General features: G+C 41.6%; 1 long non-coding RNA gene across 1 annotated transcript; it reads right to left on the bottom strand.

Annotated features, from left to right (window-relative positions):
* Positions 1–3,246: 3,246 nt before the first annotated feature.
* LOC134878165 (uncharacterized) lies at positions 3,247–55,040 on the bottom strand. Its single transcript, XR_010167655.1, has 4 exons — positions 53,911–55,040; positions 18,240–18,301; positions 6,100–6,164; positions 3,247–4,109 (listed from the first exon to the last, which is right to left on the bottom strand). It is a non-coding gene; the product is annotated as an uncharacterized LOC134878165 (long non-coding RNA).
* Positions 55,041–72,089: the final 17,049 nt, after the last annotated feature.

The following is a 72,089-nucleotide window of genomic DNA, read 5'->3' on the forward strand; positions in this document are numbered from 1 at the left end:
ACTTTAAATTATCCTCATTAACAACAATTCCCAGGGGAAATGGCCATTTGTATGCATGTGATTCTCTGGTGTACAGTGCTTTTAATATTCCTGGATGCAAAACCAGCTTGAAAAGTGACATTTATTAGTCAGGGTCACAGGTTGTACCGAGCTGAGTAAGTCAGCCAATACCCTGAACTTATTACTTGACATCATACACTGAGTAACACCCCAATTACTGTACTTTATCAGATTGTGGGTATATTGTTAAATAGAGGGTAAAAGTTAATCTCTCTCATGAATAGTTTTTATTTGATTTTTAAAAGTATTAAAGGTGAAATACTAACATAATTTTAAATGAATCAGAGCAGACTCCCTTGAAAAGATGGATAAGGATGTAAATAAAACTCTATTTAAGGAAAATGAGGAAACTTGTCTCAATTAACTATTCCCTCTTCTAATGCCCCCCTCTTGCATGCAACAAACACAGAAACGCACACACATCCTACTTGAAAGTGAGAAACAATGAAACTCGTACCAAAAATTCGCCGAGCTTCAAGTGAGAGCTCAGCAGCCGACAAAAAGTTCCTGCTTGACATTAAAGGTTTGTGGCTTGACACTTCTTGCTGTAATACATGTGTTATTGTAGAAGATTTCATCAATGGTCCCTTTAAAGGGAAGGTGAAAAGAATATAGAATCCGCCATCATATAAATATATGTAGACAGTTATCCTCATCCCATCGTTTCCCTTGTTCCCGTCTCCTTCTATCATTCCTTAAGATTGTTTACCACAAACACAAGAGCAACGCCGCCTGAGCTCATTATAGACATTCAAACTGCAATATACTGCCAAGTCCTGCCCCTCAGCCAGGGCCTAACTCTGTTGTCTTGGGAACCCAGCATCCAAGAACATGAAGGGGAGGGTTGGTGTGCTGGTGCTGGTTGTGATGCGCTGGAGAGGGAGGGGGTCTGCATGATGTCATCCTGTGGCATGGAGGGGGCCAATCAAACCCTGAGAAAATTATGTCACCTTTTGTTGAGCCGGTCCATTCAGGGCTATAGAAGTGCGGTGAATTGAGAGCTGCAGAGAGGTCATTTTTCCCCGGAGCTGTGTATGTGTGTGAGAAAAAGCAGGGGGGAAAAAAATAAAAGAGGGGGGAGGCAGGCAAGTAGGGAAGTCCATTGTGGACATGCTAATGGTGTTGACCATAAGCAGGGCCATAAAGATGTCATGAAGCTCAACTTTCAAAACATCAGCGCCGGGGCCTTCACACCCCTTTTCTTTTACAGATGGAGATGACCTTGGCCCCCACAAATTTGATTCTTAATATGATCCCTATGATGCTCGGAACAACTTGTCAGAACATTGTCAAGCGCCAGAATAAAAGCCTGAGCACACTGCTATAGGAGCCTAACCCGGGCCGCTTTGTTTTATGGCAGAGAGAAAGACAACAATAAGCAACCCCTCGAGGAATAATTACCCCCTTAGCAACTATGCTTCCCCGCGCTCCCGCACCCACGTCCCATCCCCCGCAGGGCCTGTAGCTCCCCCCTCCTGAGCCGAACCTTATTGAATCACAGCTGAAATTGACAGTGAAAGACAGTTGAATGGGAAGTCAGTGCTAAAATGTTAAACTCACTTCAAGTGATTGAAAACAATAAATGCATTTGTAGTGTACGCTGGAATGTCTTTCTGAAGCCCTGACATCTTGGTGCCAGGACAACAACCTCCATCTCAACGTCAGCAAAACAAAGGAGCTGATTGTGGACTACAGGAAGAGGCAGAGAGAGGCACACACACCCATCACCATCGACGGGACTCCTGTGGAGAGAGTCAGCAGCTTCAGGTTCCTCGGGGTAAACATCAGTGAGGACCTGACATGGACACATCACACCAGGGTCATATCCAAGACGGCTCGACAGCGGCTCTTCTTCCTCCGCAGGCTGCGGAAGTTCAACATGGACTCCAGGATACTCTGCAACTTCTACAGGTGCACCATCGAGAGTATCCTGACTGGCTGCATCACCGCCTGGTATGGCAGTTGCACCGCCCTCAACCGTAAGACTCTACAGAGGGTGGTGAAAACTGCTCAGCACATCACCAGGACGGAGCTGCCATCCATGGAGGACCTCTACACCCAGCGGTGTAGGAAGAAGGCCGGTAGGATATTAAAGGACCCCCATCACCCCAGCAACAATCTGTTCTGTCTGCTGCCGTCTGGCAGACGGTACCGCAGCATCCGGACCAAGACCACCAGACTCAGAGACAGTTTTATACCACAGGCTATAAGACTACTGAACTCCTGAGCTCTGTGAATGTCTACTCACATCTGTTTATAGTACACACATACATATATATTATACACATCTGCCATACATATCTGTTTATAGTACACATATCTATATATTGTACATATCTGCCATATACATCTGCTATACATAATATATGCATCTGTCCATACCTCCTCATTCAACAGTGTAAAGTATTTAAATACTTTCAATGTATTCCACATATGTATATATTTCACATCCTCAAATCTTTATTGTTAATATTGTAAATATTCTTCTCTCCTTTTGCACTACTTTATTTATCTTTTGCACCATGCATGTTGAGTTGTTGGAGGAGCACGCGACATAAGATTTTCATTGCCAACATATACGCTGTATCTGCTGTGCATATGACAAATAAAAAACCTTGAACCTTGAAGGAGAGCTGGGGGGATTTTCATGCATAAAGTAGTGAAAACTCCCTGCAGTTTAACTCATTTTGACCTAGACTGTGATATTAAGCACTTCTCCAACAACATCATACATCAAAGGTTTACAGAAACTGAACCCAACAGCAAAGACCCTTTCCATTTTTACTTCTAGAAAAGTAAGTAAAGTAAATGAGCCTGAACAGTAAAATGTAAGGCGTGTCTTAGGCTTGACCTATTATCACATTGGTATATTAGTGAAGTAAAACTCTGTGATTTCCATAAGCAGTTCAGATGATCAATATTTAAATGTCACATAATTCCAATTTCACTTTTAACTTCACATGTTCTCTGTTCCTTATTGGCTGAGCAGGAAAGGAAAAAAAAGTGATACATCACCTGATAGTCCTCCTTGTAGCCGATTAGTACATACTTGCCCAGCTAGTAATGAAGTCAGCATGAGTAATACTAAACGCATATTCACACACATAACGACCATCATTAGAGCATCTTATTGGTTGTTAATCTCATAGATCTGCAGCTACAATACAAAAACAAACAGACAGCAGCTTAGATACGCTTTCTTTATTTATGGTAGGTTTCACAGACACAACAAAAGATATAGAGCTATAAATTATCATCAGAATAAATTGCTTGGCAGGGTTAACCAAAAACAACAAAGGCTGCCAATTGTGTCACTGTGAAACACAGTGTCAATATAGAAGGTTCTGGTTTGCATTCATAAGCACCTTGATTACAATGGCTTCTTTGTGATCGCGATTAGAAGATATCAAAACATAAAAGTTCCAATAAATGAGTAATTGTCTGGGGAATCTTGATCTTATCTGTTGAAATGTATTTTATACAATACTGTGCACACCTTTTGTGCTTTTCGCAAAATACATTTTGTACGTGACTGCACTGTGCAAGTGCTGTAATTTCAGACCTAAAAATGAAAATACCATTTGATTATTTTCCATTTACAGTTCCAGCGCTTGTTGATACTGTATCCAGAATAACACAGTATATGTCACAACTGCAGTGTATGGGCAACAGCGTGAATAAACATTGAATATCAAAAGCAGATGTACATATACGGGAAAAATATTAATCCAAGTTCAATTTAGAAAAGTCAAACAATGTGTAGATCCATCTTGGTAACTGCGATAAACATCTTTCATCAAGTTAACTTTCCGAATGAGAGCCTCTCCAGACAGTGTTGACTGATCTGTTCCTTAATGTCTGAGCAGCAGAACACACTGCACTATCATGCAGAGTTTGTCTTACAGCATCTCCAAGTCCAAGCTGCTGGCGCTGGATCATGTGAGCGAGATTGTCAGAAATGGAGCTCATGATATTAGCAGACATGCCAGAAGCAAACATCTGCTGCAGGGGATGCTGGTCCTCAGTCCAAACCAGGATTCAGCATGATCCTAGAAACATAATACACAAACTAATGATTGACTGAGGCCAAAAACCACTTGGAAGAAAAGACACCAGCTTGAACAGTGACACATGTTTCCCATACCCTTAGTGAAGTAAATAAGAGGATTTAATAATTTCTGGAAATGTAACTGTTTAAATGTTAAAGTAACTGTTTAGTGTCCTTACTTAAAACAACCAGAGATTCATAAAACATCCAGAATTGATCAATGCAAAGTTATTTTCCGATAATGCCTTCAGCAGATTGTGTTGCTTTTACCATCTTTCCACACAGAAAAGGGCATGAGGTTTCAAACTGACATAATGAATAAGTAGCGGATGAACCACCCAGAGCCTCATGATTAGCTGAAATGATCACATTATGAGTGGTGGCAAAAACAGTTTTGCCTCCAGAAGCGTGGACAGAAATCACAAATCAGCCTTCTTGCGCTAGCAGCAAACACCTGCTTTTGAGTCTAAAACCACAGTTGATATGTCAAACCTAGTATTGCTTTAGGCAAGTGTCTCATTTCAATGATTAAACAAATAGATAAAATTACTAATTCTCAGAAGTGCAGGAACAGTTAAGAAGAAGATAAGAACAATTGTTTTGTACAACAGGTACAAAAGTTTGTTGAATATGTTGTGTTAATCAGTGCACAACATCTGCTTTTTTCACAACAACATAGAGCACCCCGAGGTGAGGTAATGCAGGTAGGTGGCCTCTTGACAACCAGTAGTCTGCTTTACTTGCACATACAACCTCCAACAAAATGACATTACATCGTCTGTGCCCACACAACATCCACTCAGCCAAAGTGGTGGGACCGGCTTGTCCCGCCTGTTCATTGCCTGGGGAAGGAACGGCATGTCAGAGGATAAGTAGTCATCCATCAGTGTTCCTCATCTTCTTTCTGCCTGTCTGCACCTCTGAGCTGGCTTACCTGTGAGGAGTCACGTTCCACCAGCGTACAGGATGTGGCCTCACTCGCGTACTCTTTCTTCATCTCCCTCCTACTTCACCTCTCTCTCCTTCCCCTGGGCCTCACACATAATCATCGCTCTCCAGCCTGCTTCCCCTAACTTTAAGTCACAACCACTCTACTGCTTTTTGTTAACACTCTCTGTTATTATCCACCCTCATTTTTGGTTGTGTTTTTTCAACTCCACCACTTAGCGATTTTCTCTATTGCTCCCTTTGACCTCAATTAGAGGTTTTTCCCTTCCCACGTTTCTCTCCTATGCCTCACTTTGGAGCACAGCCAGTAAAGCAGCATCAGCATACAGATCCAGGTCCCAACCTGCCTCTGAATCTCAGCCTGCCCGTGTCCGCCTGTCTGTGCCTGGGGCCCGCGAATGAGAATGGCCCCTATCACCCTACCTCATCAGCACATCTACTGTACCTGTCTGCTGGCAGCCTGCCATCCACACACACTGTTCCCCTCCATTTACCTAGAGAACCCGTTAGAAGGAGAAAAAAAAGACAATGCGAGCCTAAAATCTACACAAAAAGTCTACTCATGTTGGGGTCAAGCATGTTTGACCTCCATTGAGAACACCCATGGCCACCCTGAGAGGCACACGTATACAGTACCACTCATTCAGCCTGCTGGCTGCCCCGCACAAGCCCATCAACAGATTTGTTTGAAGGCCACCGACTCTAGGGTGGGCCATCAAAGCATATCTTCCTTCAGTTTCACTGAAAGGATCTGAGGCTCCTGAGAGACGCTGTGTTTGAAGTGATATCTCTGTGCCACTGCATTCTTTACCATGCTGTCATGACTTGAGTTACACAATAAAAAAAGCAAGAACATGGGAATTAAGCCAGTGCCACCACCCTGATCATGTCTCCCTACATGTGAACAACTGCTACTTCCTTTCATCAGTGGATGAACCACACTCTGGTTGTTTATAGCAACTGTCACTTCATAATAACGCTGCGTTGTGTGTGATCACATATTCCACTGAATAAAGATCAAACAAAAAAACAGTCATCCTTACCTGTTGAATCTCTTGAGATCATGTTTCCATTACTCAGCCTCTTCTCTGTGCTCCCCTGAGATCATCTGAAAAAAGATAAGGAGGAGGAAAAAATGATTGACAGAGGAGCTCATTCCAGAGTAAAACAAACAGACAAAAACATGGAGAAATCAGATGGCATTAAGTCCAGCTCTGCCCAGACTTGCATTTACACTCACACACATATTATACATATATATAAAGATAAAAAAAGATTGAATTAACAGTGCAAAAATCAAGTATGCAACACATAATGTCAAAGATTTTCTGACAATCCTAATGTTGGATCATTTATTTTTACATGACCCTTTTTTATCTCTAAGCTTTTTGGTCAACCAAACCTGGTTTTATAATGACACCATGACTCAATACCTTCTCCAGTATCTTGGCTTAACACTTCAAAAGCTATATCTTGAGTAGAGGAAGATTACCCAACTCTGTTTTTTGTAAATCTAGGTTTCAGTGAAACTCGACAGTAACTGGCAGGTCAGGAAAAGGGAAGCAGTCAAAGCGGCTTTTTCATTTGAAATGTAGTATTGTGCTGGATTTATTTTATAAGGTTAACAGGTTGAGGTAGATTTTGGAGGAAGAAGGTTGTCTTGATCACAGGTTTCTTAGATGCATTTAAGACTAAAGCTGTGCTCTCTGGACCAATGACAGCTCCAGTCCCTCTTCATCCATTCACGTACAAAGGTGCACTCGGTTTCTTAGTTTCACTGTCCCAGACCTGTTACCTTGGCAACAAATGCACTGTTTCCGAGTGACACAAAGCCTGAACTTAAAAACCTCCTTTCAGGTTGAAGGCTCCAAGAGTTGAGGGGAAAACAGCAATAACAGGACAGCGGGGAGAGAAACTGAATACTGGCAAATTGCTTCCCAGAGTTTTTTTGAGGACATGGTAAAATGATTCTTTCTTTCCTCTCCCTTTTAAAATACCTTTCCCTGGCACCAGGCACCATAGGTAGTTGTGTGCTGGTCTCATTTCTTTTATATATCCCTTCTTATATTTCTGTTTTTTCTAGCTATCGTACTGAGCTAAGTGAGTTATCATGTAGACCAGTAGACTGGAGCAGCATGTGGCTAGGCTAAGCCTCCAGATGAGGTAATGTTTAGAGGGTTGGCAAGCCAGGAGAAGCGTTGGTCAGGTCTTGATTAGCTCAGGGGTGTGGGGCTCTCTTTTATATTGGACACCCCTTTGTGTGGTGAGATTACTACTTTATGAAAAACTGCCCCTGCTGACACGCCTGATGGGATCAGAGCTTCCTGCTCACTGCATCATCTTGCTTATGAACTCTCCACACATGGGAGGGAAAGCACACAACTAAACACAGGCATGAACACTATGCAATCTCACACACAACTTGTGAGTACGGTCCACGCTTATGTGTATAACAAGCATATATACACGGACACACCAACAAGCACACACAAGGCTCCAAGCGTCACCTCATAGGGCCCCCTCTTCCACTTGTGTATGTGATGACCACAACTGATGACCCACAGATGGAAAACAACCTGCTTTTATTAACAAGGCCAGATGACACACAAACACACGCTCACTTTCAATATGGTCGTCTCCTCCGGCCACCGTCCAATGAAAATCACATGATGGACCACATCCAGCAGAGAATCTCCACCCCAAAAAAAACATCAACAGCTATGTTTTAAAACAGAGAGGTTTCCGAGGCAAAGCTTTCAGGGGATTTAATCTCAGTAGTCTTCTAAAGAGGGCTGAGGCTACAAGATGATTTTAATTATTTGATATAATTTCTGATGGTCCATTAGTTTAAAATAAAGCTGTGTATTATAAGAGAAGTGTAAACAGAAAGTTGCAAATGCATCTGCATCAGAGTGTAAGGCAGAGCTGTACTTTATTCCAGATGTGTAATGGGCTGTTAATTAGCAGCGGCCTTACTTTCACGCAATCTTTTCCCCAAAAATCGGATTTAAAAACAATAACAATGGAATAATTGCGTAGTGAACTTCAACACCTTCCTATCTCTACTGTTTAGTGGCTTGCACTAACACATGCTCATATTTCTGCATGGCACTTGAGAAAGCAAATAAATATATGTAGGTGTATGGCTTTCAAGCATACATGCATATAGCTATTCCACTCACGTCAAACACACACACACACACACACACGCTGGCACAACCTTGCGCCAGTGGTCCTTTAAACCAGTCATGTGAAACAACCCGTTCATTTCTGCAAATCAGATTACATCTCCTAGCTGAGGTCTGCAAGTACACACACACCTTTAAAGCTCAGCGCTCCCGTCCACATCACTCACACACACACACACACACACACACACACACACACACACACACACACAGATTAATCAGATTTTTTTCCCACACACCCTCTCGTCTTTGTGAATGTACGCAAATACAAGTTTCAGCCAGGCCTGGAATTACTGGTTCAAAATGTGCATATAATCTTACACAATGCATTCTACATAACATATATGGAATAATAATGAACTGCAAAGAGTGTGGCTATAGTAAGGCCACATATTACCTTGAATAGGAAGAGAACATACAATTTATTTGTCAACGAAAATCATGGAGGGCTGTGATAAGCTTCCTTTCAGCAGTGCTTGACTGCTGTTTGGCAGCTTTGCTATGGAATGAGCACATGTGGAAACATGTTTATAGTGCTTTTGGCAGGAATGCAAATGATAGATGATTCAGAAATGATTCAAGTCCTATTCAGATAACCAAACAGTGATGTGTTTAAGGAGTTTCTTCTGCTTAAATGAATGTCAAGTGTTCCTGGGTCGATGACCTTATTGTGTTTTTAGTAATTATTCTATTGAGTGATTGAGTTACCTGATAAATAAGGACATGACTGGTTGAATAAGCAAAGTAAGAGTGGTAATACATGGTGAGCATGCAAATATTTTTACACTGTTAACTTATATGGTGCTGAACACATTTGACAGCTCTGCACATTTTAGCTTAAATGATCAGATTGGCAACTATCTGAGTTTGCTTTGAATCTACTGTAAGCGACAATGTAAAAAGAGCTGGTTGGCTGACTGGTGGGTCGAATTAAACCCAGACATTTGGCCCAAGTACAATTTTCTGTCCCTACAGGATCTACATTAAGTCTCAACTACAGCATGTCCCTCTGGCTTAAACAACAACAAAATCTAATTTGACTTTGCAACTTTCTAAGGAAACTTGAACTACTTCTTTATTGAGTCCGGAAAAACAAAATACTGTCTCTTTGTTAATCATTAAAGAAAGAAATCCAAAATAGATCAACTGTGTAGTGAATTGTCTACACTCGTTTTGGCCTTGGTACCATGGGAGTAAGAGGGTGGGAGGGTGTGGGTGGCAGGAAGCTGAAACAGTTAGGCCTACAATCAGGTGTCAGGACTCTGTCAGCCAGCCCAACTGAAGTTCAACTCAAGAGGGTTCATTTTTTCTTCACAGTGATATCTGAGAAGACTAGCGATGGAGACCGGCCAGTGGAATGGAGGAGCAGAGGTAGATTGCAATGGATGTTCAGTAAAATGACAGGAAAGGGCAAATTGGGGCAGGGCAACTGGGGGAGCTGGCGGGAGCTAATGTTACCCCAGGAAGAGCTCACTCATCCCTCAGATCACCTGCCACACCTGTGGAGGTCAAGATCCGATTCAGTCACACAGTTCCACTAGCCAGGAGCTGGGAATTGATCACTAGAGCCTTAAATTGGACTCAATGGAAACTGATGTCGGGTAACGTCTACAGCAACTGTGAACAATTCATAATGTGGTGTGGTTTTTATGTGTTTTGGCTAAAATATACAAATATGTGTCTACTTGACATTGCCCACCACTATTTTCCAAAGCATACCAAACCAAAAAACACCAAGTTTTTCGATTTAAATCATTCCTGGCAGCAGTAAGTTTTCCATTGATTTCAGTGGAGATACAAAATGTTCAGTGACTTAAAACATGACTCATAATTGATCTAACAAATCCTTTACATTTTTTTGTAAAAGTTACATTGTTATGTGAAAAGCCCTTGATGGCTTTACAGGCATCTGGGGTTTTAAAAGTAAAGGCCAAATTGCTTTTTAATGTAAAAAATTGTGTGAACCTTTTTTTTGTATGTCCTTGTTATCCATTTTGGATCAGATTTGAGAGTGCACATAGATATACATGCAGCACTGACATCTGCTACATTAAATTGTGAGTCTACAGCTGCAGTGCCTCGTGTAAAAAAGCAAAAACAAGACAAGCAGGAATCAAGTCTCTAAAGGTTAAATGTAAACCTTATTGAAATTAGGAAAAAAAAAAAAAAAAGGTGCTGGCGCAGAATATAATCGGATATAGAAATGATGTGATGTAACTCGAGAGACATATGGTTAGTACTTTAGTACAAATTCCTTACAACATACACCGGTAAAATAAACCAGAATGTAGTATCTTCATCTGGATTACATTTCCTGTCCAAGTTTCTTGTTTCTGTTTTATACTGCTGCATCTCTCTGTTGTAGCTCCCTGTCTGTTAAGAAACAACTGGTTCACTACTAAGAACAGAACACAACTTAAGGAAGACTTCAACCCTACATGGCTAAATATTGTAAGAAGTTATCACATCTGCAAAAGACATGGCGGATTATGTTTTACAGGGTATAGTTTTGACAAACATGCCTCTCAGTTGTGCTTAGTTCTCTTACCAAAAAACATGGGTGACTATGGGTATTGATGATAGGATACAAAAGCAGGTCTTGACTAAGACAGATATCAAAATGTCAACCTTTTCCATTGCGGGAATTCTGTGGGAGCATAGCTAATATGTTTGTGAAATTTTACAAGGGAAAGGTCAAGGGACAATTCTTTTTAGCACCAAAAATGGTGATGAAACAAACAAAGATGTCACCAAATTGATCATCCATCACCTTTTTAACCCAGTGGAAGTAACCAGGAGTGGTCACAGAAGCTGTTAAATGTTAGTTTAAGAGTGAAAGTAAACAGCCTCTCCCATGGTGGGCCTGTACCCTACACAGCGTAAGCAGATGTTTCCCATTGTGGTTAAAAGGGAAGGAGATTAAAGTGTAGTGGAGCAGGAGCCACAGCCATACACCCCATGGTGGGATCACAGTATTCTCAGGTCTTTCAGTACTGCTGATGCAGCCCAGTTGGAATTGACTGGTGTTTAGGGAGAAGCTGTGGCTAGATCTATCAGATGTACTAGTCAGGTTTCCCTAGAGCCCAAATATGAGGCCTTGCTTTTGGGCTGAGGAGGCAGGCATGTTATCATGTTGACAGAATTGCCTGACTAAGGCTGGCAGACACTCACAAAAACACAGGAAAGGAAAGGCTTATGAAGAGGTGTTGAAACAAGCGGATTTGGCTTTTCAGAGGCCCAGTACTGTCCCCATGAAAAAGAGATTGGCTTCCAAACTCATAATGAAGACAGAAATACAAATAGAAATAAAGAAACTGAAAAAAAAAGCAGGAAACAAATCTGGTTACCAGTCATTGGTTTTGGCCTCAAAATATTGGGTTTTCACCCCAGGGCCTCAGGGTCAAAAAGGCCACATTCAGGTACCACAGGGGATGGTTAAAGCAGGAGACTGTGACTGTGCTGCCAATTAAAGGACACTTTAAAAAGGCAAATAGTGCAAGGGACATTGAGGAAGATATGCATAGTGGAGCATAACTGCACTTTCGAAAAACTGCCAATTAACCAACACCCCATGAAGCTCAGCTGTGACCGCTTCAGCTGGACAGCTTCCATGTGCAGTGAGTAAAAACACTTTGTGTTGAGGGTAACAAAAGATGTATTGGGAAGGGTCTGACACTGTTAGAAAGGTTTACTGACCATCATTCAATTAAAAAATTGGACCCAGGTCTGGAAAGTTATCAATTGACTGCAATAAAACCTGCCTAAAGACTTGCATTGAGATTCGAAAGTTAAAAACACACAGTGTGCACAAAGTGTTTCTTAGGCTTTACCCACAAGTATTGTGCTTATGGATATTAGGGTTTTAGTTATATAAAATGATCAACATGGGTTGGAAATTTAAATGTTAAAATGCTACATCTTTTATGATGTATTGAAAAAATGTGTAACTTTCCCTGGATGACTTGAAACTTGAGTCTGCTTTGCCCTGAATCATGTCTACTGGAGTACACTGTGGTCCATCCAGTGACATGAGGTTATCACACAAAAAAATGTAGTCAAGTATTCGAAAAATGTATAAAGTTTCATGGCCTTCAAGCCCACAAACATAAACATAGATAATTACATGTCTATGTCATAAATGTCTGTCAGTATTGAATTGGTGTATCTTCTTCTGTGCTTTTGTGGGAGGAATTAGAGAAGAGCGATATTGTGCAGGGCCTAAGTGTTTGTGCAGATTTGATGGACTTTCTCACCCATTAAGACATTGCGGTTGAGAAAGAATGGCGTGTTAACGTGCATGTTCATAGTCATGTTTGAAGTGAATGTAGTCTGAGCTCTTTGAAGGTCACACTGAACATGTTAGGTCTGCTTAGTCAACCTTGTTCCATCTATGATCTAACAGTAAAGACAAGTACTGTGAGCACCACTCTGACCACTTTCTCCTCCCTCATGGCATCAGTAATTTCCGATTTCCAATGACGCCACGCTGACATTCAACGTCTTTGATTAATTAGTTGCTATGGGGCTTTTTGTGTGTTTCCGTTTGAGAAAAAAAAAAAGCTAAGACAAAAAACTTTCTAGAGCCCTGAATTGGTAGATTTGAAAACACCCCAGCTGCAAACACGGCCACAGAGGCAGACGCCCTGGCATGCAATAAAGTATCAGCCACAGTAATTCCGATTGACATTGATGACAGTGTTACATGGGAAGAATTTGGAGGTTAGATATCTGTCAAACCCTTCTGATTATAAACATCCTTCAGCGACACGTGAAATGGCACACACTTAACATACATTCATGCACCAACGCAGAAACCAAAAGCACGCCATTGCTTGCTCATGTTTGTGTGTTTTTTGCGCATGCACATATTGACATAAAGCACAGAACGTCTTAATGAAAAGCCATTAACAGTGGAAAAAGGTGGGATGGGGAGCACATCAGGGCTAATCCAGCCAGGGATTAGGAGCAGGCAAATATCACCAATAATAAACAAATGACCAACATTCCCGGTCTGTGTGGTTACAAGCCCCAGGGCTCCAGTTCAAACCCAGCAAGGTCTGGATCCAATCCCTGCTGTTTAGTAGAAGCGGCCACTTGTGAAACCTCCGTGACAAACACTCGGGGGACAAACACAGGATGGTGAACAGGAGGTCCGACCAATCACTCCTCCCACTTTGATTTACAGCTCAGACCTAAGACAATTATTCTGACATTGCCTTCCTATTAGCCATATACTGTACTGTGGGGTGACAATTTGACCCCTCCAGTAACTCATATATAGCTACTATAAGCATCATGTTTAAGTGAACAATGAGGCTGTAAGCAAACATCAACAGTTAGAATAAATTGAGTAAATTCAAAGAAAAAAAAGTGAAACAACTGTCTTCCCAGATATGACCATTTGATGCTTTTCTTTTCTATGTTATTTTTTTTATAAAAACATGTTTGGGTTTATGACTCGTCTTCAAACAGAATAGACATTATGAAGCCTGTGAAAAATGTATTATCATGTTCTGATATTTTACAGACTTAAAAATGTAAGTTAAAATAATCAGCAGATTAACGGATAATTAAATCAAAGTTATATTCCTGATTTATTTATTGGCCTTAACATGTGCCAATTTGACACAACCTGCTACACGACAGCAGATCAGCACACCTGTTAAGCATTATTGACAAAATATTGATTGCTTGTCTAGGCGTCACCATGGAGATTATTGCAGAGGAATGTTGGACAGATAAAGTAATCGTCCATAAGTTTCTTTAAGTAGGAACAGGGTTGGATAATTAGCAGCGTGTGATGAAAGTGAGATCAAAGGTAAAACACTGAAAGCAGTTTATAATTTGGTCGGTGCAGTTTTCTGCTAACAGGGAATATTGCGCAAGAGGAGAAAGGGCTTGGACTGGAAATGCAGACACAGCACCTTGCCTTCCCTCACTACCAGCTCTTTTGTCCTATGTGACATCAGATGACATGCTCCTATAAATCTTAACTTGGGTGGATGTTCAGAGGATTAAATCTCACTATGCATATGGGTGTGTGTGGTAAGGGTGTGCTCAGAAGTATGTCTACTATTTGCTCTAATCCACTTATTTTGTTTCGGTCCACTGTTCAGATTCAAGCTGGAAAAGTGCCGAGCGGGCAACGTTTTGCCTTCTCAGTGTGTCTGGCCCACAGTGCCATACCTGCTGAGCCCAGAGACTCACCAAGCCTGAAGGACTCTGTTGCTTTAACCCTGTCACCAAACATGTCCCCGGCCCGCACAAAAGCCATCTGGGGTGCGTCTGAGAGCTTCAGCAACAAAATAACTCTTTCAATCGGCACTCTGCATGGTTCTGACTGCAGGGCGCTGAGGTCGCCAACACTAAGACTCTAACTGGACCTCCTCCTCCTCCTCTCCTCCACCCTTTCTAATCCTGGCCTACATGACTGACTTCGACTGAAAGCCCCACACGCCAGAGGTGGGAACCAAACGTACTGTGAGATTCAAAAAAGACCACCTGCTCATCAAACTAAATTACACTCCCTGAAGGCGAGGGGGAACAGAGAGAATGAAAAGGAGGGGAAGAGGAGAAAAAAATAAATACGAATAAAAGAAAGACAAGTCACTGCTCTCCCTCTGTGATCTTGGCAGACAAAAGAACAAATTGCATTTCTGCGTCATGGCACCCGAGGGTCAAAATCGGCATAGGGTCCCTCTCAGTGCTGTTTGTGGGCGAGCATGTTGATAACGGTTCCATCAGTTCCCACAAGAGAGCCATAGAGGTGCACAGGCCTATGTTTCAGCCTTTCATCTTGGCTTCTTTTGTATTCCACTACACTCTGTTGTCTCTCTCCTCTTTTGGACTGAATTGACTGTTATTATTCCAAACAGCATTATCTTTATTAATGCCACAGGTCTCGGGACTGTGCACTCCCCGGGAGCCGGGTCTGGACAGAGCTGCAACCAATCTCCCTAGATAAAAGCTCAGCAGAGAGCTGTATGCAAGCCAGACAGCTCAGATAGGCCTTCATCCTCCCTCCTCATTCTCGGAGAGAGGTATAGACCCTACAAAGACCAAGATATAGCTTTAATCTTAGCACTATCAGTCAGACAGAACCATTTGTACTGAGAGCAGCTCACTAGAAAGCCATCGGAAGTTGCTTCGGGTTGTTGTCCACCAGTCAGAACAAACAAATTGTATTATTAGTCAAAACCTTTCGAAAATATTTGACAATAGCAAAAACAATATATATGAATAATCAAAAAGCTTTGACCACATGTATATGCAGGAAAAGGTTTCGGAGTCACACCCTGCTCAGGTTTTAAGTCATGAAACCTTATTTTCTGGTGCTACAGTTAATGATTGTACCCTCTATTTCTACTGTGGCTGAGGCCGTTTACCGAAGGCAGCCATGCATGACGAGTTATTTTAAAGGTGGTGTGGAGAGCTGACGTGTGGCTAGGCCAGGCCAGGGCAGCGGCTGGGGTCTCGGCTTAGTGCCTCAAGCCCCTCGCTCCAATGGTCACACAGCATCAGCTCCCGGCCCGAGCCCGGACACTGATTTATGGGACAGGGGGATTACCATCAAACCAGCCGTGAGGACCACCCAGATGGTGGCACAGGACGATGGCCGCACAATCACACACAGACGCACAAATTAAATATACTTATACATTCATACAAGCGCCTACTGTACATGCATCTCTTTACACATACATCCACAGAATTCCACATACTTAAATATGTGTGACTTAAACACAGAGAAAAATTGCTATCAGGACCTTAAATATTAAAGATTGTAGAAATAAACAAGCATGAAAACTGCAAATACCATTTTTAATGACACTGCTAACCACACAAATGCACTAGGAAGGATAGGTTGAGGCTAGGAAAAGCTATTTCATACTGTATGTATCTACAGGATGTGCCTCGATGGAAGTCATTCCTCTTAATCACGTCATACCTTTTCGTTTTTTCTCACATCATTTTGCATGAGGCGTAATTGAAGGGTGACGAAATGTTTATATTTTTTCTATCTCAACTGAACAAAGTCCTAAACAAGAATGTTCTATGTAGTGACAGATGGGGAGCAGAAGCCGGTCAGGAACGCTGATTTTCATCACTTTTGTACATTTTCTAAACTTGTTGACATTTAACTTGATCATGATGTTTAATAATTAACTTTCCCCTTTGCCTGATGCAAGTTTGGACTTTTTATTTTCATCTGAATGCATTTACTTTCCTTAATACTTTTCCACCAAGTCACACTTTCATCTAAGAACATGTGCAAATACGCAGAGCAAAAGAGAAAAAAAAAGAGAAAAAAAGCACATATTTCTCACTTGCCGAGGCACAGCACAACTCAACCTCAAGACATCAGATGGATGAGCTTAACAATAAGATTCAATGACAAATCGGACGTGGTGCATTCCTTGAGCAAACACTCACCTCATCAAGGGAGACGGGTAGACAAACACTCACCTGCCCTAAGCTAATAACTCGTGTGGAGGCAAACACACACTTGTCCACACTTAATCTTGTCGATATGTTGGGAAAGTGCTCAAAACTGTGCTAGAATAAAAATAGGACCTGATTTCAGCTCAAAAAGCCAAATGTAATGTTTTAACTAAATCCTACCAAGGAGGAAAGCAGGAGATCTGTCTATTTGTGCTATTTAACTGTGCTTTGTAAAACGTTGAAATCACTTAGTACACCACTATAATGTATAAGCCTGCTCTGTTCCTCTTAAATTATTGGTGTGAATAAAAAGAAACAGAAATCAAATTATGGCAATCAAAATGGCTACAGGAGGAGGTTAGATGACTCTTAAACAAAATGTGATTTCTGATAAGTTGACATTATAGACCACATGTCTGTGTGTTGCCTACTCACAACACGTGTGTGTTTATTTCTCCAAAGATATCCACATGATTGTGTCAGTAAAACATTCATGACTGGACTTACTTTCCTACCATCAAACCACACACATGTTTCCTTTAGGCCTTCTTTACCAGCAAAGCAAAGCAAAGTGACAGCACGGCTTCAGCGGGATGCACCCTCAACATTTCCTGACCATGTGAGTCTCTCCAGCTGCCTTCTGATTGGATTCTCAGAGGCGGCGAGGATGAAGAGAAGAGTGGTGCGGTTGTGGTGGAGGGTGGCGGGGAGCTTGTTGGCAGCGGACGCATGAGAGAAAACAAATTCCTGCCCCATTGCCATGGAGATGAGTCAACAGCAGGTCGGGGGGCGCAGAGAGGGCCGGGGGTTGTGGGGCACAGGGTGACCTGCTGTAGTTAACAATTCATCCCCGTATCCGGCTCCCAAATGATTGGGCAAACACGGAGTGCTGCAGAGTCAAAAGGGCCCCAAGGGGCTGAGAGAGGGGCATCACCCTGGGGTGACATGCTGACAGGCACACACTGGTTGGTAGAGGGGGCACCAGTGGAAAGGGAGGGGGGCTGATGGGATGTGGGAGAAGGGCTAAGTACATTGAGTACCGCAGGCCACAACACAGTATTGATGGCTGTGGCTTTAAAAAGCAGTGTCATTAAACAGTTTGTTTGCAAATGTCATTTTGAGGATGAGAACTATCGCTTAAGTAAACCACAACAAATACCACCCAGTAAATTATGTCTAAATTCTTCATGTTAAGCTAAATAATTAACATTTGGCTGCCAGTTGTACCAACAGTTAAAGTAGGTGTTGCATCAGTTTTATAAGCCTAAACCACAGTAACACTAAAAGGCATCTCTGGCATATGTCCGCTTTGTTTATGATAGTAAAAACAGTCAGCACATCTGCGAAAGCCACAAGATCTGTAAAGTAAAACACTACCGGACAAAAAGCTTGGAGGAACGAATATAACATCACGTTTTGACAGTTAAGCCTGCCAAAAAGGGACACAGCTAAGACTACAGACGTAGCACAGGTTTACAGAAGAGAACTTTAACACTGAAACACCACAAGCACAGTGAGACTATTTGCAGTCTTTAGAAACATTATATACTCACCAGAGGATCCCTGGGAGGCAATTAAAGGTCGACATCTCATTCCAAGAATTTGGATTTCTTCACTGCGAAAAAAAATCAAAAGAAGACAAACGTCACTTCACACACCAACTAAAGTCTAATATTCCATCTGCTTAACTCTTCACTATCCGTTTGTTCAGCTGGGTTCATTTAGTTAAAACAGTGTTAGAGCATGTAATATGAGGTACAAATGGAAAAATGGTTCAAAGCCTCAACCCAAAGGACCAGGTTCCAAATCACTGACCATTTTCAGAGGTGCAGTGCGCCGCTTGACAATAATAGGTCAGGGACAAAAATAACAGACGGGTGGATCTCATCAATGTCACATCATATAGATTTAAGAACCACAACACTTCAATACTGTACTTAAAAAGGCTAGACTTTCTGTAGTGTAAGGTTTTGTCTCAGTCAGCAGAAGCCGTCATTTGCAACTTCAGGGCTTGGTTGGCTCCCCAGAAAGGCAAACCAAATCCCATTATCCATTTGGCCATCTTATTTTGAGGGGTTGAAATGCCACCGTTACAACAAACCTTTCACTGGGCAGCAGTGTAAGGAGGGTGTGTAAGCAGAGAGGACTTGTTACTGGTTCCTTACTGCTACTAACGTCAGAGCACAGTTTTCATAAACACTCCTGAAGCATGTCTTTCCTTTAGTGGGAATTAGTATCCTCTCTATAATAATCCACCCGACAAATCTTATAAATGAAAAACAGGACATTATTTTACAGTGTGTCAGAAAAAGAGAGAGGAAGGAACAAAAACAAGTGGAAAATAAAAATGATGATAAAAATAGCAGATGTTGAGAGTCACTTCTCGAAAGGTGTGTCATTCAGGGAGTTTGGGATGAAGTTTTGGCTGCCACTGAGCTCTAAATTTAGCATATTTACTAAAATAAAAAGTGAGTTCAGTAGCTGGCACTGTAACTTTCTCCTCCCCATTTATGACCTCAGTGGCGCAGCCGGCGTCACTCATGACGAAATACAAACCATATAAAACAACAAAAAAAGACCTCCTCAAATACTCTGAGTACATAAGGAAACAACCACAATCTAATTTCCCTATAAATGATCTTATTATGGCATCACAAGTCCAGATAAACAGAGAAATATGGTCATGTTCATTCTAAATTTAGACTTTTAGAGTTTGAGCATGATTTTCCTTTTACGAAATAACTTTTAACTGAAGAAAGAAGTGATTCGAGTTTAAATGAACGTATGTTTGACCGTGTGTACATAAAGAGAACAAAGGAAGTATGATACATGTAGCAAGCTACTGTGTTTGTTTACTGTCTCCATACATGCCTGGGTTGAGCCTGTGTGCGGGAGGCTGGGGAGGATGCCCCTGGGCCAGGCTGAAAAGTAAGAGAAGCAGAAGTCCCATCTAAGCTCTAAAGCATGCAAGTATAAGGCCTGTAACTAAAACACAAGCATAAACACAGGCGATGTTAGGGATTACGACCTGCAATATCGCCGCAGGAAACCACAGACAGCGCAGGTGTAACCATCGCCGCGGACACATTCTTCCATATCTCCGTTCTGCCAGTGGAGGTCTGACTGACAGCTCTTCATCTAACCTTATGTAAATATCTGCAGGGTGTTTGTATGTCTGTATCTATATGTGTGTGTGTGTGTGTGTGTGTGTGTGTGTGTGTGTGTGTGTGTGTGTGTGTGTGTGTGTGTGTGTGTGTGTGTGTGTGTGTGTGTGTGTGTGTGTGTGTGTGTACATAGTAGAAGCCACAGGTGAGGAGGACACACACACAGAAGGATTACAATGGTCTAATGTCATGTCAAAGAAGCCTTGCAGCACAATACCACACACTTTTTCTTGGACTGTACATTTTTTCTTCAAGAAACAATGTTATTGTTTTTATTTTACACAATGTGTCTCACTTTCCCTTGACAGTTAAATCTGATCTGATAAATACATTTTGAAAATAAAAAAGCATCTGCTTATAGCAATAAATCAAAGATACGTACATAATGTTTTAAACATTTTGACATTATGATTCTAGATCTGAAGCATTAGTAAGAGGAAAAATGGAGGGGGGAGGAAAGCACATTTTCCTCAGTAAACAGCACCCTCTAGAGCAACACTCCACATGCAATCCTGCCCCTCACTCTTATGTTGCTGCCTCTCTTCATAAAAATAAAGAAAGTTATACTGTACTAAGATTCATCAGGAACAGTTACTTAACATAAAATGCTTAGAATTCCAATTGTCAAAATATGAAATCCGTCAAGCCCACAGGCTTATGTTTTTTTTTTCTGTTAGATTTACCAAATAAGCAGGTTGTTTTGTTCTTTGGCTTAAATCTGGGCCACATACGCACAATTACAGAGGTGAGGTTGAACCACTCATTTTCCCAGTGTGAGTTGATAATGAGGCAGGCCGTTATTAAGATGTTTGCTTTAATCGTGTGCAGGGTTATTAGAGGTGGTTTACAGTACACAAGAGAGATTATCGTCGGCCGCGCATGACGGAAAGGGCTGAGGAGGCCAACGATAAGCCAGCTACCCACAACTGTGAAGCGAGCTGAGAAATATGAGCGCACAGTAGGACATGAAATCCAGCAAGACAAACCTCTCTCTCTCTTTATTTCTGTCTCATTTGCCCTCTCTCTTTTTTCGCCTTAAATCATGTTACACAACCACAAAGGAATGCCTTGTAAATCAGAGACAGATTTAAAACAAGAAGAAACCGGAAAGAGGGGATCGCAGAGGGATCTATAGAAGTAGTATGTATTGTTTGCTTCCTTTCTGTTTGCATGAGAGTACTGTAAAGGCACACTGCACTGACACACAAGTCCAGACACATCCGCACCTAACTACTTCACACAAGCTTACATAAACTAAATCATCCCGAGAAACACAGTTGTGTGCCAACCAGGGAGCACTGCATGTTTCTGCATCTATATTTTTACATGCCTTTATTAATAATAATAAAGTAGCACTCAATTAGAGCGATGCACAAAGCCTGAAATGTGGCACTTGTATGTTACTTAAACATGACATAACATAACACTCGTGTTTATGAGACCTGTTGTATTAAAAATAAAATCTTTCCATATATGACAATGGAAATGTATTGAAATAAAACAGAAGTTAGTCATCTAAGGCTAAGGCAGTTTGGTAAGAAAAACAAAACTTTGATAACATCGACAAGTGATCTGTCTTCATTGCTTAATTTGATCTAGATGCCAAACAAGTAAACCACAAATACCTGAAGTTAAAATGAGCATTTCACACATCTTTTTCAGTTTGACAGAAGTAGTTAAAGGTGTGTGAGTGTTTGTGTGAGTGTGTGTGTGTGCGTGTGTGTGTGTCCAAATGTGTGTGTCCAAATGTGTGTGTCCAAATGTGTGTGTCCAAATGTGTACCAAGTTAGCAGAAGGTCAGAGTAGTGAAGTATTGTTTGCTCTCTTTCATGTACTCTTCGGGACCAGTCTGTTTGAGAGTTTGAACAGTGACGTGTGAAACCAGTAAAAGCAGGTCATAGTGCCACCGTGTTTGTTTAAGAACACCCAAAGAATGGACTGCCATTACAAAACAAATCCCTCTGCCTGCATTCCTCCTGTCCATCAAACCTTACCTGCTGGACAAGATATGACACAGAGCAGGAAGAGGTAGTAACAAGGAGATCTACTTCATGGCAGGATGACTTGCAATTTGTTCCAAAGTTGTCAGCTCTCACCTTCATATCTGACCTAACAAAACAGGCATGCATCCACACGTTTGCATGAGTATATATGCTCTTTCCTTCTCTCCTCTGAGTATGAACATGTCCACACTAATGCAGCTAAATACTGTAAAAATAGTCCCTCAAGCAGGCATTAAACACACATGATATTAAGGATTTCTTTTTTTACATATTGTATTATAAAAAGAAGTGTAAGGAAAAAGGTTACGTAACTTTAAATGCGTGATTGGTAGAATAGTGATCCTTAAAATTAAATTATAGAATTTAGCCAATAACACTGTAGATATAATGTTTGAAATAATTACACCAGGCCGTACTACTTCCATGCTGACCTTGCAGCATTATAAATCATGTCTCGACAGCACTTTGGTCAGCTGAATAATATGGGTTTGCAAACATCAGTGTTGAAAAATTGGGAAATCAGGAAAAACTTCTAATGTCTTGCTGTTTGTTGAAAGTTTAATTTGAGCTTTATTTTGATCATGCTACAGAGAGCATCTGAATCCAGTCCAAACTTTCCTGCCACAACAGATAAATAGGCCTACAGACAAAACAGGACAAAATAGTAATCCATCTGAAAAACCCATGTGCTTCCAATTATCATAACTAAAACTAAAATATAAAATTACATTTTATTTGAACTATCTTATCTATGAAAAATGCACCATATTTTCCAATCAGCTACATCTTCAGAAATATGGGTTGCTTAGTTTTACATAAAAAAGGTTTTGCAGATTGTGTCATCCTCAAATTTCGATTTAAAATGTTATACTATTTTCTGATAAATATTTTTTTGACTCTAAATGACATGAAATTACAAAGAAACAAATGGGGCATAAACTAGCGATTCTTTTTATTATTCTTTAAACTGTTCCTTTCTTTGTTTTTAATGATTGCATTTTACCCGTGCTTAAATGTTACGTGTAAAATGTAGAAGAATAAAAAGCAACAAATGCTCAGGTTTGTGAAGTTGGAACTATAACATGTTAACAATATTGCTCTAAAAATTACTTAAAGGAATAATTAACATTTTAAATATTTGTTGATGACTTGAGCAACAAATACTTTTTTAAGGCCATGATTTGGGGTGCACATTGTTTTGGTATTTAAAATGCTGCAGGGTGTCATGATAGACGATATTCCCCATACATTGTATCTCACATTTTGAAACAGCAAAGGCAACAGACAGTTTTATATCCAGGCTTTTTTCTGTTTAGCAGCTGTTTTATGAAACATTTTAATGATGTTTTTGTCAGAATTGCCCAACTTGCTCTTATGTAACACGTGATTCAGCCTGTTAAAACAAACCGATGGATCCGACAGTAAAGCTGGGTGGAAATTCATCAACTGGAACATATGAAAGGGGAGAGAGGCACTAAAAGATTCCAGCCCCCTACGCTCCCTGCCATCATCCTCGTATCAGAGGAGCCACTGGGAGAACTGGATGTGATTTGTATGTGTGTTTTTGAAGAGGGGTGCTCATAAACAGCCATGAAAGGGGCCCCTCTATTCAGCCCGCTAGCAAAGATGCGCTTCAATGGGCAGGCCTTTTGTTTTCCCCTGTTCACAAAACCTTAAACGTAGAAAAAAAAGGGGTTGATTCTCTGGATGTGTGCAGGCCCAAATGATGCCATTAGATTGGTGCCCGCTTTGGGTGAAAAAGGCTTCAGTAGCACTTGAAGTGATTTAAAAGATGCAGGAGAGAGCTGCCTGCAAATCCTGTTTGGGAATAACACTGGAGGAGAATGGGGAGGCAAAATGCCAAGCTAGTGATCATTCTATAGTATGCAAAATTGCTCTCAACTCCATGAGTGCCGTGGATGTTAAAACAAAAGATGCGGAACATTCCTTTGTCACGTGATGAGGGTCAATGTGCTGCGGTGTTGCGTGGGGTCAGGAAGTTCACCAAACTTCCCACGCTGCCTTACACCATAAGATCACGACCATACTCTTTATTATTGGCAGGGGGAATTTGGTTTCCAAAGAGTGCCCGTCAGAGATGAGCCATCAGAAAAAATAACAGACAGAACTTCCTGATCAGCATGACAAGGCTTACAGACTAATTATACATTCAGGATGAAAGAATGTCTTTAAAAAAAACTCTTCACAAGAGATGGTGTCAGCTACGAAAGTGATGTTACATATTAATAATAATAAACAGAACAGGTATGTCATCTATTGACACTGTAACACTATAATGCAAAAAGACAATGCTTCTGCACCTTACTCAAGCTGTCTAGAAATATCTCAGTCAAGTGAGCAGGTGATAATGTGACAATGTGCCAGCCAGTGGTATTGTGCGGGACATGTCATCATGGTGCCCGCTTGCCGGCAGCAACCTAATAGGCATGAGAACCTTGCAGTGTCAACAAAAGGGACAGTGCCAAACAAAACCACTTGTTGTTAGCCAGAGGGCTCCTGAACAGGCTAGGTCCGGTTCCTCTCTGCTCAGCCTTAATTTCGAGTTCAATGATGTCTACTTACCATCTCAGCCATTAGGAAGCACATTTCGTGTTTGTTTTTCCATCAGAAGCATAACGGAGTTTCCAGTACATTTTCAAAGCCTACTCGCAGATGTCATTTCAGAATATTCATTAATTTGAGGTTGAATTTCTTTATGTTTATATATGTATGCACTAAATGTTTTACATATAAAGGGTTATTATATTGGTGGGTATGACAATTGACATGCAACAAGTCATGGGATTACTCAAGATTTTATCTTTGGAGGTTTTTCACATTCAACAAGGTGTGAAAAGAACAATCATTTTGTATGATTATGGCATGGTAATAGGAGGCTCATGGGAAACATACAGGATATGTCTTATCTCTAAAAACATATTAAGAAATCATTATTTCTACACAAAAGGTGAGTTGGACCGAGAGGGTTGAAGACATTTAGTGACTCAAATGGACTTCAAACTAATGGGTTTTCCCTTCACTTGGCATATTTGTCAGCTTTCTGGCCTGCCAGGAAAAATCACCTCTGATTGCAAATGACAGTTTAGTCAATTGCCCTAAATACCTCACTTATCAGTGCTCGTTAGTAACAAGTAGTTTCAAAAGTATGAGATAAAGTTCCTGCAGCAGACTACAGTCACCTCTGGACAGTAACTTTATGAAGACATGCTGTTTTCTTCTTAACAACCACTCATATCTACAGTATCAGCTAATTTTCAAGGTTTGTTTCTTACTCAGGAAAAGATAAAGAGTGAAACAACTTTGTCAATTCCAAAACAAGTAACTAACCAAATTTCAGCCTTGAAACAACGCATAAATATTGAGCCGAAACACTGTGAGGAGAAATTCAGACATTACACCAATGAATCTGCTGCTCCTCTAAAATGATAATATTTTTGGATGCAACTGCATGACACATATTGCAGAAGTCAATCAATTTACTTGCAAACAACCTTTCAGGACAACAAACACTTGGCTTGTTCTTTAAAATTTAGAAGAAAAAAACATGTCAGAAAAAACATGTGGATTAATATCCACATTTTATGTCTCTGTTTCCCAGTTTTGTGTTATTTTTCAGAAAAACAAAAAGCAATGTGCATGGTTTGCGAGCTCAATACCAACAATAACACTGCTTGGAAAATAATGGGAGCTGTCTACTTCCACAAAGAGGACACATTTACATGGGAGTGTATTCAAATTATAACACAAAGAAGACAATATGTGGTTTGTATTGTTAATGCTGCCAGGAAGTAAGTAGGTTCTTGAAGGCGAAAATATAACTGGGGATGAACCTAGAGGCCATGATGTCAGTGGAAGTCTTTACCCACGGCTTGATATGGGTCCTGTGGGCTCCTACTGATAAGATTGAGGCGCAGGTCATTACGGAACCCTCAGTGAACTGCTTGTTGGCTAACAATGCTGCCTCAGTCCCAGCTATCGGAGCATCTCCCCACAGACCATATGTGGGCCAGCCTGACACAGGTAGTCAGGGCTGTCAGAATGCAACAAGCTCCTCTTGCAGAAACCATAAACCACCATCTCCACACTATGTAACTACTTCTACTAAAAACATTCAGGATATAAACCTGTATACAAACACATTTTATGATTTAGTAGAATTCAATTCTAATGGTAGCTGGGCACTTTTGCAAGGACTTACTGTGTGCTTTGTGTCAGGTAAACATATCCCACCTCTCCTCACTTAAGTGACCCTCCTTGCACAAGCAGCACCATACACTCTCTGTCGAACCGGTTGCTGGCGAAATCACTGTTCATTGTGATGCCTGTTGTCATGGATACACCCAGGTGTTGCTCCCGAGCCAAGGCAGAAGAATCAGAAAGGCATTCACTAATCCACCTCCATACCAAAGTGTGTCAATAATCAGGAATGCACTGTCTAAACTAAACCATTGTTCATGTGCCAAAAGAATCACAAATATAAGCACTGACATTGCCTACGGGCACTGCTGTCTCTGGGACTGGAAAATAAATGAACTGAAGAACAACAAGAGAGTAGGAAGAGGGAGGCTTTGAGAATGCTCCAGACAGTTTAATATTATCTTAATCATGAAGCTATCTTTTACAGTGGGGGATGTATAGTGTTGTATTGTTAGTGATTGAATAAAGCTAAGCAGTAGCTTTTTTATACAACAAAGTCTGAGCTCCTGAAAAGACCAGCTGCTGTCAACAGTTGGAAGGCTTTGAACTAGCACTAAGCCCTGAGACAGCAGGAAATATCCTCTTCATTTCTTTGAACTCAGCCCCATTAGAGTTCGATTTAGAACATAAAATGTAAAAGAAAATAATCTCACAAAGATTTATACAGATGCCCCTTACAATAGCGTGTGATTTTTGTGGATAAAAGCTACCAATGTCTTCCTAATGTTCCTCTATGCTGGAGTACATTTGGTTTCAAGGTTTCAAGGTTTCAAGGTTTTTATTTGTCATATGCACAGCAGATACAGCGTATATGTTGGCAATGAAAATCTTATGTCGCGTGCTCCTCCAACAACTCAACATACATGGTGCAAAAGATAAATAAAATAGTAAAAAAGAGAGAAGAATATTTACAATATCAACAATACAGATTTGAGGAGGTGAAATATATATATGTGGAATACATTGAGAGTATTTAAATACTTTACACTGTTGAATGAGGAGGTATGGACAGATGCATATATTATGTATAACAGATGTATATGGCAGATATGTATAATATATAGATATGTGTACTATAAACAGATATGTATAATATATAGATATGTGTACTATAAACAGATATGTATGGCAGATGTGTATAATATATATGTATGTGTGTACTATAAACAGATGTGAGTAGACATTCACACAGCTCAGGAGTTCAGTAGTCTTATAGCCTGTGGTATAAAACTGTCTCTGAGTCTGGTGGTCTTGGTCCGGATGCTGCGGTACCGTCTGCCAGACGGCAGCAGACAGAACAGATTGTTGCTGGGGTGATGGGGGTCCTTTAATATCCTACCGGCCTTCTTCCTACACCGCTGGGTGTAGAGGTCCTCCATGGATGGCAACTCCGTCCTGGTGATGTGCTGAGCAGTTTTCACCACCCTCTGTAGAGTCTTACGGTTGAGGGCGGTGCAACTGCCATACCAGGCGGTGATGCAGCCAGTCAGGATACTCTCGATGGTGCACCTGTAGAAGTTGCAGAGTATCCTGGAGTCCATGTTGAACTTCCGCAGCCTGCGGAGGAAGAAGAGCCGCTGTCGAGCCGTCTTGGATATGACCCTGGTGTGATGTGTCCATGTCAGGTCCTCACTGATGTTAACCCCGAGGAACCTGAAGCTGCTGACTCTCTCCACAGGAGTCCCGTCGATGGTGATGGGTGTGTGTGCTTCTCTCTGCCTCTTCCTGTAGTCCACAATCAGCTCCTTTGTTTTGCTGACGTTGAGATGGAGGTTGTTGTCCTGGCACCAAGATGTCAGGGCTCTGACCTCCTCTCTGTACGCCGTCTCGTCGCCGTCTGTGATCAGGCCGATGACGGTCGTGTCGTCAGCAAACTTGATGATGGTGTTGGAGCTGTGTGTGGCCACGCAGTCGTGCGTGAACAGGGAGTAGAGGAGAGGGCTGAGCACACAACCCTGAGGGGCTCCGGTGTTGAGGGTCAAGGTGGAGGATGTGATGTTCCCCATCCGCACTGCCTGGGATCTGCCCGTCAGGAAGCTCATGATCCAGTCACAGAGGGCGCTGTTGAGCCCAAGGTCCCTGAGCTTAATGATGAGCTTGGAGGGCACAATGGTGTTGAATGCTGAACTGTAGTCAATGAACAGCATTCTCACATAAGTGTTCCTCTGGTCCAGGTGGGAGAGGGCAGTGTGGAGGGTGAGGGAGATGGCATCATCCGTGGACCTGTTTGCTCTGTAGGCAAACTGCAGGGGGTCCAGTGAGTCAGGGAGGGAGGAGGTGATAAAAGTTTTGACTAACCGCTCAAAGCACTTCATGATGATGGAGGTGAGTGCAACTGGGCGGTAGTCATTGAGGCAGATGGGTTTTGTCTTTTTGGGGACAGGGACAATGATGGACTCTTTAAAGCATGTGGGGACTACAGACTGGAGCAGTGACCTATTGAAAATGTCTGTGAACACATCTGCCAGCTGAACTGCACACACCTTGAGAGCACGGCCAGGGATACCATCAGGTCCTGGAGCCCTGTGTGTGTTGATTCTTTTCAGAGATCTACACACATCTGCACTGGTTAAAACCAGTGAGCAGGGATCCTGGGCCTTTGGTGCCTCCACAGCCGGGGGCTTCTCAAAGCGTGCATAAAATGTGTTCAGTTCATCTGGGAGAGATGCAGACACTTCCTCAGCACCACTCGTTGTCCTTTTGTAGTCTGTTATTGTTTTTAGTCCAGACCACATATTTCTGGCGTTGGAGCCCTTGTAGTTCGACTCCACCTTGTCCCTGTATTGTCTTTTCGCACTGCTAATAGCTCTCCGGAGTGCATACCTGGAATTCCTGTACTCATCCAAATCACCGCCGCTGTGCGCGATGGCCCGTGCTTTAAGTTTAGCTCGGACCTCGCCGTTTATCCAGGGCTTCTCATTTGGGAATGTCCGTACAGTAATCCGCGGCACGACGTCATCGATGCATTTGCCGATGTAGCAAATGACCGCGTCAGTGTGTGTGTTTATATCGTCCTCCTCAAACACACACCACTCCGTGATGCCAAAGCAGTGGCGGAGAGCAGAGTCAGACTGCTCGGACCAACGCTGCACTGTCCTTGTCACAGGTCGGTCCCTCTTCAGTCTCTGCCGGTAAACAGGGAGCAGAAGAAGAGATATGTGGTCTGACTTGCCGAAGGGGGGGCGGGGGAGGGCTTTATATCCATGCCGGAAAGGAGTGTAAACATGGTCCAGTGTATTTCCACCGCGCGTGGGGCAGCTGACGTGCTGATAGTATTTCGGCAGGACTTTCTTCATGTTGGCTCTGTTAAAATCCCCGGCCACAATAAATGCGGCCTCTGGCCGTGAAGTCTCTGTCCTGTCGATAATCCCATACAGCTCCTCCAGCGCTGTGTTGTTGTCAGCGTGCGGCGGAACATACACTGCTGTTAGAACAACAGATGTGAACTCCCTCGGCAGATAAAAAGGCCGGCATCCGATCATGATGTGCTCTAGGCTGGGAGAACAGTCCGAAGAAATGATCTCCACATCTGAGCACCAGTTGTTGTTGATCATGAAGCAGACACCTCCTCCCTTGCTCTTCCCTGAGTTTATTGTCCGGTCCTGGCGATGAATGGAGAATCCGTGTGGAGCAATGGCGGCGTCCGGTATCGTGGGGTCGAGCCAAGTCTCCGTGAAAACCAAAACATTACAGGTCTTAATGTCCCGTTGAAATGCCACCCTGCTACGGAGTTCGTCCAGCTTATTATCCAGGGATTGGACATTTGCCAGAAGTAAACTCGGTAGAGGAGGCCTGTTTTCACGTTTCCTCAGCCTGACCAGGACCCCGGCCCGGGAACCTCGTGGTCTCTTCCTCCTGCGCTCCACAGGTAGAGCTCCAGCAGGTAAACACGGAGACTCTCCATTGTTTGCAGGTCGTCGTGGATTATTGCTGTCCACCAGCGACCTGATGTGTAAAAGTTGTTCTCTATCATATTGGATGATAGGGCTCGCTTGGGCGGTTTGCATGTTGCAAAAAAGTTAAAAACAACCAACAAAGTAAAACAATAAAAACACTAAGATGTGGAGTTGTTGAGGAGCTCGAGACACGGCAGCCATCCTCGGCGCCATCTTTGTATGACTTTGCTCCTGAGAATTGTTTGAGAAAGGTTGCAAAGTTCAAAATGACTGGGGACTCTAAAGTAATTTTGACCCCTTCGTCATTACTATTATAATTCTTTCTTTTGAGATGTTGAAATGGAGCTGACATTTTTAAAAGTCATCTTGAAATTTAGCAGCAACTTGGGAATCTTAAAGAAAAAAAAGTCCATACTTTGAGATCAGACATCAGTAGCTCTAAGTCCACCCTATATAAAAAAAAAAGACAATAGCTCGCCTGTTGTCTCCACCCCTGTATGTGTGTATGGGTGCATTGTTGCGGTATTACAGAACAGAGAAGTGCAGAACCGAGTATACGGATGCGGCCGTAGCGGTGAGACCACTGTGGAGCGCCCCGGCACTGGAAAGGTCCTCCTGAGACCTTTATTGTGTGGGGCGGCTAGCCGCAGCAAGTTCTGTTTCTCCGAGATGCAAGGCTTTGCTGCAAGCCACAACAATGAGCATCTTTGTCGAGCAACACTATTATCCAAGCACATTACTGTAAATGACAGGAGAGGGTAGTGTATTGAAGATCCCATTTAATGAGCTCCAGGTATGTGCTTGCCATAAAACAAGAAACTAATTTAAACATCTGCAGAGCTGTGCGCCATTTGTGACTAAGAGCATGTAAGTGGTGATTTGAAAAACTGTTTTGATGTTTAAGCTCCGAGGAAATTGGGATATGAAATTTTGAGACAAATAGATTTAAAACTGATTATCAGAGGGTGAAAGGGACTGGTTTTCTTATTTTCTTTCTCAAATTATAAATGAATATGTGAAATGAAATGTTTAATCTACAGAATGCTATTATTATTATTATTTGTATAGGTTCAAAATCTAACTTGAAACAGTGCTCGGATATGTTTGGATGCCTTTATGGAGGTTTACAGACTTAACTATGGTGCTCTTTAAAACAGGTTAAACCAAAAACAAATATGGCTTCAACCTATGTAGGAAGTGTTTGTGCACAAGAGATGCTCCAGAGACTGAACTGTCCATTCTTGGTGTGATGTCCCCCAGAAGGGCTAAAAACACAGATCATCTTGTTAAGTCAACAGGTCAAAGACAATCAGACGGGCAGAGGCACTTGACCCGCTTTGTTAGATTACAACTCAACCTGAACTTGAACTCTCTTTCACCTGATTTAACAACCTGTATTTTTGACGGAGTTGGTTGCTTGAGGATCATCTGACCCCAGACTTAAAATCTTGTCCCTCCTCACTTGGCAAGTGTTCACTTGTCCTGATGTCATGCGCCTAATTGCTCCCGCTGTGTGGGATGTGAAGTCTGATTTAAGGTACATTGTTGACTGTGTGCGCAGGCTTGTGTGTGTGTAGGGGGGGGTGTGTGTGTCTTATAAGCCAAGGTAGCATTGCCTGCAGCAACACACACACTCATGTCTTCACCCGCCACAACCTATCATTACCACTGTCACGTAGCCACCTCCGCAGCGGGCCTCACAAGCCCCGACAACCACCAGCACACACACCTGGGGGCCAAACACTTAGTTCCCAGCCCTGTGCTTCGTAAACACCACCTTTTTCACACACACACACACACACACACACACACACACACACACACACACACACACACACACACACACACACACACACACACACACACACACACACACACACACACACACACACACACACACACACACACACACACACACACACACACACACACACACACACACACACACACACACACACACACACACACACACACACACACACACACTGCAGCCTCAGCTTCTACTTTGCTCCTCCCATTCGCTGTAAAGTATGTCTCACGTTTCTATCTCCCAAAACATAAATGCTTTAGTACTTTTTATGTATTTCCTTGCTATCATTTTCCACACCAGCTGTGTGAAATAGGCTTCCAGGCTGCTCCTGTGACTATACAAACAACATGCCACAGTATGAAGTCAAGAGCAAGCACAGTACAGAGAAACAGATTCTGAGAATTGACCCTATTAAACAAAAGAAAAATAATTTTCCAATCCATTTTCCAGAGGCAGAGATTGTTATGAATCTACGAGTCGGATACTTAATCAAATGTCTTCCTCCTTGCACATTCCTTCATCTATGTTTGCTTGAGCCAGGGCAACTTCAGTGTGCACATAGTTGAAAGAACCCGAGACCACTGAGCAAACACGTGGCTGCCGTTGCACACCTGAGCCCAGCCTGCCTGCCACACAGGCGTGACCTTTACAAAAGCTGTCATCATGACAAATCAGAATAACTTTGTATGATCCCAGCCTGCCTCTTTAGGACTGCTCTGTACAAACACACACTTCAGGCAGAGTCAATCGAGGGAACAATAGGGGGACCACTAGAACGTGCTACCCCAACAGAAGCCTTTGAAAAGGACAAGAATCACTGTGCTGTTTGCCCTCCTTTGTCATGTTACAAGGTTGTCTTGGGCCTGTGCTTGCTCTGCACCCTGTTCTATTCAGGGAGGGCTTAGTATGTAACAGGTTACTCTGATAGGTGTGTGAAATCTGAAACCAGCAAGCTTTAGTAGCAAACTCTACAAGAGATTCCTGAAAAAGGCTAATCACACCCTGACTATTTAAAATGTAATGTAATTTTCTTTCAAGGACTTAAATCAAGTTTTTTCTTGCAAATAAGTTATCGCATGATGTTATGGCAGCTGTAAGTATATACGCAATGACTAAGACAATCCGATGAATAGAGGGTTATAGAAAGCACTTGGTTTGAAAATAGATTCTGATGTGTCACTTGAATCCCCTTTTCATGTGTGTTATGCTTAATCGTTGGAATGTTCTTTTGCCATTAGTCGGTTGAACGTAGGTACATTGAAACAGTTAATACTGGTCATTAAAAGATGAATGTGCAATGAAAGGCTTCTGACCTTTTTTCTGTGCCTACAACTGTGTTCGCATGTGTTGCCTATGTGCGTTTATGTGCTGTGTGTTACAAATGACCTCATCAAACCTAAAATATACAGCAAGGGGGTCTGGGTAACATCAGCTTCGAGCTATGCTAGAGTGCCTTGGTGGTGTCTCCCCGCTTCATTTACATACAACAATATACAGGTCCACAGCCCACTCCCAAACACACATACACAAACCATTCACAGCATGCTAAACTCAATCTCTCTCAGAGAACGTCTGTGTAGATGTGTGTGTGTCTGTAAATTGGCTGTAAAAAGGGCAATGTTCTCTAGAAACCTGTCACCTCCATTCAGCATGGAGAGGGTTTTAAAGGGATGTAGTGAGAAGGTATAACAAATATGTTTCTCAAATTCAGGTAAACACTTCTATTTTTTTTTTTGTAACTTTGGACCACAGCACAAGGGCAGTGCAGTGGGAACATATTCCTTCATCTCTGCTGTTTGAGGCAGATAATGTGTTTGCTGTGAGAAGTATGCAGAGCTGTCTCCAGTGAGAGAACTTGAAGAAAGATGCCTCAGGATGTGTGTGTGTGTGTGTGCGCGTGCGTGCGTGCGTCCGTGCGTTGGGGGGGTGAGATTCGGGTGCTCGGGCATGATCAAACAAAGCACATCCAGGTACAGTTTGCCATCTGTACTTACCCCCAGCCCCGCAAAAATGTACTCTCCCCCGCCTTCTCCATCTCCATACAAAGTCTTTGCGGTATACGAGTGTCAGAATGAAAGAGGCCTTGTCTAAGAGGCTAATCCTTGGGCGATTAGTCAACGCGTCTCGATTAAAAGCTGGCAATGCTGACACGCCTCGAGCCCTCAAACATCCACCAGTGGAAATGGCAACCCACAGGTGTCCATACACTGTGTCTTATTAGAAAAAAATGGGTGGCGGTAGTTGGGTTAGAGGCGACTTTCTCATGAGACAGAGGAGAGGAACAAAGCAGGAGTCTTAACAACCCCTTACAAAAGGCATGACAGTGGCTGCAGAAATGTGAAACACAGCAGCATTTTCTTTCCTATTTCTTTTTATGAAAATGTAAGAACCAAGTCAGTAAGAAAGAAAGATAGAAGCGGCACATGTTTTTGACAGATTATCCCCTCATCAGCCGATGTTTTCTGTAAACAGTCATTTTGAAGTGGAAGGATTGAAAGCAAAGACAGGTATTTCAGCTAAACAGCATGAGCCTTGCTTTCCATCTACATTAATACCTCATCTTAGGGGTATTCCCATGCCAGAACATGCCAGCAATGACTAGAATATCCTGACTTCTAACACTGTGCAAAATCAGGTATACATACAGTTTAAATCAAAATGCTCTCAGGTAGTTTGAATGCATACATAGTCAATAACTATGAAATACAGTGAACATGTTATCTAAATGCATAAAAACAATGAATGAATCATAATAAATGAAATATTTGTAATGATTACAGTATATTCCCCATCGGCTTCAAACTACCCCCAAAGTCTGATCAGCTCATATAACTACTGTGTCACTATATAACTATCAGTGGCTAATTCATCCATTGTCATTGTGAGTTTAAGACATTTTTCTTAATCTGCTCCTAGTTAACCTGTGGCAGCTTGAGTATCAGGAAATGACCTTTGGCCCTGGGGACAGACTACTGTACTTCCTCAATCACATTCATCGTGTGCCTAACCTTGAATGAAAGCTCCAAGTGGGAGGGAGGGGTGTCTTTTGAGACCGGACACAGAAAGGAATCGCTTACCACTTTCCCCGAGAGACCCCAATGGCGTTACACAGAGGGGGGATTCATATAACAATGGCAAGAGGGAGGGCCTGAATGTTTCCTGAGATCACATGTTGTTAAGAAGCCGCGGCACTTGCCAACAAGCCAGGCAGTCCGGCTTTATGCGGAGGTCCACGGGGTGAGAACACACATGGTTTGAGTTTGCCTCTGTGTAGGACCGGGAGGAAAGAAGGGGCCTGGTAAGAGGAACCCTCCAATTCTCACTTCCTGCTTCTGCTGGATATGTGATCTTGGTGCCCGTCGTCTCCATCAACACAGAGCCCAGTGTTCAACCGGTAGCCAAAGGGATGGCATGTGCATCCACAGGGCACCCCATCACACCAAATCAGCTTGTCAGCACCCTGAAACCCAGGCTGATGTATCCCTAATGAGCTGGGAGGGGGGCAAAGACAATCCCATTCAATCATGCCTTCAATTCTCCTGTGCCACACTGCAGGTTAGGTGATATTTCTTTCTACTGCAAGATTTTTTAACAGTGGAATCAACAAATCTGTCCAAGTTGAATAGAACAAAGTATTTCTTTGTCAACAGCAACACAAGAAACAAACGGTATGTTAAGTGCCATAGGTAGAACACTAAACAGGTTTTTAACAACATACAGTAGATTTGCAGCGGATAATCAGAGTAAAAAGAGACATGGGTGACACATGGGGAGAGGCCATAATTATAGGCTTGTGCAACAGTCTTAATTACCTTTGCTACCTGAAATCAGTGTCACTAAAACTGCTCCTGCAGGAAAGAACTCCAGCTGACCTTGCCGTCCCTCCTTGACAGCGGAAGATGACTCACTCCAGCATACCACAGTTTACATTTGGTCAGGTAAACACTGCAATAAAACCACTCATGAGGGCCCACATGTATGAACCAACAACCCATGTTTCAACTACTAACTAACTAACTGAGAGATGTCAAATACGATGAGACAATACTGAAGTTACTCTGGACAACTTTGCAGGAAGTGAAGCAGCTTTTGGGCAGCAAGCACAGTTTTGTGAGGCAAGTGTGTGCTGTTGTGTGTGCTTTGTGTGTTGCCAAAGCCCTAGTTTCATTGTTTATACCCGGCTGTGTCTGGGTCAGCAGGGCTCTTGACTGAATTCTTGCCCCAGCATGCAGAAAGTTTTAACTGTGTTGTTGCAGGAGGAGGAATGATTACATTATAAAAATACACCGCACCATATGTGCTAGTGAGAGATTAAACCACGAGGTGACATACAGTAGAATCTAACAGGCCTTTAACCCCGCTTCTGTAGCTCGAAAAGGTGACAGCCTCCCTGCAACTTTGGGGAAGTTACTCATCTTCAGAAAAAGAACACGATGGAATGACTTCATGCTTATTCAGCAAGTTCCTAGTTGATGGAAAAATGAAGAATTTGTATTTTGAAAGCCTTCAGTTACCTTAACGTCTGTTTTTCAATCATCCTCTCATGACCCCAGAGTTGGTTTTAAGTTTTAAGTCCAACCAAACACATAAGCAGCTGATTTTAATGATGTCCACACTCCCTCCACTTCTCCATACTTTTCTTGAAGATGTGCCAGTCAATGCAATTAGCTGGCCTAGTGTGTTTGGTTAGGCTGAAAACACGCTCCTTGGTCTTGACACCATTCAGCTACAGAGTGGGGCACTGTGGGAAAGGTGCCGGCAAAGAACAGTAAATGCAAATGCGGCTTTGGCAGCAAAGGTCATCAGAGCTACTTCACACAAATACAAACACGGCAAAACCAACTTAGACATGGCTGAAAAGCTTTTTCATACAAAGTGGCTCCTTCTGGGTGAACCTTTCCCACACAAATTCATCCTGGTAAGCAGCCAGTTGGTTACCTCGATCAGAACCTCGCCCTCTTTCTACCCGTCTCCATTTCACTCTCTCTGTACTGTCCTTGTGTCTCATAACAAGACGGAGCATGCTCACTGTAAACCTCTTGGGGGGTGAAAGGGATTTGGAGATTAAATTTATTTTGAATTCCTTCCCCTTAATGTGGCAATTACCCCCCCCCCCTTCCCTCTCCCTTACCTCTTCTCTCCTCTCCAGCGGCACAGCACGGAGTTTGTTCCACATCTCGTTTATGTTTTGTACACAGAAAGCATTTCTTTCAGCCTGAATGTTAAACTTCACAGCATAAATAGCCTGCTATTTAGGGTGAATTAGATGTACCTGTACTGCTAAGAAAGTGTTTGCTGAATAGGAATTCCTTAGCTTGAGAAGGATAAGCAAAGACCCAACATTAGTTATTAATAATAACAAAATATAATTATATATCAATAAATGTTACAGACAATTTACAGAACTACAGGCTTTGGATTAAAAAGGGCTTTGGAGTCACATGAATGCATTTGAAGTGTATTTCTGTTAATCAAATGTAAGGAAATCATATATGATGCAAATTGATTTCAAAATTAAATATACAGGTACACTCATTTAGTATAAAGAGTATTGGAATATAAAACTGTGAGGCTAAACTTGAGATGTCTTAGCCTTCAAGAGGAGTAGATGGCTAAAAGCTTTAAAACCATAACTATATGAATCTTAACTTATGCATTTTTGCTGCGTCATAAGCTTGGTCATTTGTGTGTAATCGTATTAAGCTGATCAGAAACGGGGTGTGTGTGTGTGTGTGTGTGTGTGTGTGTGTGTGTGTGTGTGTGTGTGTGTGTGTGTGTGTGTGTGTGTGTGTGTGTGTGTGTGTTGATGTGATGTTGCTTCGACATTTTTTCTACATTCAAGACAAAGGTCAGCAATGCTACTGTTACAAAAGTATCTGATTGTGACGTTGTAAATGCCTGATTCAAAACATTTGTGTAACAAAACTAGACGGGGTTGGGAGATACAGGATGTCGACTTGATTTTTGTGTCACTTTAAATCGGTCTGTGTCTATCCCCTCAGAGGTGACACAAACTGTCTTTTGGTAATGAATCACATTTCCCTCTTTTCTTTGGTTAGAGGGGCCAGTCACAACCTTCCCTTTCATTGAATGTTCATACATTCAACGCTTCCAAAATGGTCTCATTTGCTATCAACTAAACTACTTAACTGACCGTTCTTTACAGGGAAGGATTACCTGCTAAGAGGGGGTAAAGAAAGGGAGGGAAACCAAAACAAGAAGAGGAAGTCAACGGTCAGTTGGAAGGAGGGTGGCAAGACACCAAAGGATTATCCCTGTCATCTGTTCTGTGATAAAAATACATCTTCAGATGTGTGGGGAGACTTTGTGAAGCATCCAAGAAAAATGTGTGCTATCAGGCACTTCGGAGGCACCCTTTCTCCAGGACAGAACAGAGGAAGGCCCCTGCAGTGAGCATTGAATATTTCCTTCAGTAGCTACAGTTAAGATACTCTGAGGACTTGAAACTCTTTCCATAGGCATGCCTTGGATATACTCTCACAATGTTTGGCACAAATCTGTCCTGCTGGGTTTCTTTATGTTACTAACTTTTAACATGTCTACCCAGGGCCCAATCGTGCACTAAATATTAAGTTGTAACGTCATGCTGTAATGTTGTAATATTTTCTTTCCATTGTTTGCCGAGTTTCCATCAAGTTCTATGATTTTCAGTACAAACAAGGAAAGTCGGGTAGTAAAAAGGAGGTTCCGTGCTGTTGTGAGGTCTCCAAACTCTTAAGCGAAAACTGTAGCACGACTAAGTACAACAGGGACTGATATAGTCTATAACCTGTGAGTGTGCACACTCACACACACACACACACACACACACAGGCAGAGAGAGCCAGCTGTGCCACTGACGTAGGTGGAGCCCAAGTATCAAGCCAACACAGGCCTTTATAATCGAGCTAGATTTATAGGTGTGGTGCCCTGTGTTCTATATCCAATTACAGATTTTTACAATGATAGCATGTTAAGTAAAATGTAGTACAAGAGTGTTCGTACCATTGCTTTGACCTAGAATTAGCAGCCTTATGAAGCCCTACTGTTTAATTTCACCATATAGGGTTTCAGTAAAACAGGCTGATAGGCTTCCTCCTCCAGGGTGCAGAGGTAATATCAGAAATGCAGACAGGAAAGGTTTTTTTTTTTTTATCTTCCAGTCTGTCTTTCCCTCAATCTACCTCTCATGTTCAGGCTTATCGCTCCATTCTCTCTTAGCTCATTCGCTCCTCCCCCATTCTCCTTTTTTTTCTCCCCCTTTCTCTTGAAGGTGCACTTTTATCTTGTATTTGACAAACAAAAGGTGCCATTAAGTGGCCTGCCTTCTAACAATATTTCATTAAACAAGTATAAATGGCTAACTCTGACTCTAGGGAAATTCCAGCTGGGGTTTGACAAGAGCTGCAGGGCAGTGGGAGGGGTTTGGTGAGGGTGAAGCAGCGCCGGAGGACGAAAGTTGAGCTCCATCTCTTTTTGACGGATTGGTACAGACAGGGAAACTTTACACGCTGTTTATTTGACCATGCTTTCCGTATGCACATATCATATTAAAAACCACAAGAGTCGGGAGAGGATTCAAAAGAAAAGGCTCTTTCCTTCCCTCAACAATACCCGAGCTGTTCGGGCTGATTTATGCAGCACAAAGGTCTCAGCAGGGGAAGGGGAATACACACTTTCATGTGTCACTCACTAATACTCTCTAATGCCACTGATGGTCTGCAGTGACACATCGAAGCTGCCATGTACCCATAAATATATAGACATACTGTTTGCACACACACACACAAACTGTTGTAACTCTGTCAGTTACTGATATTAACTTCATCTGACACCTGGCGATGAGCAAACAATTATTAAGCCATCAAGCAATCCAATCTTGTCGGTGTTGAAACATGATAAAAAGGCGATGGGGTGAGACGGCTGACATAATTTACATTAAAACTGTAGTAACGTCATATTTTCCAAAATACTAACATAATCTAAGCTTAACAAGAGGCATGGTTAAAAACAAGGCATGCATTCTACTCTTCTGAATCCAGCACACTTACATTTAATTTGTTTCCACCTATAATAAAAGTTAAAGAAACACAAAACGTGTCTAAATTGTCAGATAATTCAAATCAACTCATAAAACTGTGTCAGCTGAGGAGTTCTACCGCAGTCTCCATGCGCCTTCACATTTGCAAAGCAGAAGTCTTGATTTGAGCAAACCAAGAAAATCTGTCATTCCCCCTCGACAAGACGAGGGAGATGAAAATACACACAGAAATGTAAGTTTGCAAAGGCTGCAATGTGTTCAACCATAAAACCGCTCTGTCTAATAACAACATAGCATCCTGAAGATTTTACAAGTAGACGTTAGATTGCACATTAAATACAATATTATAGTTTCAGTCCAAGATGATAAGCAAAAAAAAGCAAAGACCACCCGTGATTTTTCTTATGAAAACTGTGGCTCTCAGGTCCAATCACGTATCATAGATCAGACTGTTTATGAGACAACCTGTAAAGACCAGAGGCAAAGACTCAGCCACATGTTTTACTACTCTGTTTGAATAATCAGGTACAAGTAAAACAAACAGCTACAGAAGAAATGTTTAGCAATGAGCTCAGGATCCAACTTGAGGTAATAAGTGTTCATTAGTTTTAATAGCATGGCTCCTGGAGCAAATGAAATGAAGAACAGGAGACCACATCCAGGTAATGTAAATAAACCTAAAATCTCCTCCACTGTCTGTCATGACTAATTCTTTCACTTTCTTTGCAGATTGCATAAAGTAAAGAAGGAATTGAAAGATTATGCCATCCTGACCAAAGAGTTTCAGCCTAATTACACAAACAAAAACAGAAGCTTTACAAAAATAATTAATGCTACACAGAATAAATAAATATAACACAAGAGTGACTCTTTGATAAGTAATTTTATTTCTAGGGAGTTTTGTTTTAGTGCTTTGATAGGACTGCAAAGTGTTAAAACAAAGATGTGTGGAACATGAGTCAAGGATTTAATCTTTAATGAAGTTTAAAAATATATATCTCCAATGAGCCAATGGTTATGTTTTAAGCCTCTGTTAGGCAGATGCTGGTGTTTGGTGGCACATCTTGATTCCACCTGAGCCCAGAGAGAGGCGGTGAGGCAGGCCCCGTGGTCCAGATGGCCCCCCATCACAGGCCCTGAACATAAACATGGCTTGGGTCTGGTTGAGGAGAGGGAGACCCCGTTTATTTATGGACATGTCTGGGTCTGGGACACAATTATAGGAAGATAGATAGAAGAGGCGAAGGACAAAAGGAAACGGGAAGGAGGGTGGCGAGTCAGCATGGTCAGGCAGTCGTGTGATCTGGCCCACCTACACAGTAGTAGCTGAATATTAGTGTATCGGCCAAGTTAAATATCCCTTTGCACCTAACGCTCTCTTATCACATTCAGTCCAATGTACCAGCTATAAAGTAAAGGATTTTTTTCAAACAGGAGGGAGGAGACTCATTTATTTGAGGAACTGACGTCAAACGCGCCACAAACAAGTGCATGTAGCCAGAGGTATTGGCTGCAAGGCGGCAAAAGTAGAGTAAGGGTGTGAGGCCGGGGAATTCAAAGAATTTTCCCATGTGCTTCCCGGTAAGAACCAAGCCCACTGTAGGTTTATCAAAGTATGGCCCTTTTCATCTTTGCTGCACTCGCCTCATCTATATCGGTTCAATCTAGGTTTTTACAATAGGGTTTTACAGCTTAATAGCCTGGCTACAGAAAACCAGACATCGTAAGGTGTTTTTATGGTTCTTGTAGCTCCTTTATGACAGGGCAAAATGTCATAACTTTACAGTACAGGGGCAGGTAGTTTTACAGAACTAGACACTTATTTCATTTTCATAATCACTGTAGGATTCCTGATATAAACCTGAGGAGTAGTGGTCAGGAGGATAAAGCATTCATAAGAACACCATCTGTATCTGGAATACACCTACGCACAAAGTTTGCACTAATAGACCGCAAGTACACTACATTGCCTCATAAACTCTGCCAGCTCATGTGTTTTCTGTTGCCTTTCACAAAACAACCCATTTGAAAAGCAAGTCACACACTGAACCAAGCCTTATGGGATCCTCTGTAAATCTGCAAACTATTTGTTTGTTCCGAAAGACAAATCAGTGTCATTTTGTTTAGTTACTTCTAACCTTTTTAGTGTTGTAAAGGTAGGCATAATCTTGTAAGTAAGATAAGGCACATATATGTGAGCTACAAAAGCAATTTTTACTCTTTTCTTGCTGACATTAAAAGTGATCCATGTCATCAATGTCACTATGACAGGCGTCTTTCTCACTAAAGCATCGTTACATCATCGCATACGGCAATAAAACGAGCGCTGGGTGATTAGCAAGGTGGCCTGATACAGCATACACACACCCACACACACACACACACACACACACTGAAGTATAAACATTACACAATCACACCAAACATACCAGCAGTTACAGCTAATTAAGACCACGCTGCCTTTTAATGCCTGTTTATATCTGACTCTTAAATGAATACTGCCCCTGGAGCTCCTTCCAAAACAGCTCAGTAGAAGAGCGCAGGAAAACAGGATGGAACAAGGTGATAGGGAAGGTAGGATGAAAATTACAGTAAGAAGGGGACTAGCAAATAATTTTGCCCTGCAGTGTCCCAAAAGGAAAGGTTTTTAAAAAGTAAGGAAAAACCATTGTATTAAAAAGTTGTTAATTGGAAAAGCAGTTCAGCCTTAGGTTGGGGTTTATATTGTTTAAGAAAACCTGTTTATTAGATGATTAAAGAAATCTACAGTAAGGCAATTTGAGTAAGCAAGACCTTTGAGGCGCAAAGATTATCAAACGCGCCGGGCTGTTCCAATTTCTTTGATCTCCATGATTCAGCAAATAGGTGAACGCCAGTGAAGAAAAGTGAACTTTAATACCCCTCAATCAGAACCATGTGGGGCTTTATTGGTGTGCTGCTGCCATTCTTGCTGCCTTGGCGGGCAAGAAGGACACGGAGACCCAGGGGTTAGAGGGACGGGCCATCGCTCGCTTACATCGTTAAAGTCGATAAGCTGGCAGCTGGCAGGAGGGAAACTTGCCATCAGTAACCACCAGGTCCCCGACCACTTCACTCACATTTTCCAAAAACTTTCCTCAAACTGATCTCAGCCTTTTCTCCCGGTTTGCCTGGTCTTGGCCCTCTAGAGGACAGACCAGCTGGGTTGATGCATGGCGCCACACTTCTGGAAGGGATGGAAAAGGCCGACCTCACCTGAGAGACCTTTGCCCTGTCCTCATGGCCACCAGGCTCTCCATCAAGCCTCTAAGTAACAGTAAACATGTAAAACTTTCCCATACCTCCCTGCCTTTACAGGACACACAGTGCACATAACGCACTATTCATACAGTCTATCCTGATTTTAGAAATATAATAATATATCCGTACAGATTTTGGGACACCAGGTTCGATTTGAAGTTAAAGCTTGTATGAACTTGACTGAGAAGGTGGCGTAGGAATATACTGTATGTGTGTAAGGGAGAGACAGATGTCAGAAAGAGGCGAGGTAGGCAAAGTTTACAGTAGAGGAGTGCAGGCTTTGTAAACGAACGGAGGAACACACACAAACATATGTACCCACCTAATAAAAACTCCCCTCCTTACACCACACTGAAACCCAAGCTTACAACAGCATCGCTGCTAATGTGCTTCTTCAAGGTTTAGGTTGGTGTTTGAGTGTGGGTGCACGCGCCTATGTGTTCTCCAGCTTTGCTACAAGTTGAGCTCTAAAATTCCCTTTTTACGGCTGTCCAGGTCCCAACACACGTGCACCACATTTAGGTCACTGTTATGTGAGAGCTGCAGTGCCGACTGGGGGTAGCAGCATAAAGGGAAGACATGGTTATTCATTTTATTGCGCTAGGATTTCCCTTGGTTTTTAATTGAAGTATTGCCAATGCTATCCTTGACAGCCTAGTATTGCAGTGAAGGTTCCCCTGTGGAAGGGTGAAACAGTGTTGAGCAGAGAGAAGTGGGGGTGCTGCTGTACGATGAGAAGGCCTGTAAAGGAGCTGCTGCCACTAACAACACCCCATTAACGTCAACCACAGGGAGCAAAGACACAGAACCATTAGAAATAGTAAAAGAAAAAGGTTCACCATGTAATGCTTTATTGCACTGCTGCAAACATTTGGTTGATACAACTGCCAGTGTATGCATTCTGAGGTTTCAAATCTGAAAAATGCAGTTAATGAACACGCGTTTTCCTAATGCCTCGCTTGCCTGCAAAGTACAGAAATCCAGAATCCCAAGTTGATGATTAACTTGAACAGACAGGTTTACCTGAGGAATCGACTAGACAGATACACACTCAGACTTCCTCCTCTATCAAAAGCTCCACCTTGTCTTGCTCACTCTACCCACTGTGCCATGCCTCAACACAATGCCTCAGCTTGGGAAAAACATGGACGTTTCCCTCAGGGCCACAGAGCTGGTACTCTACCGGTCTGGCCTGGACACGTCTGGTCAGGTTCTTAGCTCCACAAGCCCACGGTAGCAGTTATCAAAAGCTGCTGAAGTATTTAGATGATCGACTGTTATGAACAGATGAGTAATATGGGAAAGCTTAAACAGTATGATTGAGGAGATAAGTAGGTTGGAAAAGTGTTGCAAGCATTGACTGATGTGTGGTTTAGCAACTGAAAAGGAATGAGATTTGACGCAAGTGCTAATGTCAACAAGTTCACCATAAAGGCAAACCTCCACTTTCACCGAGAATTTTTTTTAAATCTAGGAGAAGAAATAAAACAAGTGCCAACAGCTCTGACATACTTAGTTTGAAATTTGATTTTGGTAAGAAAAATAGATTAGAGGGAGTACCTGTACACAGTTTATAGAATATTGCAAACGTTAGAAAGTGTGTGTCAGAATGTGTGTGTGTGTGTGTGTGTGTGTGTGTGTGTGTGTGTGTGTGTGTGTGTGTGTGTGTGTGTGTGTGTGTGTGTGTGTGTGTGTGTGTGTGTGTGTGTACTCACAGGTTAAAGACTATATCAGTCCCTGTTGTATTTGTGTAGTCGTGCTACAGTTTTGGGCTTAAGAGTTTGGAGACCTCACAACAGCACAGAACCTCCTTTTCACTACCCGACTTTCCTTGTGTGCGCATAACGTGGCAGCACAGGTCTTCAAGGTGGATCCAACCAAAAGGGGGAATCTGATCAGCTGGGCAGGTAGACATACACTTTTATCAGTGCAAGACGCTTGAATTGTGTATACCTTACTACACATGTTCATACATATAATGTAGTATGGCTAAATGACTGTGTATGGAGATGTGAACATGTTTTACTTGCACATGGTTGCACAACACACAAATGAAAGATGAGCGAACATTACATTTCTGCTCATGCCACCAATGACCTCCAACTGACAGAAACCTGAATAACTTCATACCTAGAAATCTCATAAGCTTAAAGTAAATTGGACAAGTTCAAAATGTAGAGCACACACACTGAGAAGGAAAGGAAGAGCTTCAAAATGAGCAAGCTCTCAAAAGAAAAAGTTAAACGAAAAAATCATATTAATGGCCTGAATCAAGAGCAAATAATATCACAAAAAGTATTATTTGCAGATCTGAAACGTAGAAGTTATTAATGAGTTTAACCATATGCATGAAAGAGCAATCATTGTGGATTACCACCTAGGCCTGTAAATCAACATATATACTTGAAACAGTATACGCATACAGGAAACCAGTGGGAACTAAACTGTAATTGGCACTACACTTGTGCTATTACGGTCACACAATAATAAGCTACCCCACCTGTTCTTTGGCCATGTCACCTGCAGCTTTCTCTCATTCATTCTCACTGTTCTGCAATGCCGGAAGTTCACAGAGGAGGAGTGAGGCCAACAATGAGCCAAAGGACTTGCCAAGTTTCCGTATCATGATTTAAACAGGCAGACTAGTTGCAGATGGTTGTTTACCGTTTGAATTGCTTTCTAGCTTTTCTGTTGTTTTTTTACCGAGCTTACACGACTATACATTTAAAATGGTATCTTCTACTATGCTGTTTTTTGTGTGTGAAATGTCTAACTTTGAAGTAAGGCCAGAGAGGAGTTAGAATCGACAGATGTACAAAGTGAGCAGTTGGCTTTATTGGAGTTCACTCTGGGTTTATCAGTGTCGGTACACACAGAGACACACGGCCACTTTGATCTTCAAAGGGAGATGAGCTAGAATGAGGGGCAATAAGAAGATAATAATGCCAATATTCATCCATTACTCCATAGATCACAGGGTTACCTGGACATGCCGAGTAAGTAGCTTTAACTTTCCAGAGTGGGAAACATATTTCATGTTACCACATTGCCATCTAGTGATTAAACAAGAGACTACAAGTAAAAAAGCCATCTGGAAGCAGCTTTTCACCAAGCTTTTCACCTGAAAATGTTTTTCACTTTTTTTTTTTTTTTTAACAGTAACAAGCTAATTGGACAACAAATGCATTTCAAAGAGTGAGTAAGTGTAGTGTCATATCTAAGGACTTTAAAGTATACAACTGCTTTAAGAAATGTTCTCCCTATACTTTCTAGTCTCATGAAGAGCAGCATCTAGTGGCTAATGTAGTCAACTGTTCTGCAGAAGTATTGTGCCCGCCAAGAAAACAATGACACTTTGTTGTTATGCGCTGTCAAGCGAAGAGGAGAAAACTTCAGGCAGATAAAATCAGCACTTTACATTAAAACAGTTTGAACTAAAGATACACAATTCAGCCTAGGACTTGAGTTTTCCATTGCCATATCTACACTGCTACTCTGCACTCTGACAATTAAGCCTTTGAATCTTTAAATCATCACTCTTAATCTGTGTCCTCTGTGATGCGAAAGAAAGGAGATTATGTTATGCAAATATAATAAAATACTAAATAATCGTTACATTAGAGTTACAGTAAGTTAGCAGTGGAGAACGTGAAATTATTTATCTTAAACATGTGATAATGTTGGCACAACAAACAGGTGAGCAAGTCAAGTATGTTAAAAACGTATGACAATGCCAATATTACTCATGATCTCCAGCTTACAGAAACCTGAAAAACTAGAAATCTCTTTAACTGAAAGCAAATAGGTCAACATTTTATAAGGCAGAAGTGCACACACACTAATAGGACAAGTAAGAACGGGCCATCAAAAACGAGCAATAGAGACCATCAAATAAACTGCCAATATCCTAAAGGAAATCATTCAAAAGATCTGAATCAGAAGCAGATACAATTAAACAGTGGTTACACCGAGTTGAATCTGTGTTATAACATATAGATAGAAGACTACAATGAATACTGTATAGTTCTTAACAGTAAAGCAGCAGAGTGTTCCGTTGTTTTTCCAGACAAGGATACAACTCTGACCTCTAGTGGTGTTTGAAAAAGGTGCAATGCTTTGGTGTTTTAAGGAATGCAGTCATAGGTAAAGTCACAATTCATTTCAGTGTAAAAAGCTTAATAATAATATGAAACCATTTTTCGACCTGTTTATATCATATTTAGAATAAATAAAGAGGGTCTGAGATACAAATAAATAAATAACGTTCAATAAGCCAAAACGTGCAAGACTTTGCTAACTAATGTGTACATTATTTTTAACCTTATAACTTGGAGTTAATGTTTGAAGTTTGGATGATGAAATGTGTGCACACACCAGATTGACAAATCACTTTCAGGTGACATAATGCGTAACTATGATGTGGTTTCAGGAGATCCTGACAATGCTGAGTGGGTTGGCTGTAGAGTGGTATTTTAACACATTTTAAAGTTGATTTATAATAATACATACAGATGGAGTAATATAGAGATGGAAACAATTAAGCATATGAAAACAATCAATACATTGACATATAAAGGTGGTTTGCCGAGGATTTAATAATCTCTTTTGTTGGTCTTGGTGGACATGGACTATCCAATCGCACTGGAACAGCACAACGAAAAATTGGTTTGAATAGGAACTTTGAATTCTGCAAAGCTATACTTAATAATAATATAAAACATTAAACGTTATATAATACAATGAATGATGATATTCGTGCATGACTGACATTGTTAAAAGTTAGCGGTTATTTATGTCAACACATAGCTTACCGAAATTCCTTCAAGTCCTAACTAAGGTTTCCCATTAGCACCACACAACTTTAGTGGCCAGAAGAGCAAATGCAGCCCAGTAAACTGCTGATGTTGCTACCACTTTTGTCCACAAGGGCGCAGCAGAGTCTAACAAATTCACAAAGGAAACCCAAACAAACCAACCAAAGACTACTACAATATAACCAAGAGTGAAAATATCAAAAAAATATGAATCAATATAAACTCATCGTTATAAAACCAGGTTATACAGCCCTTAAGTTAGTGCCAACATTTGAATCCGTTTTAATTATTACACAAAATCCAATGAAAGACCCAGTGAGGAGCATGAATGTGCCTCTTTTCAGTCTGTTGAATGAGTGATGCCCTGTGTTGACAGCCTGACGTCTGGACAACTTCCAGTCGTTTTAGCTGTCATTACAGCACTTTGGCTCTGTATGCTTATCTGCGACTTTGGTCAGGGACACTGACAGCCACTTCCACAGCACGTCTGTTGCTGGGCTCACTGTGGTAGCTTCACCACCAAGCCTACGGGCCTTCTGGGAGAGCCTTAAACATAGGAGCATCTGCCTATAGGCCTAAATGCTCTAATGTGACATTGTAATTTGGTGGAACGATCTAAATGTCAGGACACTTAAGCCAGCTTAATAGCACTTTTTATGTTAAGAGTTTAAATCGACCTCATTCAATCTCTTTTAAACTATGCAAATAAAAACAGACACGCACTAGCCTAAATGCTGTCAGCAAGATTCTTACAGATCTCCCAGCAAGCGCAGGACTTAACACACACACACACACACACTCAGTCGTCTGAGGAGCCTGGTGGTCTGCTGTGTCCCGGGGAGGTCACACAGGAAATTTCACGCTCCTCTTCACACCGAAAATGTTTCCTTTATCCTCCCCACTGAGAACGAAAGAAAAGGGAGGAGGAGTGAAAGAGTGGATCGAATGGAAAAAAAAGGACCAAACTCCTGAATGAGGATGGCTTACTTGTGTAGGTGTGACTCGCTGAAACGCCCTAGAGTTGCCGTGGCGACCCACACCCAGCAAAGTAAAGGCTGGAAATGGTCACAGGTTCGGTGGAATGTTACATTTGTGAGAGGGAAAAACAAAGGGAAGAATTTTCCCTCCAAAACGAGAGCACAAAAAAAGTGGGGTCAGTTTGAGAGAAAAAAGGAGGGGAATGACTGGTATTTTAGGCATTGCCAAACAACAAAGATCATTCTGATGGTTTTTTCCTTGCAAGGAAGGTCAAGAAGACACCTGACCATCCATCACCATAAAACAAATATATTTTAACCCATGGTACTGAGTGAAACGTTTTGGCCTGTTCTTAGCATATCATATTCATCACTCTTTTGTAGATCCATAGTGTCCTCCTACTGATGTGGTCGCTGTGTGCAGCCTTCCTGTGGCTGAGGGGAGTTTGAATGGAGTATTGTCTGTCAGCGTCCGGGCCAACAGAGATGCCCCTGTGCTGTGCTATGTGTCTTTGCTGTTTGCTCTGTGTGTCGAGGAGGGGCATGTTGGGGAAAAGAGTCTGTCCTCCTCCCATCCTCCTTTCACCTGCCTGTGTTCTCCATCTCCCCAATGCTCTTTCTACTTTATTCCTACAGGGCTGTGCTCACACAGGAGGTCAAGGAGAGCAGGGATAGCAGGATTTAAAATAAAAATCCAGAGGAAGTGTGCCCAATTTTAAATCACCCAATAGGAAATGGCGGGCCACGATGCATGGATTTAAGTTAAAAAATTCAAACACCAGGTGCAGAGAGAGGTTTATCAAAGAAGACAGGCTTTAAGAGTCAGACCCAGAGGCATAATTTTAAAGAATCCCCCACTTATGTTCACCACTTCCTCTAAAGCCTCCCTGCCACACTCTCACTTTAGCACAAGCTGTCTGTCTCAGCCTCCCACTTCCTGATAACTCCCAAAGCAGGAGAACACCCTCGTACGTACACACACACACACACACACACACACACACACACACACACACACACACACACACACACACACACACACACACACACACACACACACACACACACACACACACACACACACACACACACACACACACACACACACACACACACACACACACACACACACACACACACACACACACACACACACAGCAAGTTGTGGTTTCCGTGTAGGAAATCAGCAATCTGCTGCTCTTACCAACCAGCATTTACCCCCCCCCTTCTCTCCTCCCTTAACCCCCCCCCCCCCAAAAAAACACACACCTCTTGTATTCCCTTAACCCCCTGTGTAGACAAAGCATCTTTCTCTCATGAGCATCATTAGAGAGAGAGAAGACAATTGTTGGTAGTAGTAGAAAGAGCACCCCACAGACTGTGGCAACAAGCCAGAGGAAAACATAAATAGCTAATTAGTTCTTAGCATTTGTCTGGTGGAGGTCTCTAGCTATGCGTAGCTTGATAGACATGCTACTCTGTTGTGTAGAACTGAAGGCACTTGCACTATGATGGGAGCATTGGGCACCTCTGTTTGGCATCTTGACCGTAAAGTATCAAGTTCATGTCCTCATAGCTGAAAATCAAAACACTGCATTGTAAAATTCAGGGCAAATTATTGGGTGTTACCTGTTCATAAATAGACATGTTTTGGTGTGTAATTTGTGGGTGATTACTAATTAATTCGCACCCATTTCTTAAACAGGTTCCCAGGGAATCTGTCACAAAACTTAAAGCCAGGAGAAAATCACAAATGGAGGGGAAATCACCAAAGCGCTGAGAAAAAGAAAACTTTTAACACTGCTCCCAGCTTTTCAAAACCACACACACACACACACACACACACACACACACACACACACACACACACACACACACACACACACACACACACACACACACACACACACACACACACACACACACACACACACACACACACACACACACACACACACACACACACACACACACACACACACACACACACACACACACACACACACACACACACACACACCTAGAAACAAAGGTGCCATTTACTCAGGAAGGGTCAGCAGTTCTCTCCATCAGACAGTGGCTTGTTCTTGGTCAGAGGCTGCTGCCCAATCTCAGGCCACCCTCCCCTGGCTCCACCGGCCCCCTCTGGCCCCCCTCTGGCCCCCACCACCCCGGAGACAAGCTCCCCATTGTTCCTGCACTACTAATAAATGACAGTTCTCCTGTTCAGACAAACTTTAGAGTCCATTCTAAACACACACTGACAGACACACACGCACAAAGACTGAGTGTAAATGGTGCAAACAGCTTATTTACAGCATGATATTTCTCATGGAGCTCATTAAAAGCTATCTGACACTAATGATGGAAGGGTGATTTTAGGCTTTAGCCCAAGGGCCCTGATGAGGTAATGCCGAGGGCATATTTTGCTAAAAAAAAAACAGTGGTGATTAATAAATGTTTTCCAAATGCTTTACATTTCCCTACAGTGGTCAAAAATGGACGTGAAATCGAGACATAGTTCAATCGGGGGTCACACTGCTCCGTTGGTGTTTTCACCTGTGTGCAATGTCACATACAACCACACACACAAGTCAGATACTGGGCTCCATCAAGGCCATGACCCAAGGTGAGCCTTGAGTTTAGACATGATAAATCACCACTCAACTTAAGCTCATAAACACACCATTAACACGCTCGGCCACAGCAACTTGATCTGTTTACCTTAACCACTGTGCTGGGGACTATCGCTCTCTGGCAGGCCTGTATTAGCATGCCTGGGGGCCTGATACACATGTCTGTCACAGGGGCCGGCCAGCTCCAGCTCAGGGCCACAACTCAGGGGCGCTGCTTCAACGTTGTCTCAACACGTTATGAGGTCATTCTCCAGCACTTTGGGCTTGCTTCCATTCAGACTAGGTTTTCACTTTCAAGATGCACACTATAGAGTGTGGAAAGCGCCGGTCTGTTTAGTTTAAAGTGTGTATGATACTGGATTAGCACAGGTAACAACAAATCCAGGCTAATCATCCAAGAACTTGGTGGTGTGAGGAGCTTTAAAAGTAGCTCAATATGGTTACATTCAAGTATAAAAACAAATGAGAATACAGCGTAAACTTAATTCAAAGAATTACTAGTGATGAGAAAGTTCCTAGGAAATGTTGAGTGGAGTAAATACAGTGTTGTTAAGTGACTCTGACCCTGGTGTGTGTATATGGCTCTCTACTGCGGTTCACCACAAGCATATCATATAACAGCTCAGCCAGCACACTCAGCCCTGAGAGAAAGCAAAATCTTGCTTGGCTATTCTCAGCTATGGAAGACATAAACAAACATGTAAAAAAAAGGATGTCTGAAAAGTATGGCAGATTTTGGCTGCTTGGATGCCAAACAGTCAGAAGTGGGTGTAGGAGAGTGGGCTTGCAGGGGTGTATCTGTGTCTGTATGGTGCTTACACAGCACAGGGGTGATGTTGGCTGTGTGCAGGACAGATGCTGGGCAAGCGGGGTCACATCAACAGACATGCTCCTGCTACACCGTTCAAATGACAAAAGGAGGAGGAGGAAGAAGAGGCAGAAGTTGGTAGAAGAGGAGTAAAAAAAGCCCCAGTGTTTAGTCAAGGCCTGCTCACTGACACAAAGTCTGTCTTTGTCTGCCTCCCAGGGTGCCAGATAAAGGAATTCTTGTGTGTCGGGGGCTCTGACCGAGTTTATTTGACACTTCAGCTCCTTTTGTGAAGCAAGTGTCCCACCGTCAATGCTGGCCATGAGAGTCACTTGGCATTAGACAGAGGGTCCCTCTTCAGTGGAGAAAGGGGGTCTTGTTTGGAGAAGATTTTTAATGGAGGGGGGTGTGGGGGGTGCTGAGTTGGAGGAGAGGGGGTGCTCGGTCTGTGCTTTGCGCTGTATACAGACATATAGTGGGGCTCTGTCCCCTGCCCCAACAATAGATGGAATTCTTCATTGCTAAGGAAGTGGACGTTATTGAGGAGTGAGAGCTGAAGGGTGTAGGAAGCTTCATCAGATAAGTTGCATGAACACACAGCTACTTGTGTGCAATGCCATATGTCACAAGTATGTTCAATAAAGATGGATATTCTTACAAGCTGAACACTTCTCTCATATGATCCTGACTTCTTAGGGTGCATCACCTAGCGTGTTAACATGCACCTGCAGGTTCCACTCAAACGGCGCATCTACACATCATCCGGATCTTTCTGTGTTTTAAGCATACACAAGCCGTGTGTCAAGAAGCAGCAGCTTGCACTACTGACAGTCACTTCACATTGAAGGCCCTCCCTGTGGGCAAAGTTGTGGAGACAGATTTACTCTCACCTGAATGGAGTCACTGTGGGAGAGGTGAGTGGACTGCATGTTGCTTTCTATGGTCACTGTATCCACACTGTTCATTTACTTTACTGCACCTGGTCTTTCATAACTTATTATAGGCTGTGGCTCTGAATAGTATGTGGTCACCTGGCACTGCAGGTGTATGGCTATGTCTGGTGTGGGACAGGTGAAAAAGGGGCTCAATTTGAAAAAAATAGGGGATTCAAGTCCTGTGTCTAAAATACATCAATATGAGTATGTTTTGAGGGTTTATAACAGAGCAGTGCTCTAACAATGAGCAGGTGAATACAAATGTAACAGGGCTGTTGTATGAAACACACCCCCCTCCACAGACACAGTTCAGACTAACTAAATAAGAGTTGTCCTAACTGCATCTCATCTCAAGGGAGTTTGATTGTTATGAGTGATTTGGTTTTGAATATGTAGGCCAAATGGGTGTGTGGTGAGATAATGACAGAACCTTTGGTCAAAACAGCCATTGTTAAAAGTTTTTGTTTCATTTGTGATATAACAACGGATTAAATGAAGTTATTCCTTATGTGGTACACTTAGGAACATCCCAGAACAACTTGACTGTTTATACAGCCACAAATAATTAAATGACAACATTAACTACGACAGAAATTAAGTAAGCTCATAACATTTTAGAGCTCAAGGTATGTAATTCTCTTACCTGCTGGAGGAGGAGATGAGATCTGTCAGTATCCAAACAGCTGACCATCTGCTGAGCAGCGCTCTCAAAATATATTCCAGGATATTCCATTCATTGTGCCAAAATCCACAGCTACAAATATCGATTTTCAAATCATATCATAGTGTTGGCCAACTGTGACACTGGCCACACGCGCGAAGTATCCCAAGAGACTCGTCTGTCCGACAAACGGCTGGTCCAGCAGCAGGACTTTGGAAGCAGGAGAAATGTACACCACTCATCCCGTGAAAGAGACATTATTTCCTCATATCCTAAAAGACGATATACAAATCCCGCGTTGAATCCATCAGCTTCTGCCATCATAAAGTTTAAAAAAATAATAATAACAATAACTCCTCCACGTGTGTCAGTGCTGTAACCACAGCTTTTAATCCTCTGTATGCGCCAAACGAACCAATGCGTAAAGTGATTGCTGAATTTGTAAATCAAGCGCTGTGTTTATTTTCCAATAGCAGAAAAAGCAGCCGGGTTATCCTTGTGCAGTGATGGTCTCTGCTCGAGCTCCAGCTAGCGTCTCTACTGTAGCCGATACGATGCGCTCCTGTGAAGAGCTTGAGCCGCACTGAGCCATAGTTGGAGCAGAGCAGCGCAGCACATGCTGCTCTCAGCCAACGTAGGCGCGCAAAGGATTATGGTAAATAGAGTTTATTGTTTTCGCTACCCATTTCTTTAAAATCAGGAGTAAGATATTGGATTAAAAACTTTAAGAAATGCAAAAAAGTAAATAAAAATAAAATGCATGAAATCATATCATAACAAATAGTGGCAGTAGAGTATAATTGACAGAACTGCATAATTCATGTTTGCTTATCATGGAGTGTTTAATTATTTTGCCTGTGAGTGAAAAATGTTCACTTACGGAATATGAACGCATGTTTAAAAAACCCTGTTAATTAATTAATTAATTACTGATGGAATTTTACTTTGTGAGGATTTGAATGTAATTAATTGTAATGTTATAATATCTATCATCATAATTCTTTTAATTATCTAACAACCTTAGTAATGTATTATGTGATGAATATGGGCTGGTACAATTGTGTTGCAATCACTCATCTGTCAGTTTGATCCCAGGTTTGCGTGTGAGCCCAGGTGTGACTAGTGTGAGTGAGTAATAATGATCTTCTGTCGCTGTGCACAGATACAGGGATGTCGGTGCCTTGAATCACCTTCCCATGAATGAATCTCTTGTCTTTCTTACCTCACTTTCATGTCTTAACCACCTCCAGGCTTGCTTGTATTTCTGGGATCATTGCTTCCTTTAAAACTCAAGACAAGTAACGGATTCCCTGGAATGGAGTGGAGCCTAAAAGACTAACATTTGAAAGAAAGTTATGTTAAATTAAAGTGTTACTCAGTGCTTGCATGTCAAAACAAATCATTATGTGTTGTGCTAAGATAATTTGACTTTCCTGTGAATAAATTATTTTAGAAAAAGTACACCATGAGGAAACAATTGGAAACATACTGTAATTGACTGTGTATTATGGGAGTCTTTGATATAGTGTGGCTTAAAATAACAACAAAAAAAAGACAAAGAAAGTAAAGAAAGATACAATTGATGTCGGAAAGTGGATAAACTTTGACTAAAATCTAGATTCCTAAGATTTGATCCCCATCTAAGGAATATATAATATTTCCTACAATTATACTTACAACATACTAGATTTGATCATCCTATCATTAACTTGTCAGTAGGAATTAAAATCTTTTGAAATGCTGCCGTATATGTATAAACGTCAAAGTGATTTACCTTCCACTACACCACTGTTACTGATCTCCAGTCACATGACGGTGTGTATTACACTTTAAGGCAGGTAAAGCTCCACTCCACCTTTTCCTTTACTCCCCATTTGGCCGTGCTCCAGTACAATCCAGGAGTACCTGAATTGCACGCGATTCTGTCAATTGCAGGTACTTGATGGCTTTCTTCTGTGCTGGGGTTGAAAGTAGCTGGAGGTTTGTGCACACAGCATTGCGTGACTAGAGCTGGGGATGAAAACACAAAGACATTGTTTTCAGTGATCAAACCCCCTTTATAGTAACTCAACAGCATTCCTGTCTCGCATTCCTAAGCCACCGCTGCTGTGTGAAGGATTTTTTTCCTTTTTCGAAAAAGAAAGTTACACTTTTTATCTGGTTCACTGTGTTGACCTCCCTTCTTCCACAAAAGCCATTCTGCACCCCAAGCCCATTACTCATTAATCAAGGCTGAATTAAAGTATTAGCAGAGGCAATTATCTTGTAGAGGTAATTAAGAGGTCATGATCTCTTATCTAAATAGATAAATGTAAACAATGGAGTGGCACTCCTGTTTTCATCTTCAGCAATCACTCCACCTTGAAACTAAACCAAATGAATTGGAAATTGATTATTATCTCCATGTGTGCACATGCATAATACATGTGTGTCTGCACGATTATATATGTGTGCAAGTGACTACTTTGTGTGTCTTCCTCTACCATGTTTCTACACACGCTAGTGTGTGTTCTTGGGTATGTGCTAATGTGCACACAAATGTTTTCCAGATTGGTGTGACAAGGATAATCATATCCAGAGAGCACCAAACTAATCTGAACACTGCTCACACAGATGGGCGGAAAAAGAAAGAATGCATCAGGGAATCTAGGGAGAGAAAGGCTGAGTGAGTGAAGAGAAGATGTAGATATTCTCAAGCAGCATATTGCACAAATTGCCTAGCATGCACATCATGAGGCACAACATGTGTGATGCAGAAATATATAAATGCATATGTGGCAATCTACTCTGTTCAAAAAGTCCATACAGGCAGTGCAGTCATCACCTGGTGCAGTGTTAAAACAAATATAATATTTACTGGAAGCAATGACCTCTACAACTTCTGCTTCAACATACAAAACATAAAGAGGACAATGGAGTCAGTCATATCTCCAGTGTGTGCTCTGAGAGTGATTAAGACTAGAGGACATTCATTACTGACCCTGCTCAGACAGAGGGGCTTCAGAGCAGAGCTCTTGTGTTGGACTGTTTGGATGTCCTATCCCCTTGTATCTCTTTGACTACCTCAAACACAAGGCTCTATTCAACCAGACTGGGAACAAATGTTTCCTTATGTGGCTCTGAGTGCCCAAAACCCAGCGACAGAATAGAGAGCAAGAGCCTATGAGACCAAAAGACAGAGAACGTTACAATAATGCACATACTGGCGCTATTTAAGTACTCAGCTCATCCTAAACTATGATCTGCATTATTAGGTGTCTATGGGGGGGCTGACATCATGGAAACCAAAAGCTAGATGAGACATAATAAGCATTTCCTACTATAACAGTATGCCCTTCTGCTGGCATGGCCCACACCACAGGCTCAGTAGCCTGCCACACTTGGTTTCCTCCTCTTTTTTTCCCCCACTGCTCCATTGTTCACAGGTGTTATTATTTCTACATTTGACAGGAAATTAATTTGGTAAATATAACCCAGGAAACCTGAGTTTGGTTTCCAAGCAGCTTATGTTATTTCGTGTTCAGCCTGCTGATTTCCATGAGGTTTTTTGCCAACCCACGGGAATGGACAAAGTGAAGCTAAACCAGGGTCAATGCAAGGTTTCGCAGTGGCATGAGTGAAGATTACTCAATTGAAAACGTTTTTTAAAAAGGCCTGCGCCTGCTCTATACAATGAGACATAATGCGCTGTTTACCCTTTTATTCTATAGAATAGCAAGGATAAGGAGCTAATCCTCTTGTGCTATGAGACTGATAGGGTTGGAGTACTTCCAGCACCTCAGGGTGCCAGATCTTTCAAAGGAAAGCTTTTTCAAAGGAGACCATGTAATCAATGACCCCCTCCCCAACCTACTATATTAATTTTAACATAGTAGGTTAGAATGTCAAGTTTTTCGGTCAAACTGTGTTGTTTTTTCTCAGTACTTGCCCCTCTTGCCCTGCATTAAGATGTCAAACTGCAAAGGGGTTCTAATGTTTGCTTACATGTTTTCCCAGTTAAGGACAAATTAAATGGACTTTTGGCCTGGAATGGCATTGCAGTACCACTGACATCTACATGACTCATTTCTCCTTCCTCCCTAACACACTCTTACACTGAGCTAAGGGGGAATTTCTTTGGACAAACACTCCCTTCGTAGAGCCTTACCATGGTGTGACCATGAGAACATTTCAACCTGCAGGTGCCTAGGTTCATTTGGTTTATTTGCATACAAAAAAACATCCCATTAAAAATAACTAACTTTAAAAATAATTTAACTTAATTTCTTACAGGTTGAATACTACGTTACATGTGTGTTTACAGGACATAAATCATTTCTCCATATTACCAGTTTTAAACTTGGTTTAAAGTGTAAAGTTATTTGAGTTGGGAAAATGTGAAAGTTAAGGGTTTAAACTAGGGATCTACTGTGAAGAATAAAATGAATATATGCTCTCTTTATGCTCTTCTAGGCGTGTGTGTGATCTCAGTGGCAGGCTGTGTGTAGGCAGCTGGGAGTGTGGCTGGGCTATGCGTGACTAGGAGAAATACACCTGTCTCCAAGCACAGGTACGGAGGGGGAGCCGGCACGCAGAGGCCTGCCAGACGAACAATGCTCCCTATTGTACCTGCGCTCTGACTGCAGACAGTCACAGGAGAGGAAGCCCTGATCCCAGTGTGTGTGTAGCTCTCTCTCCCTTTCTTTCACTCTCTCTCTTCCTGCTCACACAATCACACGACATACAGAGTCAAATTATTTATAGTACACATATTGTGCTGACCGCAGGCGCCTCGGGCTAAATCCCCAAAACTCTGCCTTTTACACGCAAGCTGTCAATCAGAGCTTTGAGTGACAGATTTGACTTCCAATCAAAGAGAAGAAACAAAGTACTGAAAAGTGTTTGGTTGTGGATGTTACTGTCCTAGGAACTTTCCATGAATATCATTATTATTTTATGTAATGCAATATATTATATTTCCTCATTGAATGGCTGTTTAAAGTATTTTTTTTGTTAATAGGTCTGGAGAGTATTTAAAAGTTAATAATGATGAATTTAATTACTCTTCAGGTATAATCAGTTTCACAGAGGTTACTAACGTACTGTTAAGGCTTATAATAATAGAGCACTTTAAATATAAACCCCTGTTGTGGCTATTGTTAAGAAATCTATTATCAGTGTTACACCAGCCTAGGATTTTCCAGGCTTTTTGTTCTCGGTACAGATAAGGTAATCTTGAGATGGAGAGCCAAGATAATGTAGATGTACAGGCAGCGAGAGACAGACACGGAGAAAGACACCCCAAGAGAAAGGTCGCCTGTCTGTAAATCACTGGGGCTCTCAGTGTTTCCCTCAACAAAGGCTGAATCTCATTTTGTCTTGATTTGTTGGACAATTATGATGAAAAATGAACATGGCAACCGCAGAGAGGGTCGGGGAAGAGAGGGAATGCCAAACATCTGCTTTCAGGCGTTTTGGTGCTTGGTTGATCTTGGATAGACACAAGTACCCCTTCTGTCAAACAGGAACTCCAGCTGTTCTACAGATGGGGTCAGTTATTTGGTGTAAAATGTGTGGCCCCAAAGAAAGTCAGAGCCTCGTTGATCCATTATCTGGAAGTCACAAAAAGATTTTACACCTTTCTTACAAGGTGACTGCAGCGAGAGTGCCATCGTTTAGCGTGTGTTTGTGTAACACCAGCGGTATCATGAATAAGTGTGTGTGTGTGTGTGTGTGTGTGTGTGCTCACTGACTAACGCAATACAGTCTTCATAAAGGTAGTATTGTTAAGTTGCGTGCGAAGCTCATACTTTAGGCTTTGGGTACCCGCCCACCCCTGTAAACCACGGCCTTTTTTTCCTCTGCTTTTTTTCCCTTCTACACCTTCCCCTTTCTTTTTGTTACAGGTAAACATTTGATGTCCGCACGCAATCCCCAGAGAGTCTCCTCCCCTTGTTCTCTCCTTGGCTCCCTGGCTTCAACTCAGCGTTACTCACACACTCTCTCACAGACACAAATACACCTCTCTCTCGGATATGCACACACAGACACGCTACCCTTCCCTCCCCATTCTTCTGACATTCCTCTCCTCACTGACTCAGCACCTGTTTCCTTAAGAGGTTATGAAGTTTCTTTCTCTGTCGCTGAGTGACTGACAGAACTTTTGATTGACTGGAAACACTTGTCCACTATCACGCTTTACTAGCACTACTTCTTGTGCTTTTTCATGTCTTTGAAAATGTCATGGATCTTATTTGAACACAACAATTAGGTTGGAACCATTTGTTAAAGCCTGGATCTCTGTGTACTTTTATCAACAATTAATGCCATTATTGTGAGGAACAAAGGGTTTTATTTAATCAAATTAAAAGTAACCCATGACAAAAACATAAACCTCAACTCCACTGTTGTGACCAATCAAAATCAATGACCTCAGAACAGGTATTTTAGAAACAAAGCTGAGGAATATAAAGGACTGACGAGTTATATCAGAAGTACAATTATACAAAAATGATTTCAAGTTGCAGACAGTTCCTCTGCCTGGGCTTCCTCTCGGCCTTAATAATTCAGAACAATCTGACATTTCTGAGTTAAAGAATTTTTAAGAGTATGCTTTTCTTAGGGTGCTTGAGTCACGTTCTGCAACTCCCAAGAATGCAAAATAGAGACATTTAATCAGAAACCCTCTGCACACTTACCAAGCTGCTCATTGTTTACAATCCGATAATAACTTGAAATGTGAATAAAGAGTAAAAGTTGAAACACAACATGACAGGATTGTTTCACAAGTAGCCAGTTTAAGCTAATAGGAGCTGAATCAATATAAGATTTAAAAAACCAATTCAGAACATGCATTTTGCCTTTTTTCTTACCCATATGGAATGTCCACCTGCATTGATCTAATGCCTTATCTTACGTGATTGGTGAATACTACTACTCTGACTACAAACAGAAACCACAATGCTTTTGATTGCCAAAATCTTGAACCTTTGCCTTCCGATTTTTCCTTAAAACACAGAACCACAAGATCAATCACAATCAAAGATTTTCACATTTAACCGTTACTGTGTTGTTGCTTAAAATGTAGCTTTTAAAGCTTCCAGGAAGATAAAAAGTGTGAATTACATCCAAAATATTTATTGGTGCATGTGAATGATTGTGATCTAACAGATGTTAAACACTGAGAGAAGATAATAAAACAAGCCCAAATTTGGTCTGTGAACTACAGCTCTGTCTTTCCAATGCCAATCTCAGTCACGCACATTGCTCAAGCTGCACTACAGCAGTTACTGCAAGACTGAGGGAAGTTCTGACTGGTTCTGACACATCATGGGCGAACATCATGTCCAAGCACAGAAAAAACAAACTTTCTGCCAATGTTACCAGCACCACATATGACTTCAATCAAACCTAATGAATATATGTGCAAAGATAGATTTTTTTCAGCCTGTTAACAATACAAAACACACACACACCCACTCACAGAGTCATGTCAGCACAAATACTCATGTGCTGCCTATTGGCAAACCCAGACATGAGGTTTCAGTTAGTACATGGGGATTCCAGGCAAATTCAGACCGCATGGTTACCAAACATAGTGCATTATTCCTGTATAAAATTCATTGAAGATTGAGTCACATAAGCATAGATTCAGAAGATGACTTTCTCTTAAGTTCAGCTGGGTCCCTCCTGTTCTCTTTATTTAGAAAAGTCCTCAGACTCTCCAAAAAGAGACTCAAATGCAGCCATAAAATAAATTATTTCAATCCCTACAATGTTGTGTCTCCTATAATAACAGTGGCCGCAGCTCTCTTTGATCAGCGGCTTTTGGCTCTCTCCAACCAGCCCAATTAGCAGCCCTGATGAGGTGGAGTGTATTATACAAATACAAACAGTTACTGTACCAGCCCCCATTGGTAGGGTTATGTTAAATGAATATTAGATGTGTTGTGCCTACAACAAGTTACCTATTGTTGTGTTGACCTTCTGCGGCTCTGCGTCTCGTAGTTGCAGCGCACTGTTCCCCTGTACATGGACAAAACGCTGAGACAAAGGGACTGTTTGATTGGGAATATGAAGCAATTGGTGTGGGAGTACAAAAGGGATACTTTTTACAGCCTCCATTGTTTGTCATTGGACTCCTTAACAAACGCTCTGATCCAATTTTTAGTACCTCACATTTTCTGTTATTTACATTTCGTATTATCTATCCCTTTTTTCTGTTTATTTTGGGTCCTGTCTCTCTCTATTGTTTCATGCTTAGCTTATCTCTTTTAGCCTTGTCCTTTGGAACAATTGCTTTTGTCCACTTAAAGCCGAGGGAAGTCCTGCATATAAGGTGTGACAGTTTGTCTGTGAATGAGCTTCATTGTCCTTCCTTACATTGCAAGGTGTACTCAAGCAACATGGCAACGTAACGATGAAATACGTTATCTCTGCAAACACATGGCCACTAAAGGAACCATTGTTCATGACCCAGATTAAGTGGTTAACAAACATGTGTACAATATTAGAATCAGTACTTTTTTTTCAGAAGCAGATATGACAGTTTTGCTCCAACACTCTTACACAATGGCTTTGTGTTGACACTCTAACTGTAACGTGTTATCAGTAGAAAAGGTCATCGCAGACAGAAAGACAAGTTTGGAGGGTGTTTCAGTGCATAGCGTGTGTGTCACTTTCTCTCCAGTCATGCCAGGCTGCTGTTTGTAAACAGTACAGCCCACACTCCAGCCAGCTAATGACAGGGTTGAGCTAGGATACAATGGTGGCTTCCTGGCACGCTCTAACAGAGAAAAGAGCTGCACTGACAGAGCATTTGAAATGAAAACAAGAGGTTCATAAGCTACAATAAAGTAAAAAATTATAGCTGTCTATTTCACATTTGATGTTTTCCATTTATTTGACAATTGATGAAAGTTCCTTCACACATGCTATGCAGTTGATGAACCGGTTTGGTATTTGGATCAACTAAATCTGAATAAATCATATAATGTTGTTTTCATTGTAAAAAAGGAAAAAATACTTCCACTACAGTCATGGCACATTTAGTATTGTTTATAGTAGCTTTTACAGATGTGCGCTAGAGTCCAAGAACTCAGTGACATTTGTAGAAGAGCTAATGCAGCAGGATCATCAACAGGAAAAACACCCACACCCAGGTAACACCTCCAACAACCACTTCAAAGGAACCATAAAGAGATTATCTGACAGGAAAATCCAGTATGTTTAGCATTTACACTTACAGTATATATATTGTCACTATTGCCCTTTTACCTGGCATTACATTGAGACCACACTTCACAATATGTTGTTTTTACAAGGGAGCAGGTCAAAATAACTATTCAAGAAAAAGGATTGCATGTGTGAATACCATGCCATGGAGCCTCCCTTTGATGTGTGGGAACGGTATGCTGAGGTCTAACTTCTTTGGCTGACGCTGACTCACTCAACTTGGAGCTAGCGTGACAGACGAGGCAGGTTAATGTGTTTCCCCTCAAGAAAAAAAACACAATGAAATACGACTGCCTGACTGTTGCCTTAAGGCTTAGGACATGAAGCGCGCTGTAACTTTTAGGGAGTTTTATTAGCGAGTCCTTTGCACAAAAAGAGCAGTAATTACATTTGGTTTATCTCGTCTTTGTATTTAAGAAGTCAGAGCAATTACTTTGATGTACCACATTTTTGTACGCACATTATGGCCAATTTTATAAAAGGATCATTACAAGCCCATTTGAATTCATATAGAATACACTGAACTATGTTAAAAAAAGGCCCTACATGTATGAAGGTCTTACATTTATGTCACCACTAACTCCACATCATATGAGTATTCAGGTCCTTACCCAATGATGTTTGTTTTGTGTTGCTGTTATTCATGAGCTATGCACGAACTCAAACAGTACACATATTTTAAAAGATACATCTGAAGCGATACTGTTGATAACTGATGATTGATTGTGAAAAGAATGACGGAATAGCGTGTGACACGTTTGACCTTTAAGACCAACAGCAGCAGTCCATCAACCTTAGCACTGTTGTGGATCTCTACACACATACACTCACAACATTCATTAAACCCTTCTGCTCAAGACACTCAGACATCTGTCAAAGCTACAGAAAGAAGGGGGAATATGGTCTAATTGAACAACAGTGCTAAGTGTTCTACTTAAAACCATTATTTAATCTATCTATGGATTCTTTAGGCTTAAATCTTTAAGCAACAGCTTGCTTTCCAAAACCAAAAAAAAGCAAAGCAAGCTCAATTCTCATGTGTAAGGAAGATGAACTTTGCTAAGGAACACAACAGTTCAAACATATTAATTGTTAAAAGGCACTCTTCTGGTTAAAAAAAAAAGTTTAACAGCCTTTAATAAATCAGCAGTGAAATTACAAAAAACATGTACATTGGAAAATAGAGGTGGGTTAACAAGGCTTCTATGTGTTGGGAATTTCACCATAAAAAAAAGCCATCTGATTTAAGACATTGCAACATATTTCACATCATATGCACTAAACCCAGAGCACATTACTGTGCACCCGTATAGCAACACGATGTGGGTTTGTGTAAAACAAGCAAAAACATAAAGAGTGGAAAGCTTTTCAGAACCATATCAGCATTATAATCACTTAATGTTTATTTAGTAAGAGGTGAAAACCGTGCATAGTTCCTGTGGTTGGATCACTGCATTGGTGGGGCACTCTATAGCAAAAGCATGGTGGTCCTGCTGGACTGCAGCAAAGGGGCTATAAAGGATCTGAGGGCAAAGGGAAGTGGGTAAGTTAAGTAGTATGTGGTGGTGGTTTGTTGAGTTTGGATGATTTGTTCTAAGGGGGCAAAGCATGTGTGTGTTTTGGAGTGGTTGATGAGGGCTGAATGGGGCACTTGTTAAAAAAGGAGATTTTGCAATACAACCAATGCTGGTGGCCCCTTCCTTTTTTTTTATTGTGCATAGTATCTCTTCTCCCAGGAAAGCTGAGACCAGGGGGACCAGGTTTAGAAAAAAGGCTTGTGATAAGATAACAAAGAAAGATCCAGCTTTTTCCTGAAAAATAGTAAGCCCACCCTAAATACAATACACTCATAGTGGAGCACACACAAAGAGTTTCGACACAGCTAAATTTGAACTCCTTTGCATCTCTTTTCATTGACTGACATTTATAGCACCAACAATAGACTGTTAACTTCACAGTAGCTCTTTATGATGGTGAGGGATCTGCATTTTTATTACAGGTAACTGTTGAAATTACTACCCATTCTTCTCCCCAGCGCTGCGTTGTGTGATTTCCGCCTGAGACACAAAGTCCAGAGTCTGCTTCCAACACACTGAGGATGACGCGGAGGAGATTTGTTCATCTACTGAGTCAGAGCTGATTGCCAGGACAGCACGACGGTCAGGTGACCCAAAGTTTCTCTGTGTTAGTGTCATCAAGGAGACTGACAGAGGCAGTATAATGAGAAGGCACACTGATTTGGATCTCGACTGTGAACAATTACAAACAAAAACAACACAAAAAACAGTTTTTGTTCCCAAGGGAAGAAAAAAACTTCAGTTATTGCGTCAACATTAATGAGGAACATTGTGTCCTAGGAAAGAATTGTAAGCATGTATTTTTGCTTTAGGTGTTTCTTTTTGTAAACAGTATTATTAGGCTACGTAACCGTGTATAGACTTATCACACTCAAATATCAACAGCAGTGTACTGAATCATGTTCATAAACCTGTAGTGTACATATATACACACCATATTTTTTTTCCCCTCACAGAAGGTGATGCAGGTGCTGTTAAGGCTGCAGGTGCTGATTAGTTGATTTGAAATAATATGATACGGACAATGTATAATAAAATATAGACCCCAAAAACACACATTTTATAAGGATTTATAAAAAGAAAGGCACATAAATCACTTTGACTTTGTGCAGCATACATGCAAACCATACCTGATGTGTAAGTGGTTTTAAGACGAACGACTGAGTCAGTGTGAGAAGGTCGAAATAAAGGAGATTTAATATGTGTTAACCTGCATGCCTGTGTGTCTCTAAATGTATACATGTTAGCCTATGGTAGGTGTGATGTAAGAAGCTACATCCACAGCAATTCCATTGTTGTGTGGAGCAGGGTTGCCCCGAGGGTTGCAGCAGCGTGAGTGTAAACTGCACGGTGCTCTGGAAACAAGAAAAGTGGCTCTGTTTTTGGCTGTCTTGGCTATGTATGAGCACTTGCTGGCATGCAGTCAAGATCCTGCCCCTAGAGAGGAAAGATTAATGACAGCTAGTCACGGAAAGGCTTTAAAGCAGCAGAGTGCAGAAGAGAGGAATAGATGGAGAGAAGGGAGGGAGGGGAGAAAACAAAGGTGAGAAACTGTTGTGTTTAAATGATAGACATAGATATGAGTAAAAGGTGTGTGACTGAGTGTTGGTGTCATCTCAGAGCCCAAAAACAGACCTAACAGATTAATACAATCCATATAATCATTCATAAGAGTTGTAAAAACATAGTGAATACAATGAGTGGATGCATTCTTACTTTGATGTCATAAAATTAATCTAGACAATGTCCACATGACAGCTCTGACAGGCTTACAGCTGACAATTGAACTCACAAAACCTCACCCTTCTGTTCACCTGTGAACATGCTCCATCTACTCAACGCCTTTGCTAAATCCTGAGGAGGGTGAAGAAATGGCTAATTATACAGGTTTTGTTTCGTTATGGTCTAGACATTACACAGATCCCCTGTTTTGTGATGACACCTAAACAGACAGTTGAGTGAACCCTCATCAAGCACATTGTTTTTCCTCACCAAGTGGGACGTTTCTTACTCAGGGTTCCTCGTAAACAATACCAAGGGTGTACATTTTTTACTATGTGAAACATTTTTTTGCTAGGATTGTATGCGCTGTAAAAGTTACCAAGATTTGCAGGTGTTATAAAGTTGTGTTTCTTCAGCAGGGAAATGGGGATTGGAAGAAATCCTTGAAGAGAGTTATTTGAGAAAAACACTAACACATGATGAATGAGGGAAGAGTTCAGAGGAGAATGCTGTCCCACTATAGTTGACCTCTTTCCCCGTATCTTAGCCCAAACCCCAAACCAAAGTCTCGGGCTTCAGGGCAGACACAGGTCATGGTGACCTCACTCTCACTCTTCCACTCTTCTTTCATTCCCTGACCACACAGCCTATGACCTCACTCCTTATGCAGTCCCTAACAAAAGTCAATCTTTGTATCACAGATGAAAAATGAGATGAATGAGCAAGTGGAGACATTGAGAGTGAGTAAGAAAACATGTGTGTTTCCTTTTCATGCCGTTTCGATGTGGAGACATGCTGGATGACTCCATCTTAATGCTGGTAAACTGCTCCATTTCTTGGTGCCAGGCACTTTTGACCACAAAAATACAAGGAAAGTTATTCAGTAAAACAACATTCATCATGTAGCATCCCACCCAGCAAAGGAAATAACTTCACAAAACAAGTGTTGAAATATGACTTAAAAGGGCTGTGTTTATCCCAAAATTTCTGGGAAAAAAATGTTATATTGGAAAGTTCTGCAGTGCACAATGTAACTGCTCTGCCAACCCTCTGTGGCAATTCGGGGAGTAGTGACCTGAAAGCAAAGTTTTGGAAGTAACACTAGATGGCTTTTTGTTCCAATTTGAAACTAAAGTATTTCACCAGCAACATACAGTAGTTTTAATGTACAGCACAACACTCAATCCAATACATGTCTTAAAAGGTTTTAACCTTTTAACCATCAAATGTGGTAAAAGGTCTTGAAGAGGATGACTAGGCTAAATATTTAAAAGAAGATATATAAAGCCGTTTGTGGTTCCAGAGAGAACCGGGCAATGTATGTAACATTGCCACAAATTATCCTTTTGAGGCAGCAAGTGAGATAAGCACACATCAGCTCATTCCTTAATTTAGCTTGAGAAAAGCCAATCAGCTGCTTGCTACACCTGTTGGTGCCACTATGGGGCAGTTGAAATAATCACTATTGACACTTTGTACCTTTTTAACTTAATATGGACAAAAATGTTTACAAAAAATTGCTTATCTACGTATTCAACAACACAAAGCAACATTATAATCCATGTGGAGTTATGTTTCTGGCAACCTGATGAATTTAAGTAAACCATTCACTTTTTCAGCACTGTTGTTGGCCTTCACCAGCTCCCGAGGGAAATGTCCCTCTCTTTATCTACTAAATGCTCCACTTTGCTCTCCAGCTAGTCAGTAACCACATTCTGTCTGGATTTTCTAAACTAAAAACAGCTGTCTACTGTTGCTTAAACCAATACCATGAGAGCAGAGAGAGTGAACCAACACTTGTAAAGCTATAGTTCTCGGTGGTACATCACTTTAAAAGACCCCCTCCACATGTTCACATTGGTTATACATTGTCATGTTACTTAATTATACAAATATCGATAACTGCTCCGTTAACTATAGTGTGGGATATTGAGGACATGATAAATAAAAGAACACTGGTATTGTAAATATTCTTCTTATTGTAAATATTCTTCTCTCTTTTTGCACTATTTTATTTATGTTATTTGCACCATTTATGTGGAGTTGTTGGAGGAGCACGCGACATAAGATTTTCATTGCCAACATATACGCTGTATCTGCTGTGCATATGACAAATAAAACCTTGAAACCTTGAAACCTTGGTGTGGACTGTTTAAATCACTTTGATACGTTTGGAGGGTTTTCAGGGTTCCAAATGACTAGCGAGCATTTTGATGTTTTTGCTATATGTCAAAACACTCTGTGGACAGAACTTAATATTCTCCCATCACCACTTTAGGAGTGCGGTTCAACAAAATTGATAAAAAAACTATGGTACATCACTCACTGAATCCCTTTAGTTTTTCCATTGGTGCACCTGGAGGAAATTAATTTAGCTAAGCAAACAGATACCTTTCAGCACCGTTTTGTCTGGCAGACTGTAAAACACATACTCTTTACAGCTGTGATATCTCGGATTAGTGACGGATATCTTTAACTAGCCTACTGGTTATCAAAAATAAATGACGACACTGCATCTGTTTTAAAGGATGTTTCCAGCCATGTTTATCATAACTTAAAACTGTCTTTAAACCATTTGGAGCAAATTCCTGAACATATAGGCCGATACCGTTTTCATGGCATTTTTACCCAAACACCTGTCCCCATTCTGTCGACATTACCCGGGAGAGCGCAGAGTGGGCGGCAAGGAGAGAGGTAAAAAGGGAGGGGTGCTATTGTTGGCACACTCCTGCAGTTCTGTAGGCGGGGGAATGTGGAGAGGTGGGAAGGGGTATTATAAAGAATAAATATTATTCTTACACAAAACTGCTTTGAATCAGCGTTGAACAGCATATTTAGAAAGTGTATGGATTCTATGAGATCATTTTGGGGAAATGTGACACCCAACATAAAGAAGGAAAAATAAAAAGTGAAGTGGTAACCCAAAGGTCAATAGGAATGGAGGGGAGGTGAATGGAGATTAGAGCCTTGATTAACTTTAATACAAGTAGACTCCCGGCTGGCAAATAAAAGGACAATATTACTGGGAGGTGTAAGAGGAAGTGCAGCTTTTTAGAACTAGAGGAATTTGGTGACTTGAGACATCTATTGTGAAGGTATCTTAAATAAACATCTGTATGTACATATAGAGAGATGCATGTTGGATATGCAATATTGTTTCCAGCCAATTCTGGCATTGCATTTAGGTGACCAATAGAATCAATATTATTTTTATATAATTCTGGCTTAAGTCATTTTTAGAGGGAAACCTGTTCAGAGCCTTTTGTGGGGTCTTAATTCTGTGCCTGAAAAATGTAAGTCAAGGAATGCCTGTTACCAGACCTTTAATTCAGATCCTAATTTCAGAAATCACAAGAGTGCATGAACCTAGTGCAGTCAAATGTTTATGTCATCTTCACTTTATACGTTTGCCCGTAGATACATCTAAAAAGGAGTCCGGTAAGGTATGACCTTTAGGTATGGAAACGCGAATGTGTCATGACCACATGCATCGGGATAAAAAAATCTCCTTGTTTTTCCTTTAATGGAGGTTGTTTTTGGAGATGACTTGGAGATAACAGATGAGCTAATTGGTCCGTTTTTCTAATATTTTACAAAACATCACATTGCTTCAGTATACATATTAATTCTTCATGTATAGGAATCAACTGAAATCAGTTACAGTAGATCTAACCGTAACTGCACAGCACACCTCTACATGCCAATATCTTCCCACCCGATTAGCCCTACTGTAGACGGAGGTGGGCAGTGATCCCTGCTGAGATTTGGCTAAAGTGGTCATTGGGCTGATCCTGTCCACAGAGTCCAATAGCAAGGATGAGAGGCGATAGTTGGTCCTGGGTTGCAGGGCACAGAGAGGGCAGTGTCTAGGGTAGAGAGGAACTCTGATAGACGGGCACAAAGGGACCATTGCTTTGGCTCGAGACGCAGCGGGAATTCAGTTGGAGTTCCGTGGGAAGAGTTGGGCTCAATGAGACAGACCTCTCTCCCTCTCTTTCCCTCTTCTCAATGAGTTTGTGACAGAAGAGGAAATGGAGACGTCAACAACACACTCACAAGCAGCCCTTAATAATTCAGTGCAGACATTTGTTCAATCCAACATGAGATATGCACCATTAGAATACTGCTAGCGGGGGAGTAAAACTAATCAAACACAATGTAATGAACTGTACTTCTGGAAATCATTATAAGTAATTATTAACATGCACTTCTAATTGAGTGTAATGTTAGACAGACATAACGGAGTACGGAGACTTTTGTTATTGATAATCCATCAATACCTTTTTTTGTGTCAAATACTAAAGAATGAGACTTATTCCTTATAGCCAAGTTTCCCCCTTGATTTTATCTGTATTATGACCCAAGCCAAGACATGTTGCAATCCAAAGCACACAGATTCCAATGTAATAAAAGCATAAATCTGATCCAAAACTACTACAGAAATCCCATTGTTCATCATGCAAAGCTGACCCTCAACAATCAAGCTCTATTGGGAAACTCAGCACGGTTAGCAACACTCAACCAAAATACACACGTCTGTGTTACTGGTGTTAGATTGTGTTCTGGCCCACACTGATTGCATTACTCACCCAACATTCCCAGCATTGTTTGTTTTTTTTTGTTTTTGTTGTTTATGAAGAAATAAAATCCATTTGGTTCATTTTATTGAAAGACATAGGGCAAAAGCTCCACTGGAGAGGCAGTATACTAGGGCTGAACGATTTTGGAAAATAATCTAATTGCGAATTTTTTCCCTCAATATTGCAATTGCAATTTATTATGCAATTATTTTTTCAAGGTCCTCTTCTCATGTATTTTTCAACAAACACAAGCAATAAATCAATCGTGATTCCAATCGTGAACCTCGTGAGGTAGCAACAGTAGCGAGGCACGTTCTGCACAATACCTGACCTTGCGCAGCATCTTCCTTTTTAAAGCCAAAATAATTCCACACAACTGACGTGCCGCCCCTCTTTGGTACCAAACTTCCAGCCGTGCACTCTGCTGACGAGCCTGAGGCCATTGTGCAACAGGTTCAAGCGCAGCGTTGACTTATTTCCCTGCCTGCTCGGCTTCGCTCGGCTACCCTCGCAAGTCACGTGACCAGATCACTTGACCAGTCAAATCGCAGCCTTAGCGGTTGGAAAATCTCGTTTTGTCATATCGCGATATTATCGCAAATGCAATTAATCGTTCAGCCCTACAGTATACACAGCAATCTAAAATTAAAGATCAAAGTAAATGTTCTTAACGCCATCAACAGATATATTTTCCGTAATCTGTACCAATGGAGTTTTCACAACTTTAATAACCAGTGGGAAATTTCCCTCACCATGGCATCCCTAGCCCCAAGCTGATAAAGGGCAGATGGCAGTAGAGAAGACAATGACAAATAAAAATATAAAAAAGGGCAACAAGACACTTAAAAATAAACTCTAGCAGCGTTCATTAAGGCATTACTTGATTTGCTCCAATATGTTTTTGAAAGAGAACATTTTGACTTTCACATCAACAATTTCTCCAATGCTCACTTCATCATCATAACTTGATGTAGGCAAAAAAACATAAATGTATCCAATTTTAATCCTCAAGATGGTGTCACAAGCTTCCTCATTAGACACATCTGTCACCCCTGTCTCTCATATTCAT

Source organism: Eleginops maclovinus, chromosome 16 (assembly GCF_036324505.1).
Source record: "Eleginops maclovinus isolate JMC-PN-2008 ecotype Puerto Natales chromosome 16, JC_Emac_rtc_rv5, whole genome shotgun sequence".
In the NCBI taxonomy this organism is placed as follows: domain Eukaryota; kingdom Metazoa; phylum Chordata; class Actinopteri; order Perciformes; family Eleginopidae; genus Eleginops; species Eleginops maclovinus.